The following is a 72089-nucleotide window of genomic DNA, read 5'->3' as shown; positions in this document are numbered from 1 at the left end:
GTTTCTCACCCTTATTTAGCTGAGTTACATCACTAAGTAATATGCAAGAAGAAGATAAAAGTGGCATCTTTTTTTTAAGTGCTGTTTTTCTACTTACTTCTAGAATAGCTAATCTAATTAATATGGAATGGGGCTTTAGATTTCTTGCTAACTGATAAAAGATGAGATACCAGTCTTCAGTTACAGATTAATGGGGCTTTAAATGTAATGTTTTGAAGACCATGCCTTTCATCACATTGAGATTACACACTTGACTGTCATGTGCATTACTCCAGTCGCTCATACGTATGCACCATTTGGACTTACTGCAGAAAGCACTGCCTTCAGGATCACAGAGAGACATGAGGTACTGGTAGTGCTAATAAGCCAGTATCACTGTTGAGAAAGGAGAAGGATCTCACCCCATCTTCCCCATTAATCTTCAGTCTGAACCGGACTTTAGACAAAACATTGAATCCCACAAAGAGAGCTCAGGGAGATATAAAACAACATTGGCAAAGAGTCCCCGATAGGAAGGGCCTCATCCCCTAAAAAGCACATGCCACAAATGCATTTTGAAAGGAAAAAGACTATGTGCATAATGTTAGAAGAATGATGCCAAGAACAAATGACCTAAATGGTCCTGTTCCATTTCATTGTCATTCACTGAGTCAAAAACAATAAACAAAAAGTAGTCATCCACATACATCCACCTGAACCGTACTTCTGAAGATAGAACTGTCCCTAGCACTCTGAGGGCATGAGACTATGAAAGGTCAATGATTTTCTGTGGCTTCAGGCCTACCTATTTTCTTTTCTCTCCAGGATCTTATCAGTCCCTTCTGAATCCTTCTGTCCCCTTTAAGTACACTTAGTTTTCTCACATTAAAAATAAGAAAAAAGGCAAGAAAAGAAAAAGAACATAGCTTAAATTCACTTCTCTTCTGAAGATTCTCCTTCACCACCAAACTCATCAAAGATATTGGTTACATGTGCTGACACCATTTCCTTATGTATGTACGTATATATGTATATATGTATAGGAAAAAAACGTAGTCTATGTAGGTTTCAGTACTATCTGTGGTTTCAGGCATCCCCTGGGGGTCTTTGAACATACCCACCCGTGGCCAAGGTGGGGACTAGTGTACCATTTTAGGCAATCCAACATCATAATTACCATACATCTTTTTTTATGGATAACACTTTATTTTTTTGTTTTTAATTAAAGGATCATTGATATATTGGTTTCGGGTGTATAATATAGTAATTCAACGATTATATACATTACAAAATGCTCACCACAATAGTTGTAGTTACCATCTGTCACCATACAAAGTTATTACAATATGCTGTATGTTCCATCCCTGAAGGCCTGACAATTACTTACTTTATAACTAGAAGTGTATACCTCTTAATCCCCTTTACCTAGTTTGCCAGTTTGTCACCCTCCCACCCTGGCAACCACCAAGTTCTCTGTATTTACAAATCTGTTTCTGGGGTTGCTTGGTTGGTTGGTTCTGGGTTTTTTTGTTTGTTTGTTTTGTTTTTTAATATTCCACATATAAGTGAAACCACATGGTATTTGTCTTTGTCTGACCTATTTCATTTAGCACAATACCCTCTAGGTCCATCCATCCTGTAGCAGCCCTTTGAAAAGCACCCAGACTTAATGTGAAAAACTCATTTGCTAATTTTGAAGTATTGGTCTGAATCATAGGGTCCTGGGGTTTACTCTCCAAGCTATCTTCCTCCTTTTCCTGTGCCTTGCTAAAGCCAGTAGGCACCATCTTTTTCTTTTTCTTCTTCCTTGAATATTCTTTTTTCCCTTTTTAAAATTATTTTTCTTTATTCATCAAATGCCATCTTTGCATGTCCCCTCTGCCTTATGCCAGCCAGCATGCAGTGTCATAATGCTCACCCTCTGCTGTGCTCCAGGGTGCCAGTATCTCTCAGAAGGGGGATTTCACTCACATCTAGTGCCCTAGTTTTTACATCTGGTGACCTGGTGTTTGTAGCTGGTACTAGGGAATGTCCCTCGATCACCAGGCTCCACAGGCCAGGGAAGATTGTGTTCTAGGGTCCCATAGTATTTTACCAATCAGAGAGATAGTCCTTTCTTTCTTTCTTTCTTTCTTTTTTAATTTTGTTTATTTATTTGTTAGGGAGAGAGAGCACAAGTAGGGAGAGCAGAAGAGGGAGAAGCAGGCTCCCCAAAGAGCAGGGAGCTTGGTGTGGAACTCAATTCCAGGACCCTGGGATCATGACCTGAGCTGAGTCACCAGTGACAAACTGACTTAACCAACTGAGTCACCCAAGCACCATGAGAGAGATAGTTCTTGACAGACTACAGTTCCCAGGGTTCTGCACAGAGAGCATACCAAAACACACACCCAGTCTTTCTGTGGAAGAAACCTACATGCTTTTCTTGGAGTTTTGACATTAGGAGCAGGCTTCAGGTTTGGCACACATCTAGAGACTATGGAGCTGCTTTTGTGGTACATGGGCCAGAAAATGCTCTATTTATGCTCACTGGTATTTCCCAGAAAGGAATTTATACACTCATATGGAGCCTTGATACTTTCAACTGCCACCAGGAGACACCTTCACATAGGCTGGCTCTTGTGGCCGTGAGGCTTATAGTTGTGGTCCTACAGGACTGTGTATTTGCATTCCTTAAAAGCTGTTGCCTGCCAGTCTGGCTTCCAATCAACCTGAATCTAGGTGCTAACTGAAATCCTCCCTTTGGGACTCTCAACTTCCGGGAGCTATTCATAGTAAAATAGGCTACTTGAACAATCATAAATTCTTGAGAGATAACAAAAAACTAAGGAAGAGTTGACTGATAAGAGTCATCTCTGACACAGGGCCATCCCTTCAAGAGTAGGAGACTTGGCTCTTTCATCTAATGATAGAAACCAACACAGAGGGCTTCTGAGGCAAAATGGAGAAAGAGTAGGGGATCTGATTTCATCTGGTCCCTTGCTTTAGCTACATAACTATCAAATCATTCTGAACACCAATGAATTCAACCTTAGATATAAGAAAAGAATATCTGGAACTCCACAAGTAGGAAAGCAACCACTTTCTGAAAGGTAGGAGGTACAGAGGAGTGAATCTGAGGGGTTATTTCAGAAGATAATGGAAGGGGAGGGAGCCTCAGAAAACTGGCTACCAGAAAGCAATATAGTCCTGGAGAACAAAACTGGAACCCTTAAAAATCTGCCCCAGTGAGAGACATCCCTGTGTGAAAGGTGCTTAGGTGGTGAAACAGGGCAGAATTCTAGGTGGGATAGTGTGGTCTCAGGATCCCGAGAGTCAGAGAAAGAATGGGGATACCTGAACTGCTAAAGTTCCCAAGAATTGAAGCCAGGAAACTGGTTATAGTCAGTGAGCCCAGGAGGGGACTGGCTCTCAGGTCCACTAGCCATAAGTCATGAGCTGTGGCCCCATTGGATGATCACTTTCCGCAAGGGGACCCTGCAAAAGATAGGAACTCAGGGACCCTCTGTCTTCCCCTGGAAGAGGTGAAGCAGGTGCACACAACAAGGGGACAGCTCTCAGTGCCAGAGCCCTGCAAAATTTTTGACAGGAAAGTGGCCACCCTCTGTTTCCTCTGAGGGGCAGAGCAGGTGCACCCACAACCAGGCAACAACTCTCAGGGTGGGGACACTAACCTGCAACATCTGCCTTCCCCCTGGAAGTTCAGTGTGGGCATGAACTGAAGGATCCTGCAGAGTTTGACACATGCAATAGTGAAGACTGTTTATCCCTGAGGGTTTGCTGAAAAGAGGGGACCACGATCTTTTGGCTCTGGGGCTGGAGATCAAGGCATGGCAAAGAAGCACGGAAAGCCTTCAGGGAACAAAAGCCACACAGAGAAACCAAAAACAGCTTATATGGAACCCCACCACCTGGCAAGGGGATAGTGCAACTCCACCCAAAGACACCTGAGAATCAGCACAGCAGGTCCCTCCCCCAGAAGACCAACTGGAAGAACAGATGAACAGCAGCTTTACACACCACACAGAACTGTAAAACTCGAGTGCTAGGGTAAAATAGTATATAGAATTTGAGGTTTTTTTCTCATAATTCATTTATTTTCAACTAGTTTCTTATTTTATCAACTCATTTTAAGCCCTTTTTAAACTTTCATCTTTTTACATCTACATTTCATAAATATATACTTCATTTTGGCATCCTTTCACTCTATTCAGAATAATGTGTGTGTGTGTGTGTGTGTGTGTGTTGTTTTCTTTACAATTTTGGAATATAATGTCTTCTAACACACAAACCAAAATATACTCGGGACCAAGGGGATCACCCCATTTTGTCCATCCTGTGAGAGTATATACTCTCTTCCCTAACTTTTTGCTTTTTTTGTTTCCTTTTTTTTTCTTTTTCTTTCTATTCTGATTTCTGACCTCTTCAGATTTGTCTATTGTGTATTTTGTGTCGTGGTTGATATTTTTGATAGTGCTCACTCCTTCATCCACTCTTCTCTGGGCAAAATGACTAGAAAGAAGAATTCACAACAAAAGAAAGAACCAGAGGTAATACTCTCTACCACAGATCTAATCCATATGGATATAAGAAAAACATCGGAGGTGGAATTCAGGATAACAATTATAAAGATACTAGTTGGACTTGAAGAAAGCATAAAGGACACTAGCGAATCTAGGGCAGAAATGAGATCTAATCAGGCTGAAATTAAAAATGTTCTAACTGAGATGCAGGCTAAATTGGATGCTCTAGCAGCTAAAGTAAATAAGACAGAAGAGAGTGCCAGTGACATAGAAGACAAGTTGATGGAAAATAAGGAAGCTGAGGTAAAGAGAGAAAAACAACTCACAGATTATGAGGAGGGCTTTGAGAAATCAGTGATACTATAAAACATACCAACATCAGAATTATTGGGATGCCTGAGGGAGAGAGGGCCAGAAAGTATATTTGAGCAAATCATCTCTGAGAACTTACCTAATCTGGGGAAGGAAACAGGCATTCATGTCCAAGAGGTAGAGAGGACACCTTCCAAAGTCAATAAAAATTGATTAACACCCTGACTTATAATAGAGAAATTTGCACATTCCAGAGATAAAGAGAAAATCTTGAAAGCAGCTTGAGACAAGAAGTTCCTAACCTACAGAGCTACAAACATTAGACGGGCATCAGACCTAGCCACAAAGGCCTCATGGGCCAGAAAGGACTGGCATGATATATTTAGGATACTAAATGAGAAAAACATGCAGCAAGAATAATTTATCCAGCAAGGCTGTCACTCAGAATGGAAGGAGAGATAAAGAGCTTCCAGAACAGATAGAAACTGAAAGAATATGTGACCACCAAGCCAGCCCTGCAAGAAATATTAAGAGGGATCCTGTAAGCAAAGAGAGAGCTGAAGGGTAACATAGACTAGACAATCTAGTCAGAGATTGTCTAGACAGAGACAATCTACAGAAAAGGGGACTTAACGGGTAATAGAATGGCATTAAATTCATATCTGTCAATAGTTACTCTGAATGTAAGTGGGCTGAATGCTATAACCAAAAGACACAGGGTATCACACTGGATAAAAAAGCAAGACCCATCCGTATGCTGTCTATAAGAGGCTCACTTTAGACATAAAGACGCCACCAGACTGAAAGTGAGTGGGTGGAGAACAATTTATCATGCTAACAGACCTCAAAAGAAAGCTGGGGTAGCAATCCTCCTATCAGACAAATTAGATTTTAAACTAAATAGTGTAATAAGAGATGAGCAGGGACACTATATCATAGTTAAAAGGTTTACCAGCAGAAGATCTAACAGTTCTAAATATTTATGCCCCTAATTTGGGAACAGCCAGTTATATTAACCAGTTAATAACCATATAAAAGAAATACATAGATGGGGCGCCTGGGTGGCTCAGTGGGTTAAAGACTCTGCCTTCGGCTCAGGTCATGATCTCAGGGTCCTGGGATCGAGCCCCGCATCGGGCCCTCTGCTCGGCAGGGAGCCTGCGTCCTCCTCTCTGTCTCTCTCTGCCTACTTGCGATCTCTGTCTGTCAAATAAATAAATAAAATTCTTTAAAAAAAAAAAAGAAAGAAATACATAGATAATTATGCAATAATAGTAGGAGACTTCAAGACCCCATTCACAACAATGGAAAAATCATCTAAGCAGAAGATCAACAAGGAAAAAGGATTTTGAATGACACACTGGACCAGATGGACATCACAGATATATTCAGAGCATTCCATCCTAACATAACAAAATACACATTCTTCTCAAGTGCACATGGAACTTTCTCCAAAATTAATGACACACTGGGACATAAATTAGGTCTCAACTGATTCCAAAAGATTGGGATTATTCCTTGCATATTTCCAAGACCATAATGCTTTGAAACTTGAACTCAATCACAGAAGGAAATTTGGGAAGAACTCAAACACCTGGAGGTTAAAGAGCATCCTACTAAAGAATAAATGGGTCAAGCAGGAAATTAAAGAAGAATTTTAAATATTCATGGAAACAAATGAAAATGACAACACAACTGTTTAAAACCCTTAGGATACAGCAAAGGCTGTCCGAAGAGGGAAGCACATTGCAATACAAGCCTCTAAAAAAAAAAAAAAAACTAGAAAAATCTCAATTACACAAGCTAACCTTACATCTAATGGAGCTGGAGAAAGAATAGCAAACAAAGCCTAACCCAAGCTGGAGAAGAGAAATAATCATGATTAGAGGAGAAATCAACGTGATAGAAACATGATAGAAACGGGAAGAACAGTAAAACAGATCAATGAAACTAGAAGCTTGTTCTTTGAAAGAATTAATAAGATCAATAAACCCCATAGCCAGACTTATCCAAAAGAAAAGAGAAAGAACCCAAATTAATAAAATCATGAATAAAAGAGGAAGAATCACAACCAACAATTTTAAGAACATATTAAAGCAACTATATGCCCAACAAATTAGGCAATTTGGAAGAAATAGATGTAGAAGAATGAAACTGGACCATTTTCTTACAACATACACAAAGATAAACTCAAAATGGATGAAAGACCTAAATGTGAGACAGGGATCCATCAAAATCCTAGAGAAGAACACAAACAAAAACCTCTTTGACCTTGGCCAGAGCAAATTCTTGCTAGACACATCTCCAAAGGCAAGGGAAACAAAAGCAAAAATGACCTACTGGGACTTCATCAAGATAAAAACCTTCTCCACAGCAAAGGAAACAGTCAACAAAACTAAAAGGCAGCCTCTGGAATGGGAGAAGATATTTGCGAATGACATATCAGATAAAGGGTTGATATTCACAATCTACAAAAAGCTTATCAAACTCAATACTCCCAAAATAATAATAATAATAATCCAGTCAAGAAATGGGCAGAAGACATGAATAGGCATTTCTGCAAAGAAGATATCCAAATGGCCAGCAGATACATGAAAAAATGCTACATATCGCTTGGCATCTGGGAAAGACAATTGAATCCACAATGAGATACCACCACCAGTCAGAATGGCTAAAATTAACAAATCAGGAAACAACAAATGTTGGCGAGCTGCAGACAAAGGGGAACCCTTGTACACTGTTGGTGGGAATGCAGGCCGATATAGCCACTCTGGAAAACAGTATGGAGGTTTCTCAAGAAGTTAAAAATAGAGCTACCCTACGACCAAGCAATTCCACTACTAGGTATTTATCCCAAAGATACAGATGGAAGGAGCACCTGCATCCCAATATTCATAGCAGCAATGTCTGCAATAGCCAAACTGTGGAAAGAGCCAAGATGTCCATTGATAGATGAATGGATAAAGAAGATGTGGGATATATATATATATATATACATATATATATATATATGTGTGTATACATGTATATACATATACACATATACATGTATACACATATATATATGTATATATACATATACATATACATAAAGAAGATGTGGGATATATATATACATACACATATGTATATGTATTACATATATACATATGTAATTGTATTTCCCAGATATATATATATATATATATATATATAAAATGGAATATTACTCAGCCATCAGAAAGGGTGAATACTTACCATTTACATTGACCTAGATGGAACTAGAAGGCATTATGCTGAGCAAAATGAGTTAGTCAGAGAAAGACAATTATCATATGAATTTACTTAAATATGGAATATAAGAAACAGCACAGGGGATCATAGGGTAAGGGAGGGAAAACTGAAGGGGAAGTCATCAGAGAGGGAGAAAAACAATGAGAAAGTTTTATCTATGGGAAACAAACTGAGGGTTGCTAAATGGGTGGTTGGGTGGGGAGATGTGGTTATTGGAAGATAGGCACTAAGTAGGACATGTGATATGATGAGTACCAGATGTTATATGCAACTAATAAATTATTCAATATTACATGTGACATTAGTGATGTCCTACATGTTGGCTAATTGGATTTATTTATTTATTTATTTTTATTTTATTTTATTTTATTAACTTATAATGTATTATTTGCTTCAGGGGTACAGGTCTGTGAATCATCAGTCTTACACTTCACTTACACTTACACTACACTTACACTTACACTTCACAGCACTCACCATAGCACATACCCTCCCCAATGTCCATAACCCAGCCACCCTATTCCTCCCACCCCCACCCCCCAGCAACCCTTGATTTGTTTCCTGATTTTAAGAGTCCTTTATGGCTTGTCTCCCTCCCTGGTCCCGTCTTCTTTCACTTTTTCCCCTCCCTTCCCCCTACAACCCCCTGCCCTGCTTCTCAAATTCCTCATATCAGAGACATCATATGATAATTGTCTTTCTCTGACTGACTTATTTTGCTTAGCATAATACCCTCTAGTTCCATCCATGTCATTGCAAATGGCAAGATTTCTGGTTTTTTGATGGCTGCATAGTAAATATATATATATATATATATATATATATATATATATATATATAATCACACATATATACCAAATCTTCTTTATCCATTCTTCTGTTGATGGACATCTGGGTTCTTTCCATAGTTTGGCTACTATAAACATTCAGGTACATGTGTCCCTTCGGATCACTACATTTGTATCTTTAGGGTAAATACCCAGTAGTGTGATTACTGGGTTATAGTGTAGCTCTATTTTCAACTTTTTGAGGAACCTTCATGCTATTTTCCAGAGTCGCTATACCAGCTTGCATTCCCACCAACAGTGTAGGAGGGTTCCCCTTTCTCCACATCCTTGCCAACATCTGTCATTTCCTGACTTCTTAATTTTGGCTATTCTGACTGGTGTGAGGTGATATTCCACTGTGGTTTTGATTTGCATTTCCCTGATTCCGAGTGATGTGGAGCACTTTTTCATGTGTCTGCTGGCCATTTGGATGTCTTCTTTGCCGAAACATCTGTTCATGTCTTCTGCCCACTTTTTTTTTTAAGATTTTATTTATTTATTTGACAGAGATCACAAGTAGGCAGAGAGGCAGGCAGAGAGAGAGGAAGGGAAGCAAGCTCCCAGCTGATCAGAGAGCCTGATGCGGGGCTCAATCCCAGGACCCTGGGATCATGACCTGAGCCGAAGGCAGAGGCTTTAACCCACTGAGCCATCCAGGCGCACCTGCCCATTTCTTGATTGGATTATTTGTTCTTTGGATGTTGATTTTGATAAGTTCCTTATAGATTTTGGATACTAGCCCCTTATCTGATATGTCACTTGCAATTATTGTCACCCATTCGGTCATTGTCTTTTGGTTTTGTTAATTGTTTTTGTTTGCTGTGCAAAAGCTTTCAATCTTGGTGAAGTCCCTATAGTTCATTTTTGCCCTTGCTTCCCTTGTCTTTGCCAATGTTTCTAGGAAGAAGTTGCAGCGGCTGAGGTCGAAGAGGTTGCTGTCTGTGTTCTCCTCAAGGATTTGGATGGATTCCTTTCTCACATTGAGATCTTTCATCCAATTGTGGTTTATTTTTGTGTGTGGTGTAAGGAAATGGTCCAGTTTCATTCTTCTGCATGTGGCTGTCCAATTTTCCCAACACCATTTGTTGAAGAGACTGTCTTTTTTCTACCAGAAATTCTTTCCTGCTTCATTGAAGATGAGTAGACCCTAAAGTTGAGGGTGTATTTCTGGACTCTCTATTCTGTACCATTGATCTATGTGTCTGTTTTTATGCCAGTCCCATACTGTCTTGATGATGACAGCTTTGTAATAGAGCTTGAAGTTTGGAATTGTGATGCTACCAACTTTGGCTTTCTTTTTCAACATTCCTCTGGCTATTCAGGGTCTTTTCTTGTCCCATATAAATTTTAGGATTATCTGTTCCATTTCTTTGAAAAAAAAATTGATGGTATTTTGATAGGGCTTGCATTAAATGTGTAGATTGCTTTAGGTAGCATAAACATTTTCACAATATTTGTTCTTCCAATCCATGATATGGAATATTTTTCCATTTCTTTGTATCTTCCTCCATTTCTTTCATGAGTACTTTACAGTTTTCTGAGTACAGGTGCTTTGCCTCTTTGGTTAGTTTTATTCCTAGGTGTCTTGTGGTTTGGGGTACAATTATAAATGGGATCAACTCCTTAATTTCTTTCTTCTGTCTTGCTGTTGGTGTATAGAAATGCAACTGATTTCTGTGCATTGATTTTATATCCTGACACTTTATTGAGTTCCTGTATGAGTTCTAGTAGTTTTGGAGTGGAGTCTTTGGGTTTTCTACATAAAGTATCATATCATCTGCAATGAGTAAAAGTTTGATTTCTTTGCTGATTTGAATGCCTTTTATTTCTTTGTGTTTTCTGATTACTGAGGCTAGCACTTCTAGTACTATGTTGAATAGCAGTGGTGATAATGGACAGGGGTGTTCCTGATCTTAGGGGGAAAGCTCTGTTTTTCTGCATTGAGAATAATATTCACTATGAGTTTTTCATAGATGGCTTTGATGATATTGAGGTATGTACCCTCTATCCATACACTGTGAAGAGTTTTGATCAAGAAAGGATGCTGGACTTTGTCAAATGCTTTTTCAACATCTATTTAGAGTATCATATGGGTTTTGTTCTTTCTTTTATTAATCTATTGTATCACATTGATTTGCAGATGTTGAACCAACCTTGCATTGGCTAATTGGGTTTAGATTAAAAATTTATTAAAAACAACAAAAAAATGAAACCAACACAGAAAGTCAAGCAAAATGAAAAAACAGAGGAACATATTCCAAACAAATGAACAAGATAAAAACTCAGGGAGAAAAGAAACCTAATAAAATGCAGATAAGTAATCTACCTGGTTAAGAGTTTATGGTAGTGGTCATAAATACGCTCACTGAACTTGAGAGAGGAATGGATGAACACAGTGAGAACTGCAAGAGAGAGAATATATAAGAAAGTACTAAGGGTCAGTCACAGAGCTGATAATACAGTAACTGAACTGAAAAACACACTGGAGGGTCCTACAGCAGACTAAATGAAGCACAAGAAAGCTTCAGTGAACTTGAAGACAGGGCAGAGGAAATCACCCAATCACAGCAGCACAAAGAGAAAAGAATGAAAAGTGGTCAAGATAGGTTAAGGGACTTATGGGACAATATCATGTGGACCAATATTCCATCATAGAGGTCCCAGAGAAAAAGAGAGAGAAAGGGGCAGAAAGCTTATTTGAGGGAATAATGTCTACAGACTCCCCTAACTTGGGGAAGGAAACAGACATCCAAGTCCAAGGAGCCTAGTTAGTTCCAAATTGAACACATGATCTACCCCCCCAAAATAGTTCATCTATGGTGTCTTATATTTAAGTAAATGGCACCAAAAATCCATTCAACTGAGCAAGTCAGAAGCTTGGGGCTTGTCCTTGCCATGCAGGCTTGCTCATCCTCTATATCCAAATCATCACAAAGAGTTGCTCATGTTACCTTCTGATATCTCAATCAATTTCTTTTTATCTCCTCTTGCTACCATAGTTCAATCTACCCCCAACTCTGCTGTAATATAATAGCCTCTTACCTGATCACCTTTTACTCTCCATCCAATTGTCTTTGTTGGCAAATTGAAGTCTTTTTAATTTAATCTAAATATGAGCATATAATTTCCCACTTTAAGAGCCTATCAGTAGTAGACTGTAGTTTCTCTAAAGTTTAGGACCAAAACTTGCTTTAGATAGATAGATAGATAGATAGATAGATCGATATCTATATTTATGTCTGTCTATCTATCTATCTATCTATATATCTGTCTAGACAGATATATAGATAGATAGATATCTAGATAGATGGACAGATATCTAGAGAGATGATAGATAGATAGACAGACATAGATATAGATATCGATCGATCTATCTATCTATCTATCTAAAGCAAGTTTTGGTCCTAAACTTTAGAGAAACTACAGTCTACTACTGATAGGCTCTTAATATAGATAGATGGTAGATAGATAGATAGATAGATAGATATGATAGATGGATAGTTAATGTGACCCTGTCCCCTTTTCCAGCCTCATTTCTCAATACTCTTCCCTCATGGGAGTGACTGTCAGACCTCTGGTCATTTTGGACTTCTTCGAGTTCTCAGAATATGCCATGCTCAGTCCTGCCTAAAGGCGTTGCATAATGGTTTTTCTCTCCCAAAACACTTTTCTTCTCCTTATGTTTACCATGTTAATTCCTTTTGTTCCAGCAGATTTTAATTCAAACAACACTCTCTCAGTGAAGCATTCCCAGAACTACCAGCCCAGGTCAGGACCATCTTTTAGACATAATTTCAGCCTCTTGTATCTTTCTTTCACACCACTTTTCATGACTCGTATTTCAATATTTGATCCCTCTGTCTTCCCAAATTTGACTGTAAACTCCATGAAAGCAGAGACAGCTTCCATGTTTCCATCACCAGGGTATCTCAAGCACCAAGCACAGCAGTTGACACAAAGTCGATGCTGAATAAATAAACAAGTCAGTAATGGTGTTTTACTGTGCAAGGTAGGCAATAAGAGGTACAGAAAGATATTAATTCTATGCCTCATGTAATAAATATAAAAGGACTCAGAGGAGGAAAGAAATCGATATAAATAAAATTTCCAGTGACATATTTATGAACCTTTTAGGAACTGGACCAAACGGTGGTTGGAAAAGGATATATAATTCTCTGCCATTTCCTCTGCAGTGCTGACAGATTTAATCTGGAAAGTTAAACCTCCCAATAATAGATTCTTTAAGAAAACTGAAAAAAAAAATGGACCAAGAGTTTGATTTATGAGACAATTGGAAATTTGAGCACTGATTTTATTATACTCAGGAGTCATTATGTTTTGTTTGATAGTGGTATTGTGGATATATTTTAATAAAGAGTATTTATTTTTTAGAGATCCATATTGAAATATATTATACATAAAATGGTATAGTATATAGGATTTTCTTCAAAATAATATTTAAAGCATTAGAGTTAATAAAATTGACTCTGACCTGGCAATTGTTGGAGCTGACTGATTTGTACATCAAGTTGTATAATGTCATACTCTCTATTTTTGTATATGTTTGAAATTTACAATTAAAAAGTTATTAAAAAGAAACACACAAAAGAAAGGCAGCAGGTCAAATCTGTTCACAGAAGAATTCCAACAAGGAACTGTTATACTGTATAAACCTTTCCAGAACATAGGGAAAGATGCAATTTCTCAACTCATTCTTTGAGATTAGTGTAACTCTAATATTAAAACCACACAAGGATATAGCGTTAAAAAAGACAACTCTCAGCTAATATCATTCCTGACCCAGTAATATTAACAAATGGAATATAGCAATATATTAAAGAATAATACATTAGTAAGTAAGGTTTATTCCAGGTAAGCAAAGTTCAATATTAGGAAATCATTCTGTATAATTTATTGTTCTGAAAGATTAAAAGAAAAAGCCATTTCACCAGATACCAAAAAAATTATTTTAGAAAGTCAATGCCTACCCATGTTTTAGAAGTAGCAAACCAGAACATAAAAATCAATTTACAAGGTAACAGAACAGATGGTAACTACCATGGTGGTAAACATAGCATAATGTATAAATGTGTCAGGTCTCTAAGTTGTACACCTGCAACCAATGTAACATTGTATATCAACAATTCTCAAAAAAATTAACTTACACTTTTTACCCTATGTAGTCCTGATTTTTATAAATTTACGGGTTTAATATTCCTGGTAGAGGGGAAATTCTCAGGCCCAGCACAGGCCAATGCAAATGAGCCGTGAAGGACAAGGAAGAGAACAAAATTCAGCAGAGGTAAAGATGGGAGGTGACACTATCTCTTACTTGAAAGAAGGCAGAGCAAAAAGAGGAAAAAGAAAGATGGGCTCCTGCTCCACTCCTAGGGTATAAGACAGAGCACAAGGTTTGGTCTATTTCATATGTAACTTATTATTTTTTTTCAAGATTTTATTTATTTATTTATTTGACAGAGAGAGAGAGAGAGAGATCACAAGTAGACAGAGCAGCAGGCAGAAAGAGAGGGAGAGGCAGGTTCCCTGCTGAGCAGAGAGCCCAATGCAGGGTTCCATCTCAGGACCCTGGGCCCATGACCTGAGCTGAAGGCAGGGGCTTAATTAACCCCCTGAACCACCCAGGAGTCCCAATTATTTTTAATTAAAGAATAGTTGATGTTCAATATTATATTAGTTTCAGGTATAAAACATAGTAACTTGAAAATTATATACTTACAGAATGCTCACCACAATAAATGTAGTTATCATCTGACACCAGACAATATTACTAGTCTTACTGACTATATGCTGTCTGCTGCATTTTTCATCTCTGTGACATATATATATATACACACACATATCTATATCTACATAGATATGTGTGTGTATATATATATACACATAAAGCACACATATATATGTATATGTATATATATTAAAAACACACATGCACACATATGTGTGTGTGTGTGTGTGTTTCACTAAAATATGGCTGACACACAATGTTGTGTTAGTTACAGGTGTACAACATAGTGACTCAAGAACTCTCTAAAATATGCTATGGTCACTGCAAGTATAGCTACCATCTGTGGCAACACAAACCATTAAAATACCATAGGCTATGTTCTCTATGCTGTACCTCTCATCCCCATAACTTATTCATTCCATAACTGAAAACCTGTACTTCCTACTTCACCCATTTTGCCCATCCTACTAATCCCTTCCTTCAGTTTATTCTCTGTATATATTGTTCTTTTTCTGGTTTTTGTTTCTTGGTTTTGTTTTTTAAATTCCACATTTAAGTAAAATCATGAAGTTTTTGTCTTTGTCTGACTTATTTCACTTAGCATAATACCCACTAGGTCTCATTCCTTTTTACTGCTGAGTAATATCCCATTTTGTGTGTGGGGGTGTGGCGGTGGGTGTATACCACTTCTTCATCCATTGAACTATTAAAGGAAACTTGAGTTGCTTTCACAATTTGGCTATTGTAAATAATGCTGCAATAAAATAGGGATGCATATATCTTTTTTTGCACTAGTGTTTTCCCTTTATTTAGGCAAATATCCAGTAGTGAAATTACTGGGTCATATGGTATTCCTATTTTTAATTTTTTTCAAGAACTCCATACTATTTTTCATAGTGGCTGCACCATTTTACATTTCTGCCAATAGTGCACAAAAGTTCTTTTCTTCCACATCCTAGCCAACACTAATTTCTTGTCTTTTTGATACCAACCTTTCTGACAGGTTACGGTGATATCTCATTGTGGTTTTGATTTGCATTTCCCTCGTGATTAGTGACACTGAGCATCTTTTTTATATATCTGTTAGCCATATAAATGTCTTCTTTGGGAAAAATTTCTCTGGACATCCTCTCCCCATTTTTTAACCAGATTGTTTGGTTTTTGGTGTTGAGTTGTATGACTTCTTTGTATATTTTAGATGTTAACCCCTTATCAAATACATCACTTGCAAATATCTTCTCCCATTCAGTGGGCTGCCTTTTTACTTTGCTTTGTTTCCTTCACTGTGCACAAACTTTTTATTTTGGTATATTCCCAACAGTTTATTTTTGCTTTTGTTTCCCTTGCTTTAGGAAGCAGATCCAGAAAAATATTGCTAAGGCTGATGTCCAAGACATGACTGCCTACGTTTTCTTCTAGGAGTTTAATGGATTCAAGTTTCACATGAAGGTCTTTAAACCATTTTGAGTTTATTTTTGTGCATGGTGTAAGAAAAATTAGCAAGACAGGAAACAACATGTGTTGGAGGGGATGTGGAGAAAGGGGAAACCTCTTACACTGTTGGTGGGAATACAAGTTGGTACAGCCTCTTTGGAGAACAGTGTGGAGATTCCTCAAGAAATTAAAAATAGAACTTCCCTATGACCCTGCCATTGCACTACTGGGTATTTACCCCAAAGATACAGATGTAGTGAAAAGAAGGGCCATCTGTACCCCAATGTTTATAGCAGCAATGGCCACGGTCGCCAAACTGTGGAAAGAACCAAGATGTCCTTCAACGAACGAACAGATAAGGAAGATGTGGTCCATATGCATGATGGAGTATTATGCCTCCATCAGAAAGGATGAATACCCAACTTTTGTAGCAACATAAATGGAACTGTAAGAGATTATGCTGAGTGAAATAAGTCAAGCAGACAGAGTCAATTATCATATGGTTTCAGTTATTTGTGGAGCATAACAAATAGCATGGAGGACATGGGGAGTTAGAGAGGAGAAGGGAGTTGGGGGAAATTGGAAGGGGAGGTGAACCATGAGAGACTATGGACTCTGAAAAACAATCTAAGGGGCTTGAAGTGGTGGGGGGTGGGAGGTTGGGGTACCAGGTGGTGGGTATTATAGAGGGCACGGATTGCATAGAGCACTGGGTATGGTGCAAAAATAATGAATACTGTTATGCTGAAAATAAATAAATAAATAAATAAATAAAGATCAAGAAGACATCCAAATGAAAATATTAATAATAATAATAATAATAATAATAAATAAATGGAAAGACAAATCTTGTCCTTGGTTAGGAAGACTCCATATTGTAATGTTATCAATTAATCTATAAATACAATCTCATCAGAATAATATAAAAAAGAATGTGGCCCAGTTTAATCCTTTTACCTGTAGTTGCCCAGTCTCCCCAACACTATTTATTGAAGAGACTTTTTCCCATTGCATATTCTTGCCTCCATTGTCACAGATTAATTGGCCATTTAAGTACAGGTTTAGTTTTGGGCTCTCTGTTTTGTTCCATTAGTCTAGGTGTCTGTTTTTGTGCCAGTATTGTACTGTTTTGATTACAACAGCTTGACAGTATAGCTTGAAATCTGGGATTGTGATGCCTCCAGCTTTGTTCTTTCTCAAGACACCTTTGGCTAACTCATGTCTTCTGTGGCTTCTTATAGATTTTAGGCTTATTTGGTTTAGTTCTGTGAGAAATTCTATTCATATTTTGATAGGGATTACATTGAAGGTGTATTTGTTTGGGAAGTATGGACATTTTAACCCTAGTAATTCTTCCAGTTCACGAGCATAGAATATTTTTTCATTCGTGTATGTCCTCTTCGGTTTCTTTCATCAATGTGTTATTGTTTTCAGAGTACAGGTCTTTCACTTTTTTGGTTAAATTTATTCCTAGGTATTTTATTATTTTTGGTACAATTATAAATGGGATTGTTTTCTTTATTCTTCTTTCTGCTAGTTTGTTATTAGTATATAGAAATTATATTGATTTTGTATCCTGCAACTTTACTGAATTCTTATATTACTTCTAAAAGTTTTTTGTTGCTGTTGGACTTCTTAGGATTATCTATATAGAACTTCATGTCACCTGCAGGTAGTGACAGTTTTGCTTCTTATTTAGCAGTTTGGGAGTCTTTCGTTTCTTTTTCTTGTCTGATTTCCTGACTAGGACTTCCAGTACTGTGTTGAATAAAAGTGGTAAGAGCGGACATCCTTGTCTTGTTGCTGGTCTTGGGGGGAAAAGTTTCAGCTTTTCACAACTGAATGTAATGATGTCTATGAGTTTGTCCTATATGGCCTTATATGGTGAGGTATGTTCCCTCTAAACCAAGTATCTTGAAGTTTTTATCGTGAATAGATGTTGAATTTTGTCACATGCTTTTTCTGCATCAATGAAATGATTATATGATTTTTAACATTCATGTTGTTCTTGTGGTGTATCACATTGATTTGGAAATATTGACCCATTCTTGCATCCCTGGAATAAATACCACTTGATGTTGGTGCATGATCCCTCTCATGTATTGTTGAATTGTTTTCAACCAATATTGGTTTTCCAATATTTTTTAACTCTTCTTTTTTTTAAAGATTTTATTTATTTACTTTTAACTCTTTTTTTTTAAGATTTATTTATTTATTTATTTGACACAGAGAGAGAGAGAGATCACAAGTAGGCAGAGCAGCAGGCTGAGAGGGGAGGAAGCAGGCTCCCCACTGAGCAGAGAGCCTGATGTGGGGTTCGATCCCAGGACCCTGAGATCATGACCTGAGCAGAAGGCAGAGGCTTAACCCACTGAGCTACCCAGGCACCCCTGGTTTTCCAATATTTTAAATATTGAGTACTTTTGCATCTGTGTTCATCAAGGATATTGGCCTCTCCTTTTGACTTTTTTGTACTGTCTGTTTCGGCAACAAGGTTGATGCTGGCCTCATAGATTACATTTGAAAGCATACTTTCCTCTTCAGTTTTTTTGGAATAGTTTGGGAAGGATAAATATGAACTCTTCTTTAAATGTTTGGCAGAGTTTGGGTGCCTGGGTGGCTCAGTGGCTTAAGCTGCTGCCTTGGGCTCAGGTCATGATCTCAGGGTCCTGGGATCGGGTCCCACATTGGGCTCTCTGCTCAGCAGGGAGCCTGCTTCCCTCTCACTCTCTCTGCCTGTCTCTCTGCCTACTTGTGATCCCTCTCTGTCAAATAAATAAATAAAATCTTTAAAAAAAAAAATGTTTGGCAGAGTTTACATGTGAAACCATCTGGTATTGGACTTTTGTTTGTTGGTAGTATTTTGATTACCAATTCAATTTCATTGTTAGTTATCCATCTGCTCAGATTTTTCATTTTCCTGATTGGATCTTGGGAGATTGTACGTTTCTAGGGCTTTATCCATTTCTTCTAAGTTTTCCAATTTGTTGGCATACAGTTTTTCATAGTAGTTTCTTAATCCTTTGTGTTTTTATGGCATGAATTGTATCTTCTCTTTTTTTGATTTTATTTAAGTTTTTTCCCTCTTTTTTTTTTTCTTGATGAATCTGACTGAAGGTCTATCAATTTTGTTTACCTTTCCAAAGAACCAAAGAACCATCTCTTAGTTTCATTGATTTTTTTTTTTTTTGAGTCTCCTTTATTTTCACTCTGATCTTTAGTATTTCTCCTACTAACTTTGGGCTTGTTTATTCTTTTTTTTTTTTTTCTGTTTTCTTTCTGTATTGCTTGTTTGAGATTTTTCTTGTTTCTTGAGGAAGCCCTGTGTAACCATAAACTTTCCTCTTAAAATTGCTTCTGCTGGCCATCAGAAAAAGATGAAATCCTGTCATTTGCAACAACATGGCTGGATCTAGAGCATATTATGCTACATGAAATAAGTCAATCAGAGAAAAACAATTGTCATATGATCTCACTGATACATGGAATTTGAGAGACAAGGCAGAAGATCATAGGGGAAGAGAGGGAAAAATGAAACAAGACAAAACCAGAGAGGGAGACAAACTGTAAGATTCTTAATCTCAGGAAACAAATTAAGGGTTGCTGGAGGGGAGGGGCATGGAGGGATGGGGTGGTTGGGTGATGGAGATTGGGGAGGCTATGTGTTGTGCAGAGTGCTATGAATTGTGTAAGACTATGAGTTATAGACCTATACCCCTGAAACAATTTATTTTAAAAAATAATTTTTTTAAAAAAATGCTTCCGCTATATCCCAAATATTTTGGAACATTTGTGTTTTCATTTTCATTTGTCTTTAGGTATATTTTACTTCTTTTTTTCCTTCATCGACCCATTTGTCATTTAGCCTGTTTGTGAGGGTTTTTTTGAGTTTTTTCATGTAACTGATTTCTAGTTTCCTATCCTTGTGATAAAAAAAAAAATGCTTGATAAAATTTCAGTCTTTTTAAGTTTATTGAGACTTGTTTCGTGGTTTAACATGTCACCTATAATGAAGAGCGTTCCATGTGTACTTGTAAAGAATATAGATTCTGCTGTTTTGGAATGAAATATTCTATAGATATAGATATAGTTATAGATATAGATATATAAAGTCCATCTGGTCTTATTTGTTGTTCAAAGCCACTGTTGCCCTATGATTTTCTGTAATAGTTGCTTAATTAAAAAAGCAAATAATGCATATATAATCAATAAATTATATTGATCAAATTTATTGCATAATTTTCCAGTTCACTACTTTTGTATCTTTGTCAGCCCAGCATTTATCCTGTGATCAAAAATAATACAAACTTCTAAATGTGTAAAAATAATTGGAAAAAGTGAATATAATCTGTATAAATTTACTGCCTCTTTGATTTTTAACACATATCCATATACCAATTAGAATTTGGGACCCATGGAGCATTTTTGCCAATTTATGCCTTCCCAAATTATGTAAATCCTCACATTTCAGCAGATCCTTACACATCAATAATTAGTTTGTATAATTTCGTTGTGAAGAACCTTGAGAATTCTTAGTAAATGTGATCTGGCACAGAGCTTTAAAGTCATTCTTAATGGGGCGCCTGGATGGCTCAGTTAGTTGAGTGTCTGCCTTTGGCTCAGGTCATGATCTCAGGATCCTTCAATCCAGCCCCATATTGGGCTCTCTGCTCAGCGGGGAGTCTCCTCTCCATCTCACTCTCTGTGCATATTCTCTCTCTCTCTTTCTCTCAAAAATAAATTAAACCTTTAAAAAAGTAAAGTCATTCTTAAATCTTGAATATTGTTGGCACATGAAGGACTACACAAGAATATCCAGAATTTGGCGACAGCATAAGGAAAAAAACCATCTGAAAGTGAAAACAGAAAGCCATGTAATCATAACACCAAACGCTGAAGAAACAGCTTACAAATGTGTTGCCTGATTTGGAAAATGGTTGATTCCTGTGTCAAGAAGACATGGTTCAGATGTCACTGATGTATAATGAAACTGTTCCCCCTCTCCAGCTGCATTGTAGCTTGCCTGGCACACTGAAATGGTACCTGTGGGATTTGCGCTGTTTTCTGATACTATCCAGGAGGTGCTTTGATTCTAGAAGACCAGCAGCCCTAACCTTGATCATATTATTGCCAGAAGAAAGAAAGCTAATTTTCTAGATTTAACTGACCTAATGAAGATATTTTCTGAGAGCATCTAACACTCTGTGTCTTATTCTGTATCAGCCAACCAAATTACTAATATGTAAACTCATTTTCAGAGGGTAACTGCTGTACAAGTAACAGAATCCCATTGTCAAATCAGGTTTGTTTCACACTGCAGTTTATTAAATCATCCCGTGAAGTAACCGAACTTGAAGTTGCTTGTGAGTTTAGTTGATGTTTCAGCCTCTATAGTTTAATCAGCTTTGAGAAAGCAATTGATAGAACTATTTCTGGACCAGCTCTAGGACTATGTAGATGCCCTTAAGACATTTTATATATGAGGAACATAATGGCTTCTCTGGTGCTTCTCTCTTCATTTGCAATAGGTAGTTACTCTGTTTAATACTAAGTAAGAAAATATCAACGATAAACATCCAACTTGTATTTATTATTTGGCCATTTTCTAAAAATATATTTTATTTCTTTGTTTACAGTCACTGAATGGACAAAAGAAGACAAGTACACAAGACAAGTTTCCAAGATCATGTTTCATTCAAAAAATTATTTGTCTATTCCCAGCAGCTTCATCTGTATAGACGTGATAGTCCCAAGATATTTTGTGACTACAGAAACACAGGATCTGAGCTCACTCTGGGGACAGAAAACCAGCACCAGGCAGAACGGAGCTTGGAAAAGTGAGAACAACAAAGACTACTCTGAAAACAAAAGGCCAGGAAAGTCCAGGGGAAAAAAAACCTGAGGACTGGACAGGGCCACAGATTTATTTCTAATTATGGAGGGCTTTGGGGACAGGTATCCATTTCGCCATCAGGATATAGGAAGAAGAAATCCAAGTAGTCAAAAACTCCGTAAGCATGCAGGTAATCCTATAATTACCTAATAGAAATCTCAAGCTTAAAGCCCAAATTGAACTTTTAATTTGATCTCCTAAGTCTCTTTCTGAAGTTGTCCACAATTCATTTATTAAAACTTTCTGTATTTAAAGCCAAAACCTAAGAATAATCAAGATTCCATTCTTCTCCATATAATTCTCGTGAATCTCCTCCTACTCTCCCACACAAATCTTAGGTCTCAGAAAGTCCTGTTAGCTCTATTTCCAAATATCTCAGATCTGCCCCCCTTTTTTCTTTCCACTTTCCATCTTAGTCCAAGCCCCTATCATCTCTCATGCGGATTGCAGTGACCACTTAGCTGGTTTCCACGCTTACTCTCTTGCCCCTTAACATCTCTTCTGCATACAGCAGCTATGTTGATGCCAAGTTGATGGCCAGAGTTGGAGCAGCCCACTTAGGCCACAGAATCAAAGTCTTGCATTGAAAAGAGCAAAGCAGGGGCACCTGGGTGGCTTAGTGGGTTAAAGTCTCTGTCTTCTGCTCAGGTCCTGATCCCAGAGTCCTGGGATCGAGCCCCGCATCAGGCTCTCTGCTTGGCAGGGAACCTGCTTCCTCTTCTCTCTGTCCACCTCTCTGCCTACTTGTGATCTCTGTCTGTCAAATAAATAAAATCTTAAAAAAAAAAAAAGAAAAGAAAAGAAAAGAAAAAAGCAAAGCAGGAGGATTGAGCAAAAGTGTGAATTCCTAAAGCATTATATCATTTCTGCATGGCTTATTCTGAGAGAAAGAAGTCAACTTAAATCTTATTTAGGACACTGTTTTTTTTGGTCTGTTTTGGTTTGGTTTGGTTTGGTTTTGGCTTCTGGTACAACCAACTAAGTATAACTGCGTCCAGATACAGATTCTGGATGAAATAATATGCTCTAACAGAGACATGCTGTAAAGGAGGTGAAGTATATCCCATGTGTCCCTGCCTTCCGTGGTGGCCCTTTCAGACAGGGCCCCATTGCACTGAAGAAGGCTGCAGTCTGTGCCTCCCAGGTTCTAGGAGCAGCAAGTGAACAGAGGTTTGAGGTGGGACATCAGCAGAGCAAGGCTAAAGAACACCATTTCTGAGGGGACACGAAGGAAGGAAAACTGATTCCTGGGTTTCCCCATAAGATTGTTTGTCCCTAGAAGGCAGAGTTTCTATCATATAAATCCCTGTAAGTCCAACAAGATCTTGAGCATAAAGCTGCTCATGAAACAATAGAATCCAATAAAGGCTTTTCTGAGAGGAAACCACCCCTTTGAGCCCACCCTGAGCTTGGCCTCCCTCTTTGTCAGGGAAAATTATGAATTTTGAACTCAATCAATTGCTTTCCTATGTTTAGTATTATACCTCTGCATAGAGGCACCTGTTGGCTCAGTCACTGAAGTGTCTGCCTTTCGTTCAGGTCATGATTCCAGGGTCCTGGGATTGAGCCCTACATCGGGCTCCCTGCTCCATGGGGAGTCTGCTTCTCCTCACCCTCTGCTGTTCTCCCTGCTTGTGCTCTCTCACTCTCTATAAAATAAATAAATAAAATCTTTAAAAAAAAAAAAAAAAACCATCTGTGTAGAATGTGTTGCATTGTTTTGTTGATATACCATCCAGAATAGCACTACATGGAATTCAGTGCTTAATAAATGGTTTGGGGTGCTAGTGATAACAATTTATTGAACAGAAGCTCACATTAATTTTTTTTAAAGATTTTATTTATTTATTTGACAGAGAGATCACAAATAGGCAGAGAGGCAGGCGGGGGCGGGGGCGGCGGTGGAAGCAGGCTCCCCACTGAGCAGAGAACCTGATGCAGGACTCAATCCTAGGACCCTGAGATCATGACCCGAGCTGAAGGCAGAGGCTTTAACCCACTGAGCCACCCAGGCGCCCCAGAAGCTCACATTAATTTTTAAAGGTCTAAGCATTAGTACAGAGAAGTATCTAGATGGTAGCTAAAAACTACTGTTGACAATATGAGAGCCAATACTATGCTAGATTTAGTGTAATAATACGATGGGCACATGATGTAAGATTATAATGAAACTAACTGAATAAATGTCTGTGAGAAGAGGTCATTATTTTGTGCTTACTCCTCAGAGATTGTAATGATCACACTAGAAAAAAGTATTAACATTTTTGCTAGCCCACACACATTTTTCTGAGCCTGCATAAGGAACACCCATGGCCTTCTGTTGTTTTCCTCTAGCAAAGCCAGAGGCAGAGGGCAGGACAGAATGGGAAGATAAATGGCAGAGGTAGGATGCATTCTACACATTCAACTCAGTTTGATTCTGGAGTACAAGAAGGCCACTAGGAGTTATGTTTACACTAAAGCTACTTTGGGAATGGTTAGATTATTACCCAATAACAAGGATGCAGAAGAGGCAAGTGTAGGGGCAGATTCCTTCCTTCCTTGCAGACAGAGAATTAATTCACCCTGAGCTTCTAGCTAGTAGCAATACTGTGATTACTGTTGTTACCCATGCGACAGACAATTCTTTTTTCTTTTCAACATTTTATTTATTTGAGAGAAAGAGCACGTGAGTGGGGGATGGGGGGAGAGGAAGCGGGAGAGAGAGAAGCAGACTCTCTGCTGAACAGAGAGCCTAATGTGGGGCTCGACACCAGGACCCTGAGATCATGACCTGAGCAGAAGCTCAACCATCTGAGCCAGCCAGGTGCCTCATAATAGACATTCCTAACTCCCTTCTTTCTTGCAGGTGGAGCTTTCCTCCCATTCTACAAATTGGGCGTGCCAGCATTCTCACTTTTTCATCCTCCCTACGACTGGGGCACAGGCATTCATCCAGCTCGGGCCAGTCGGGCCCAAGGGAAGTCCAAGGGGACCTCTTGAAAAAGGTTTTTGCATCTAACAGACACCTTCAAAACAAAACTCCACTTTATCTTCTTGCTTCTGTGTACTCTTGTGTGAGGTCATGATAGTTAGAGCTGTAGCAATCATCTTGTGACTTGTGTGACAAAGACGGGTCTTCAGTACATTGAGGGTAATGGAGCAGAGAAAATGGAGAAGAGCCAGAATCTTGATATTCTTGAGTTACTGAGCCCACCCTAGAAAAACCATCCCTGTTGTGGATGAAATTAAACCCTTATTCCTTAAGCCACTTTTAATAGTAGCTTATTTCCTGGAGCCCAAAGCATTCTTTCTGAGAAAAGTGAGGGAGACCTTCTTAAGACAGGATGGTACCATTCAAATGTCCTCTAGCTAAGGAAGCCCTTGAGAAGTTGTCCTACGTATCTGAGATGAGACAACTGCAAGAACCAGAATTCTTTTTAGGGTGTATTGTGAGCTATAATTACTGGGGGTCCAAGAGCCTCACACAGCACCACATTTCATAAAAGTACAAAACCACTGAACGAGCATGAGTTCAGGACATGCGGCTGCAGGAGGATGACAAGTATGCTAGAAAAGCTCACCATCAGCCAGAGGATGGAGCAGAGACAATGACACCAAAATCGGAGAGCAATCAGGGCACTGAAGTGAGTCTCAATGAAACCTTGAGAAGGGAGGATCTGGGAAGAGAAGAGGAGAGAAGATCGTAAGTCCTAAACCATGTGGTTTGTTTCACAAGTTTTTGATTATCCCACAAGGTTGGTGGGACCTCAAGAGACAAAAGAAAATCTAGAACAGTTTATTGTGTCTATGGTATCATAGGTGTGGTTCACCAGAAGAGAACATTTAAAGTCTTGGCAAGGACCATGAGCTTTAATTAAATGGGATTATTTTAATTGAATAGTATCTACAGACGCACTGCTCAGTTTTCAGGGTGGTGCTCACATTCATTCTTACTGAGTTTGGATGAATTTGAGCAGCAGATTAATATCCTAATATGCAGCTTATAGCACGAAGTATCTGTGGGAAATCCAGTCCATGAGCCCAACTCAGAATTCTGAATTTCAGAGAAGGCCACAGGGATCCCACTATGCAAGAGGAGCCCCTTGGTCCCCTCTGAAAAATATGGAAAGGCTCTTTGGGGCTGAAGTTTGCCACGGGTTTGTATGATTAACACCCCTGGCTACAGACAGGATCCAGAATGTTCCCTAGTTTCTGATTAACAGAAGCTATAGTTTATCAGAAAATTCACCCCTGGGAAAGAAAGAGGCACCTAGTCCAGGTCTGGGTAAATTTTGGGATAGATGACATATGGTTTCTTCTGGGACCTATAGTCAAGTTCCATGCCAAAAGGAACTGTGGAATGATAGGTTCCAACTTCCTTTGGAGAAAATACTGTCATCCTGGTGTCAAAGGGAAACACAAGAGAGATAATGGTTAAAGGAAGAAAAGAAAGTTGTTGTTGTTGTTTTTCTTTGTACTGGGTTTACTAGCCAGTATCTGTGAACTATAACTATTGAGTCTGCCAGCTTGTCTGGCCAAAGGCTCAGTGCCACACAGACTGAGGTAGGTAAAAAGAGGAAAGAAAGCAGAGATGGGAGGCAGAGACCTCTCTTTCTGGAAAAGGAGAACGATATTGTGGTATCTGGAAAGGAAGTTGGGCTCTTTCCATTTTGTTCTTTAAAAGAAGAGAAATCCAAATATGTCTATGTGCCAAGAAGAAGTCAACAGGAAGGGGGTGTTTAGAGACTTAGAAGAGAGATGATGTCTAATTGAGCTGGACCACGGGAGACTGAGTGGGGGTGGGCAGGGAGGGATGGACCCAGAGCACCGATGAGAGCGATTCACCTGAGGCAGAAGGAAGGACTCTTCTTTCTCTGAGCAAAAAAAAGAAAACACAGGTGTGGAGGCCAGTATCTGTCAGGATAAACCCGGTTATGCTTACGGTAGCAACCTCTAAAAGCTCCACAGCTCACACCAAGAAAGGTTAATTTCTCACTCACACTTCATGGCCAGCGCCAGTTGGCTCTGACTTGATTCTGGGTTGTTCGCTCTTCAGGATTTAGGCCCATGGGTCAGCCCCTCCGTGGCCTACTGCAATCTTTGGGACAGAAGGAGAAGAGAGAATGACAAACCACGCCTGGGCTCTTAAAGCTGCTGCTGGGAGTCATGCTCATCCCCGCAGCACACATTTTATGGCGAAAGCAACCCCCATCATCACGCCTAAGCTCAACACTAAAGGACATAGGAAAAGGACTGTGATTTGGGGTGAACCATACAAGCTGTTAGAAGTTGCTCCTTCGTTCATTCAGTCAATATCTGTGAAGCCCCCACTCTGTGCCTGGTGCTCCACTTGGCTCTCTGAATGAGACCGAGGTGCTGTCGAAGCTATGACCATTTAGGGAGTTCCTGCTAATGGCCTGGCATCACCTGACTGACACAGGGGACTCCCCCAACCGCTGAGAGGGAGGGAGTTGTTTCGGGGTCATGGGTTTGAGGAGAGAGGTAAACATTTCAAATAACCTCTGAGGAAAATGGGGGGAAAAAAAAAAGCTGAATGGAGGAAGTGGAAGAGTCACCGAAGGCGTCCTGCAACGGATGCAGATTCCTGTGTCACTGTGTGACGTTTCCTGTGAATGCTCAGTAGCCTGGATACTCCCACAGAAGAAAAGGTAAGGATCTGGGACCAGCTGGGAGATGATGGAGCCAGGCATGGTGCGGGTACTATGAAAGAATGGGATCTAGCCCAGGTCTCGATAGGGAGAAAAGGAAAGTCATCTGGGCAGATGCTGGGTCTTAAGAGCTAAGGACATTTGCAGTGCAATGACCGTGAACAACCCAAGTCCATGTGCTAATCCTTCCTGTTTGTGGGTTACACTTACGCTATCACTTCTGTACGTTCAGAAGACTCAGCAGTTTTCTGTGTGTTCCTGTGTGCCTGCAGAAGACCCAGCCGCTGAGTCATCGAAGAGTGCGTCAACGGTGGGCAGCGCTGACAATCAGATCTGCGAAGACCCACATCTTTTTGTAGATGAGTCCCTTTCCTTGGGAAATTACAACACTTGAGAAGGCCCCAAAGCACCATGGAAGTTTGAATAAGAAAAGACTTAAGTTTAATTAAAAAGTTCTTCTGTTACATTTATCTTTGTGACAATTGTTGCTTCTTGGTAAAACTAGAGGAAATTATAAAGAGGGATGGACAGGACCATTGTCAGGAGTTGCAGATTCGTGAATCCCATGCCTACCTCTTGAGGGTTTTTTTTTTTTTCCTGTTCTGTTTTGTTTTGTTTTTAACTGTTTCTTACTGAAGTGAAACCAGGTCATATGGAAATATCTGAGGCAACTTTGAAATACAAACGTGTGCCGAAGTCTGGAAGAGTGTGGGGAAACAGGAGTGGTACAGTAACACCCACTTTGCCTAATCAAATATATGAGTGGCAAGCTGTCCTAGCACTCCAAGGGATATAAATCAGGAGCTGGGTGCCCAGTTTACCCTGCATGACTGGCCATTGGGTATGAATGGTAGTTTAACTCAGGGCTTTGAATAAAGTGAGGGGACCCAACTGAGTCTTTTTATTATGTGAGGGTGCCCATGAGAAGCAGTTTCTCAAAAACTTTTACATGCTACTGGATAAACATGCTAAATGCTGGTTGTTAACCCGTCTTTCAAGGGAGGCTATTTAAAAATGAAATCTTAACTTTGTATTTGGTGATCATTTCATAGTTCTGAAGCCCAATTAACTCAGAACTGGTCCTGTGTTAAGCATGTAGGTAGTTACATACAGCGTGCCTGATTCTCAGGCAAATGGTGATTTTTTCTATTGCAAATATAACTTCTTTTCCTCTGGAGGTGCTGTGAGGGGTTAAGTCACTAATATGTATGCAGGCCTTGTGACTTTCTTACATTTAATAAACAATGCAATCTTAACATTTTTGCTTGAATTGATCAACTTTTTCACTTTAAAAATGCAAATTCAAATCAAAGACTGCAAGATCAATTTTTATTTTGCTTTAAAGAAAATCCTACCATAAACAAAGCCCATTTTGTAATCAGGGCCCAATTTTTTTTCCTGAATAAGGCAGCACAGAACAATGGTCAGTTATACATACATGGATTCCAGGAAGCTAAGCCAAAAGAATTTGTCATTTAAGTAAGGTAGGTTATGGAAATTTTAAATGAAGAAAAAAAGCACCAAATCAAGAAAGGCATCAAGGATCATCCTCTTTATTTGAATCACACTGCTTGACTTAATAAAATTTGCCAAAATTTAAAAAAAAAAAAAATTAAGTAATTTACCTACTTGTTTTAAAAAAATAACCAAAAAGGGGGAAAAAAGCCTCTTCTGTTTTCAAACTTTTTGCTGAAAATTCTTATTCTAAATGTATTATTATTTACTACCTTGGTGAGTTTATTATTACTACCTTGGTATCTCACCACTTCCGTGATCTTGGCCTGCATGGACTCTATAGATGGAGGCGACTGTCAAGAACCTGCACTTATTCCAAGACCACAGTCTGGACCCAAGTTGCTTTTAAGTGAAGAGGTAGGTCTCCGTTTTGTTGTGATGAATCTCTCAATCCACAGCGTCCCCCTTCCCATCCCACACCACCCCCCCATAAAGTGAGATTTTTACCAACTTTTAAAATAGTCTATAGAGTTCCTATGCCTGTTTTCATTGATCCGCTTCCCCCCCGCGCCCCCGCTACTTGTATCTTGTAAAACCTAAATCTTGGAATAAAAAAATTTAAAAAAAGGCCGCAGCAGCTACTGATCATGTGGACAAAGGAAATCTTAATTTTACGCAAAACTACAATCACGTATGAGAATTGCATAAGTGGATCGTCTACACTTCGGTGAAGTCATCCGACGTCGTATCCGTTGCTTCTTTTTTGGAGGTTACCAAATCATTTCCCAAAATTTAACAACTAAAGCAATGATGAAATCAGTTTTGCACCGTGTCACAACTTGGCCCGTTGCCGTTTACTTCTCGGCACTGTTAGATTCAATTAGGCCTCGTACTTTCATTATCTGGGAGCGCTGAATTCAACCCCCGCCTTCACGTGCAGACTGTTTTCTGCGGAAAAAAAAATCAAAACATCAAAGGATCCAAGAGCTCAGCAACACAGGCAGAGGAAATCGGAGTCGATGCAGAGCAAAGGGTCCCCTCAGACCTTCCTCATCGCCGCTCTTCGGATTTTAAAGAGAGGCTTAGGAGGACCTAGAGGGACAAGAGGGCTGCAGGCAAAAGGTTCGATCCCCAATCCCAGCCCGAGACAAAGGTGAGTAACTGCGGGAGGGGGATGGGGAGACCGGCAGAGGAAGGCTTCACGGCCACCAGCCGGGTGGCGTGCCTTCAGGAGGACTCAGAAAACGAGCCAGGACAGGGTAGGACAGGAAGAGGTCAGCCAGGCGGACGAACCAGCTAATCGCAGGAGGGGCGAGGTTGGGAATTCCCCCTCCCGCCGCTCTCCGTTACGCGGTGCCGGGAAATGAAATCAACGTAGGGACGCGGGTCCCACACCGGGACTGCCCGGAAGCCTCCGCTTTCCCGGAGCTGGCGTCCTGGAGAAAGAGCGCGTGCCTCACGTCCTCTCCCCCAGCCCCGCCCCCTCGCGCGCTGCGCACGCGCGGCCGCGCCCCGCCCCTCGCGTCCCCTCCGGGGTAATGGGGCGGGGGTGGGGGCGGGGAGCCGAGGTGAGGAGTCGGTCGGAGTCCCTGGGCTGAGAGCTCGAGAGGTACCGGCGCCACCACCCTCCGCCGCGTCACTGCTCCCGGGCCCGCCCTTCTGTGGCCCCTCCTCCCCACTCCTCTTCGCCCTCCTCTCCCCCGCCCCTCCGACCGAGCGGTGACTTAAGCAACGGAGCGCGGTGAAGCTCATTTTTCTCCTTCCTCGCCGCCGCGCCGGGCACCTCGCGGCGCGTGGCCCTCACATTCCCGCCCGAGATGAATGCTGCGGCAGACGCCGAGTTCAACATCCTCCTGGCCACCGACTCCTACAAGGTAGAGGTTCGGGGCGGGGGCAGGTGAAGGAGGAGAGGGCGCGTCCGGGACAAGCGCGGGGCTGTGGGGCGGGGGGCGCCGCTCTGGGGTCGTGGCGCTGCACGATCCCGAGGGAAGGAGCGGCCGGGCGGCGGCGGCGGCGGCGGCGGGCTGAGGCAGGTGAAGCTGGCGCCGCAGTGGGGAGGAGGTGGATGGAGGAGGGATGGAGGGATGGACGGCAGGAGGCGGGGCTTTGGGGTGCGTGGTGGGGGGGGGCGCGGCGAGGGGCTGAGGCGGGCCGGAGACGGCGCCGCCCGCCCGCCGCAGGCGCGGGACGCGGGGCTCCGGGCTCCCGGCTCGCGGCTGGAGAGGCCGTGGCGGGGTCGGGGCCAGGGAGGCTTGGGCGTCCCCGGCCGAGCGCACGCCTTTCCCGGGAGCGCGGCCTTTTGGCCTTGGGCCGGGTCGGGCAGGGCCAGCCTGGCGAAAGGTCGCCGGAGGAGCGGGTCAGTTAGGTAACGGCCCCTGGGGCTCGGCCGTGCAGAAAAGGAATGAGGTTTGAGAAGTGGGTTTTCCCCTGAAGGCTGAATCGAGTGCGCTCCCCCCTTGCTGGCCAGGTACGTCCCTCCCCGAGAAAGAGGTGGGCGAGGACCTAGTAGGGTGCCGCAGCAGCCAGCCACGTTCTTCTGCCTGTGGCCGGGGTGTGGAGGCCACTTATCTGCCCTCGGTAGACGTGCTGGAGTCCCCGGCCCACTCCGCTGGGCTCCGTTTCAAACTCCTTGGCTCCCGGTGATCACTCATACTCCTTATCCCTTGTTGTAGAGGCCGGTAGGCTGCCCTTATTCCATTAGGGCCACTACAGGATTTCTGTGAAAAGGAAAGTGAAAACGCGAGCTAAATGAATTGTAGTTTTAACCCTGGAGAACTCACAGAGAAATGACACATTTGTGTTAATAAGCTTATAGGACACTTGAGAGTATTGCTGCCGCATTAGTTTTGTTTGAAACTCACACAAATTAGTAAAGGAAAGAATGATGAGAGGAAAATCTGGTAAATGTTCTTTTCCCTAGGTTCCAAATTACATGAAGTAAACTGAACTATACTTTGCTAAGCTTTGTTGGCCAGCACACTTAAAAGATGAAATGTCAGGCCAGACACCCCACCCCACTTGAACAAAATAAATTTTAGTATTTACTTAACATGGTGGTTTGGAATATGAAGGAAAGCATGATGCTCTCATATTGTTGGTTTTTGTTCAGAACTTTTGCTTTTTCTTTCCTTAAATATTTCCTTTAAAAATTTGGAGAATCCCATTTTGCTTACGTTCTGTTTTGTTCATTTCTTCCCAATCGCCTTAAGGTTCTACTTAAGATAATTTAAATGGGTACTTTTTAAAAGTAGAGTCAAGTTTCTTTAACAAGTAGTCTTTTAAATGGAATTTTAAAGTGGAAATCTACAGTATTGCAAGGAGATCAAAATATTATCAAGTATGGTTTACATGACCTTAAAACTTTCTCTTGTCTTTTTCCTAGTGTTTTGAGTATCTTCAGTAATGATTTCACAATGGTCTCATTCATAGTTTTTTCTTAACTAAATTTCTTCCGCCAGTTTTTTTTTTTGCTAATTAAATCTTTAAAATGATTTCCAAGTTTTCTTAATGTAGCAATTAATGATTTGGTTGGGAATGGGAAATGTAAACAAGTTGATTAGTCTTTTAAAAACAAAAGGAGTACAAATTCCTTTAGTTTGTACTTCCTCTAGCAATTATACATAACAAATGTAAAATTGCCTTAACATCAGTTTTCTGGGATGCTTTTAATTAGAAGAGTGAATTACCTTAAAGTTTTCTAATCTCCTAGCAGGGCATATGTAATGCACTGTTAGAATTTGCACCTATTTCATAAAGTGTATTCCTGCCCATTTTTGAATCAGTCCAATATATTTTCCTCATGTGAAACCTTTTTATTTTCTTAAATGTGGTTTTAAGTCTTTGGTTTAATTCTAGGTAGGTAACATACAGTGTAGATGTGTTGAGGGTGTACAATATAGTGATTCAACACTTCCATATCATTACCCAGTTCTAATCAGGACAAGTGCACTCCTTTATCCCCATCACATTTAACCCATCCCCTCACCCACCTCCTCTCTGGTAACCCTGTTCTCCATAATTAAGAGCCCGTTTCTTGGTTTATCTCTCTCTCTCTCTCTCTCTCTCTCTCTTTTCCCCTTTGCTCGTTTGTTTTGTTTCTTAAATTCCACGTATGAGTGAAATCATGTAGTATTTGTCTTTTTTTTTTTTTTTTAAAGATTTTATTTATTTATTTGACAGAGAGAGATCACAAGTAGGCAGAGAGGCAGGCAGAGAGAGAGAGAGAGGAGGAAGCAGGCTCCCTGCTGAGCAGAGAGCCCGATGCGGGACTCGATCCCAGGACCCTGAGATCATGACCTGAGCCGAAGGCAGCAGCTTAACCCACTGAGCCACCCAGGTGCCCCGTATTTGTCTTTCTTTAACTGATGTGTTTTGCTTAGCATGATCCTCTCTAGCTCCATCCATGTCCTAGCAAATGGCAAGATTTCATTCTTTTTTATGGCTCAGTAATCCATTTTGTGTGTGTGTGTGTGTGTGTGTGTGTGTGTGTGTGTGTGTGTATACCACCCCTCTTTTCATCAGTCAAGGGCACTTGGGCTGCTTCCATATCTTGGCTATTGTAAATAATACTCTAAACATAAGGGTGTATGTATCCCTTTGTTATTAGTGTTTTGCATTTTGGGGGTAAGTATCCAGTAGTAAAAATTACTGGATTGTAGGGTAGTTGCATGTTTAACATTTTGAGGAATCTCCATACTGTTTTCCAGATTGGCTGCACCAGTTTGCATTCCCACCAACAGTGCAAGAGGGTTCCTTTTCGTCCACATCCTCGCCTACACTTTTTGTTTCTTGTGTTGTTGATTTTAGCCATTTTGACAGGTGTGAGGTGATATCTCATTATAGTTTTGATTTGCATTTCCCTGATGGTAAGTGATGTTGAGGTTCTTTTCATGTGTCTTTTGGCCATCTGTATGTCTTCATTGGAGAACTGTCTGTTCATGTCTTCCATCCATTTATGAAATTGGATGATTTGTTTTGTGGGTGTTGAGTTGTGTAAGTTCTTTATATAATTTGGATATTGACCCTTTGTAGGACACGTCATTTGCAAATGACATTCCCCCATTAAGTAGGCTATCTTCTAGCTTTGTTGATTGTTTGCTGTGCAGAAGCTTTTTGAGATGTAGTCCCAATAGTTTATTTTTGCTTGTTTCCTTTGCCTCAGGAAACATACCTAGCAGTATACCTAGCAACCAGAAGTTGCTTTGGTTGATGTCAAGAAGTTACTGCTCATGTTCTTTTCTAGGATTTTTATGGTTGTAGGTCTCACGTTTAGGTCGTTAGTCCATTTTGAATTTATTTTTTTGTATGGTACAAGAAAGTGGTCCAGTTTCATTCTTTGCGCATAACTGTCCATTTTTCCCAACACCATTTGTTAAAGAGACTTTCCCACTCGATATTTTTTCCTGTTTTGTCGAAGATTAATTGACCATGCAGTTACAGGTTTATTTCTAGGCTTTCTTTTCTGTTCCATTGATCTATGTATCTACATTTTGCTAGTACAATACTGTTTTGATTACTACAGCTTTGTAATATATCTTGAACTCCAGAATTGTGATATCTCCAGCTTTGTTTTTCTGTTTCAAAATTGCTTTGGCTACTCAGGGTCTTTTGTGGTTCCATACAAATTTTAGGATTGATTGTTCTGCTTCTATGAAAAATACTGTTGGGATTTTTATTGAGATAGCATTAAATGTGTGAATTGCATTGGGTAATGTAGACATTTTAACAATATTTGTTCTTCCAATCCATGAGCATGGAATGTCTTTCCCTTTCTTTGTGTCCTCTTCAATTTCTTTCATCACTGTTTATAGTTCTTAGAGTATAAGTCTTTCACATCTTTGGTTAGGTTTATTCCTAGGTATCTTATTATTTTGGGTGCAAATGTAAATGGGATTGTTTTCATTTCTCCTGCTGCTGCTTCAGTATTGGTGTATAGAAGTGCAAGATTTCCGTACATTGATTTTGTATCCTGCAACTTCACTGAATTAGTTTATCAGTTATAGTAGCTTTTTGGTAGAGTCTTTTGGGTTTTCTATATATGGTATCATTTATTTGCAAATAGTGAATGTTTGACTTCTTTACCAATTTGGATGCCTTTTATTCGTTTTTCTGGTCTGACTTCTGTGGTGTGGATTTCCGGTAATATGCTGAATAAAAGTAGTGAGAGTGGATATCCTTGTCTTGTTCCAGATCTTAGGGGAAAAGCTCTCAGTTTTCCCCATTGAGGATGATGTTCGCTGTGGGTTTTTCAGATATGGCCTTTATTATGTTGAGGTATGTTCCCCCCAAACCTGCTTTGTGGAGGGTTTTTATCATACATTGTACTTTGTCAAAATGCTTTTTCTGCATCTGTTGAAATGACCATATGGTTCTTACCCTTTCTCTTATTGATGTGATGTATCACATTGATTGATTGGCAAATATTCAACCACCCTGCAACCCAGCAATAATACCCACTTGATTGTGGTGAATAATGTTTTTAATGTATTATTGGATTCGATTTGCTGGTATTTTGTTGAGGATTTTTGTATCTGTGTTCAACAGAGATATTGGCCTGTAGTTCTCTTTTTTAGTGGTGTGTTTATCTGGTTTTGGTATCAGAGTGATGCTGGACTCCTAGAATGAATCTGGAAGTTTTTCTTACTTTTTTACTTCTTGGGGATAGTTCGAGAAGAATAATGCTAACTCTTCTTTAAATACTTGGTAGAATATTCCTATAAACCCATGTGGTCCTGGACTTTGATTTTTTTAGGTTTCATTTTGTTTGTTTGTTTTTATTACTGACTCAGTTTTTTTGCTAATAATCACTCTTTCCTAACTTTCTATTTCATCCTGTTTCAGTTTTGTAGTTTATATATTTCTAGAAATTTAGCCATTTCTTCTAGGTTGCAACCAGTTTGTTGGCATATAATGGTTTTCATGATATTCTCTTATATGTGTTTGTATTTCTTTGGTGTCGGTTGTTATTTTTCCTCTCTCATTTGTGATTTTGAGTAATTTCTCTTTTTTTCTTGAGTCTTGGCGGTTCATCAGTTTTGTTGAGTTCTTCAAAGAATCAGCTCCTGGTTTCATTGCCCTATTCCATTATTTTTAAAATTTCTGTATCATTTATTTCTGCTGTAATCTGTATTATTTCCTTCCTTCTAATGTTTTTAGATTTTGTTTGTTGTTGTTTTTCCTAGCTCCTTTAGGTGTAAGATTAGGATGTTTATTTGAGATTTTTCTTGCTTTTTGAAATAATCTTATACTACTACAAACTTGCCTCTTAGAATTGTTTTTGTTGCATCCCAAAGGTTTGCGACCATTGTGTTTTCATTTTGTTTCCATGTACTTTTTAATTTATTTTTTGATTTCCTGATTGATCCATCATTGTTGAGTAGCATGTTATTTAACTTCCATGTATTTGTCATCCTGCCAGATTTTTTCTTATGGTTGACTTCCAGTTTCATAGTGTTGCAGTCAGAAAAGATGGCATGGTATGACTTTGACCTTGAATTTGTTGAGGCTTGTTCTGTGGCCTAATATGTATTCTGTTCTGGAGAATGTTCTATGTGCAGTTGAAAAGAATATGTATTCTGCTGTCTTAGCATGGAATGTTATGAATTTATCTGTTAAATCCATCTGTTCATTCAAAGCATTGTTTCCTTATTGCTTTTCTGTTTAGATGGTCAGTACATTGATGTATGTAGGATGTTAAAGTTCCCTATTATTGTTGTATTATTTTCCATTAGTTCCTTTATATTTATTATTAACTTTGATGTATTTGGCATTCCTATATTGGGTGCATAAATATTTACACTTGTTATATCTTCTGGTTGGATTGCCCCCTTTATTATTATATAGTGGCTTTCTTTGTCTCTTGTTATAGTCTTTGTTTTAAAGTCTAATTTGTCCAATAAAAGTATTGCTACTCTGGCTTTCTTTTGACCTCCATTTGCATGATAGATGTTTCTCCATACCCTCACTTCAATTTGCAAGTGTCTTTAGGTCTAAAAGGAGTCTCTTATAGGCAGGATGTAGATGGGTCTAGCTCTTTTTTTTTTAAATCCCTTCTGTCAGGTCATGCCTTTTGATTGGAGTGTTTAGTCCATTTACATTCAAAGTAATTATTGATAGATACATTTTATTTATTGGGGGGGGTGGTTGTTTCTGATGACTATCTCTGATCTGTTCTTGTCTTTCTCCTTTATGGTCTGCTGGTTTTCTTCAGTGATATATTTGGATTTCTTTGTCTTTATTCTTTGCGTATTAGCAGTTTTATGTTTGTGCTTACTGTATCTCTTTGGCATTTAGCAGTCTATATTAAGTTGATGGCCACTAAACTTTATTTTCTACCTTTATACTGTCACTTTTGGCCTGTCTGTTCCACTCAGAGATTCCCCTTTAATATTTCTTGCAGGGCTGGTCTAGTGATCATGAGCTCATTTAGTCGTTATCTGGGAAACTCTTTTTTTCTCTCTTTCTATTCTGAATGATGGCCTTGGTGGATAGTTTTCTTGGCTGCAGATGTTTCCCATTCAGGCACTTCGAATATATCATGCTCTTCTGGCTTAGAAAATTGCTGCTGAATTATCTGCTGATAGCCTTATGGGGTTTCCCTTGTATGTGACTATATTTTGTCCTGCTGCTTTTAAAACAGTTTATCACTATATTTTGCCAATTTAATTACTGTATGTCTTGCTGTGGATCTGCTTTTATTGTTTTTTGAGATGGGGAAGGGGTTGCTCCATTTCTCCTGGATCTGAGCCAAAGGCAGAGGCCTAACCCACTGAGCCACCCAGGCGCCCCTCTCCTGGATCTGTATGTCTATTTTCTTCCCCAGTTTGAGGGAAATTTTCAGCTATTATTTCTTCAAATAAAATTTTTCCCCTTTCGCTGCCTCCTTCTGGGACTCCCAGAATACGAATGTTAATACATTTGATGGAGTCACTGAGTTATGTCCATTCTCATTTTGCATAATTATTTTTTCTCTCTTTTGTTCTTGATTACTTTCCATTACTCTGTCTTCTAGGTCATTAATTTGTTCCTCTGCTTCTTCCAGCGTGCTTTTCATTCCATTAAGCATATTTCTTATTTTATTGAGCCCTTTATCTGTGCTATATTATTCCTTATTTCTGTGTTAATGATCTCACTGATGCTTTCCACTCTTTTCTCAAGTCCAGTGAGTGTTTTAATGATCACTACTTTAAATTATGTATCTGGCAGGTTACATATATCTGTTTCACTTAGATCTCTGCCCATGGCCTTGTCTTGTTCTTTCATTTGGGTCAATTTTGTCTGTCTTCTCATTTTTTTGTCTTAGTCGTTGTGCCTGCTTCTGTGTATTATTAGGAAAATCAGCTACATCTCCTGATCTTGAGGGAAATGAAGAGGTCCTGTAGTGTCATGCCATGTAGTGTCCCCTGTTCCCCAGAGCCTGACACTTCTGGGAGTGTCTCCAGTGTGTGCTACATTTTGAGGGGCTCAATAAATAAAATAAGGGCTCAATAAACAAAATAAGCACACATTTAGGTGCTCAACTGTTATACCTGGCCACTTTATCCCTCAGGCCAGTCATCTGCAGAGGCTGTCTTTGCTTGTTTCAGGCAATGTTTGATCCCTGGCTGAATGCAGCACGTTTTAACTAGGTGTGCTCTGTTCTGCTTGTGCAATGAAGCCTGTTGCCATTGTCACTGGAATTGAAACCCTGCAAGTCTCCCGTCTCTGGAGGCACCGTGTGAGCAGAGGTTTGGGCTGGTCTGGATGAGGGGGCCCACAGTGCTAGGACTGAGGCAAACGTGACTGGGAGGGGGGCAGTTCCACTCAAGCATGGTGCAGGGGGGTTGATGGAAGGAAGTTAGGTAAGGAATGTGGATGCTGCCTGGTTCCCGTAGGTGGTCCTGTGTTTGTGCTGGGGGCAGGGAGAGGGAAATGGCTTCTGCCAGTTCCTTTATTCCTAGAGGGATCTCATGCTGCCTCTCTGGGACATGCTCCAAGATGAGCAGATAACCTCTCCACTGTCTGCTTCAGGCTCTCTTCAGAGCACTATTTCCACGCTGTGTTCATGGGCTGGTTATTTGACTTGCCTTCTTTCTGAGAGCAGTGCAGTGTCCTCTGGGCTGTAAAAGCCAAGCCTGCTGACCTTTAAAACTCAGGGCTTTAAGCCCCGCTAGTTGAAAGAACTCACAAAATTTGGCTCCTCTTGCTTTCCAAGCCAGTCACTATGGGTTCATATTTTGATGTGCTCCCCTGTACGTCTCTAGCCTCTCTCTCTTTCTTCTCTCTTCCACTGCCTTGACCATGATCCATTTCTTCCAAACCTTGTCTCCGTACTTCCTATCTTCTTTGATGTGGCGTGTTCTCTGCTTTTAATTGTAGAGTTTGTTCTGCCAGTTTTCAGGTCAATTTCTAGGGTATTTAGGGTGATTAGATAGTTATCTAGTTGTGGGATGAGGCAAGTCTTATGTCCTCCTACTCTGCCACCATCTTCCAAGTTTGTCTAATATGAAACATTTTAAGATTTTCATCTTGGGGTGTCTGGGTAGCTCAGTCAGTTAAGCATCTGCCTTTGGCTCTGATCTCAGGGTCCTGGGGTTGAGCTTCGTGTTGGGCTCCCTGCTCAGTGGGGAGCCCACTTCTCCATCTCCCTTTGCCCCTCCACACCCCTGCTTGTGTGCCTGCATGTGTGCACACACTCTCTCTCAAATAAATAAAATCATTTTAAAAAATCTTTTAAAAAGTTTTTTTTATCTTAGTAAGATTTTTCATTTTTCTTCCCCAAAAATCCGTCAAGAGGATTCAGTCAGGTTCATATGTTCTATTTCCATTTTTACCTTTTTATCTTCTTAGATGAAGAAGAGACAGAAATTATAATCCTGAGGTTAGAAACAATGAAATTTTTATTTGGCAATTCCATGAGACTATTACATATTCTTATCAGTACTTCTGAACTACTGGGCAGTTAATGTAAGTAGGGAACCTAGTGGTTTTAGATGTGTTGATGGAAGAGAAAATATTGTTGATTTCTTCTTGTAAAACTAAAGAAAGAATAATTTGTTGTCTAAAATCTACAGAAAGGTTTTTTGCAGGTAGTAGGGTAGTGTCCAAGCACATGAAAACATGGTTATATTGTTTTTACTTGTATCCTCTCTGGGGGGTTCAAGACAATTCGGACCAAAGGAGGAAGGTGGAAAATATATATTCATTTCTGTAATCTCATACTATCTTAAATACATAATAAGGAACTGAGAAACAGGTTAATGTAGTTGTTTCTTCCATTTTCATCCTGGGCTCTTGTTTAATCATTTTCAAAATGGCATAAAGTAAAAGTATCAGCTGGGTTGTATTTATGTTGTGTGTTGGGCTGCTTTAGCCATTGCAGTACTTAAAAAGCATTTGGAACTTTTTGTAAAGAAGAACAGTCAGATTTTTGTTTGGGTGTTCCCCACCCCTCACCCCACCCCCACCCCCGCCAACTGCCTGTCCCTGGAGTAGCCATTGATTACTTTACAAATAACTGGTTCATTAAAAAGTGCATTTCTATTCCTTGTTCCATTCCCTTGCTTCTATGTAGATAATGTTAGTAACAAACTATAGGAAAGTATAGTTTAGTTTATTTCTGAACATTTTACCTATTAGCAGATTAAGATGGAAGATGCTGACAATTGAGTTGAAAAATTATATAGTGTACAGTAGTAATATTTAAGCAATTTACACATCACCCATTGTTATGAATTGTGCTGTCCAGTTTGGGTTGCTTCTCAAAAGGTTATTTCTAAACTGGTTATCTGGAACTCAGCCCACTTTCATTAATTTATTTAATAAACATTGGAGATCTCCAAGGTATTGTAAAAGACAAGGCGTCTCTTAAAATCCAGGGTGCGTGGAAGTTGGTTTTAGAGAAGTTAAAGAAGATTGTATAATTTATGTATGGTGATTTGGCACCAAAGGTAGCTTGCTTTTTTTTTTTTTTTTTTTTTTAAGATTTTGTTTATTTATTTGACACAGAGAGAGAGAGAGATCACAAGTAGGCAGAGAGGCAGAGAGAGGGGGAAACAGGCTCCCTGCTGAGTAGAGAGCCCGATGTGGGCTCGATCCCAGGACCCTAAGATCGTGACCTGAGCTAAAGACCAAGGCTTTAACCTACTGAGCCACCCAGGCGCCCCCCAAGGTAGCTTTTTTTTTTAGAGATTTTGCTGCCTCATTAATAGCAGATTAACAAATTTTAAAAGTTTGGGCTTTTTGGAAAAAGAGTTGGGGACAGGTCTTACTGGCAAGTTAGTCCTGCCTGGAACTTTAGCTGCCCAGTGTCTGAGCTGTTCCTATTTTTCATCGTTCCTTCTTTTGCATTGCTTCTGACCAGACACTTCAGTTATTTCACAGTGACTCTCATAGCAGTCTGAGCATTGTGAGGAATGGAGTTCTGTTGTAGTTTGTGTGTCAGAGATTGTGTGTACATTTGTTCAATGCAATTTTCCAGTGAGTTTTATATTATAAATTATAGGAAAAGCTCAGGCAACAGAAATAAAATCCTATATGTAAACCACAAATACACTTGATAGGAAAATTAACTTAGGTCAGTAGTAATTATATAATATTTTGCAAAACAAAGATACCAGAACCAGGTGTCCTCTTTGTCAGTTGACTACATCTTTTTCAAAGGTGTGGCAAAAAAAAAGTACAAACTATCAGGAACTCTGTGCTAAGAGGTTTATGGGAAGGGGCAGTATGATTATAGCTGATTTGGAAGACCCCAAAATATAATCCAAAAATCTTTAAGTCCTGCTTTTGAAGTTATTATTGCTTCAAAAGTCAAATAGCAAAAAATTATTTTTTGTGGCAATAGAAGTATTTCTAAGGCTTGAGATATCTTAAATAACGCTGAAAAGAATAAAGAATCAGTTTAATTTTTTGTTATTTCTAGCACATTAGCATTGATAAGGCAGAAAGTCTTGGCCATTATAAGGCATTATGGATCCTCTTCTGAATGCCCTATTATATAGATAATATAACTTATTTGTGTCATTATATATATTTTCCCATGTGCTCTTATATACACATGGTACTGTTGAAATGTTGGCTTATGATCATCTGTTATAATTGTAACTGATAAAGTAGATTAGTAGTGGCTGTCTTTGGTGTCTTGTGATCCCATTGTGAGAGGAAACCTCTTGAAAAAATATCAGATCAACTTTATGAGAAATCTGGAGAAGCTCAGAAAAATCTTAAGAGTTTGCTCTTACAGAAAGATTCTATGCAACTTAAATATTTCTTATATATCTCTTCATTTTTTCATAATTATTATTATTATTATTATTATTATTATTATTATTAGTGGGGTGGGGAGAAGGGGAAAAGGGAGAGAGAGACTCTTGAGCAGGCTCTTTGCCCAGCACCAAGCCCGACACAGGGCCCAATCTCACAACCCTGAGTTTATGACCTGAGCTGAAATCAGGAGTCAGATGCTTAACTGACTGAGTCACCCAGGCATCCCTCATATTTCTCTTTAAATGTCATAATTGGGACAAGGATAATTAGCCTAGGGAGTTATTACAATCTTTAGCTTTTCATGAAGTAAATCAGTCACATGACTGTGAAATTAACTTCTATTTAAAGAGCTACTTTTTCCTGTGTGCCTGTGTTCTTTACCACATATGTTTTTGTATACTGCTAGTGCTCTGTTAGCTGTAGGAAAATCTTTCTAGTTTAGGAAACATTTTTAGAAGTAAGATTTGCTGAAGATATTATGAGAAGTTAGCTATTTTCATCTTATAAATAATGTTAAACTTATCGTAGAACCATGTTCTCTATTGGTAGAAGTCAAGTAGTGCTTAAAAAAACAAATAAACCCAATATGATATAATAGCTCCCCCTTTGTAGTTCAATTTTGAAAACTATGAAACTTTGTTAGCATTACTTGATATATTTAAAACTGAGCTCTTGATTTCCTAGTCCATTCCTTCCACAGCCTTCCCTATCTCAGTAAATGACACCCATTATTCACCTAGTTGCTCAAGCCAAAAATGTAGGAAACATAAATTCCTCCCCCTTTTTATCTCCCAAATATAATCTATAAGCATAATTCTCCTTTTCCTTCAAATGAGCCACTTCTATCACGTAAGCTAGTCTTTAGCCTCTTATCTGATGGTCCTGCTTCCTTTTTGGTCACCCTGTAATCCATTCTTGACCTCACTGTCAAGTTGATCCTTATAAAATATGAATCAGATCGTATTCATTCCCACTTAAAACATTCTAATGGCTGCCTACTGTACTTGAGGTAATAGTCAAGCTCCTTGCTGTAGCGTACAAGCCCTACGCAGTCTTGTCCCTGCATCTCTCTGTGACCTCACCATGTACTCCCTCCTCCTCCTCCCCACTCTCCATGTACCAACCACACATGTTGTGTTCGTCCCTTAAGTCAGTGTATTTCCTGTTTTGTAGTTTAGGTCCTGTCACCTGTCAGCATCTCAGAGAAGCCTTCCTGGCCCCGTCTTTACAGCAATCTATCAGACCCCCTGTAGCCCCTCATTTCTTTTAATTTTTCAAACCTACATCTAGATCTGAAGTTATGTTGTTGATTTATATGTTTTTCTCTGACCTTCTAGCCCTTATTAGCCATTTGAGAATTAAAAACCACCTTAGTCCATTGTATTTCCCCATCCTCAGTACCTGAAACAATGCCTGATACATAATGGATACACAGTATATACTTCTGAATAAACTATTTACAAAATAGCAATTTAATGATTTGATTTTCTGCTGTATCATCTCATTTTCTAGTGAAGGTTCCAAGTGGTTCTGAGAGAGCGGTTTAGCAGAAAGTAAAATGAAGAAAGTAAAACCCTAGTAAACCTGGCAAAACTTGGAACCATTATAAATCTTCTGTTGGCTATATTCTTAGAATAATATTTACTAAGAAGCTCTGTTTAAACATTTTTTTCCCATTAAAACAATGGCATAAGCTAATATAAATAGATCCAAACATACTATTTGGCTCTTTACATATATTGGGTGTTCATTGGTAGGCAGTTAATTGCCTGAGAATTAGCTTCTAAAGTTAAGTTCTAGAACAGTTCTCGAAAGTTCTCCAAAGAAGATTTTAGAAGTCACACTTAGTTTCTGATGAAGCAGCCTAGACAGTTCTGTGTTTTTAATGACATTGGTTTTCAGAGGAAGCATTCCAAATATTTATGTAGAGGTTTAAGTACGTAGTTAAAGAACATGGCAGTAGTAAAGCTTTGAAATTCTAAACATACTCACTGTCCAAAACTGGAACTGGATTTGCATGATCAAAAAGTTTTAGTATACTTTTAGGCCAAAATGGGGTTAAATAATTTAGGAACATTTTCATCCAGCTTTTGACTGGTGATGAAAATAATTTATTTGCCTTCTAACACTTTTAAATCTGGTGTAGAAAAAGTAAATTTATAAAATGCACCTTTTAGTATCTGAACTGCAAAAAGGTCAAACTACTGAGAGTCACAACTATGAATCTAACTTCTGTGAGCTTGCATAATGTGATCCAGACCTTTGGTTTTTACTTCATTGGAGTTGACTTTTCTTCTTCCTCACTGCTCATTCCCACTAAAGGAGTTGGAGTCCCTTACATTGTAAACTGGACATTTTCATGTTTATATACATCTTGGGTATGTTTTTAGGTGGTGTTAACCTTTTTCTAATCAGTTTCTTAAGTAGTTGAAATAGTAGTGATTTGTTACTAGGGTATCATTCAAATATTTGCATTTTGGTGAATTGGTTCACAGATTTAACTGCTCTGGGTTTTGTTTTAGTTATTTCACTGAGCTACTACTTCAGCTTCCAGTAGTGTCAGTCTCTAGGTTCTGACATAAAAAACAAAAACAAAACCCAAGCCAAACCCTGGTCTCTATCTCTAAGTTTAAGATTCTTCATGCAGGTTGCCTTTAAGCAGCATAAGGGTGCTGTTTTCATAGAGTTCCAGGTTGCTTCTTTTGGAGAAGAAAAACTTATAAACATTTGTGATTTTTTTTTTTTTTTTGCTTCTATATAGAGTATATTTATTTTAGAATTTTTTATGCTAATCTACAAATTTTTTTTAGGGTAAAGCCATTTTACTTTAAGATTATGCATCCAAACAAGGAAAGCATTGGTTTCCCTAAACTTAGGGTTGGAGCTAAACAGAACGAACGGTCTATGTTCTTCACAGTGTAATCCATGGAACTTGCTTTGCAGCGACCATTACACCATTACCTGCTTGACTGCCCTGTACCTTAACCTTTGAGGCATTTTCATTCCTACTGTTTCAACAGAGCACATACACATTATACTTCCAGTTACTTTCTATTGGTAAAATGTTTACCACATTAAAATATAAGAAAACTCAAATTATAATGAACTCACTTTTTTCTTAAAACAAAGACATATTAACATAGTAACTCCAATCCAAATTCATGGAAAAGAAATAATACTTCATGTTTTTCAACTCCTAAGGATTCTATGTTACATTGGACAGGGATTTATTTCCCAATTCAGAGGAAATTTGGGAAAAAGTAATATTATAAACAGGACTTAGTTAGTTAGTTAGTTGGTTGGTTAGTTAGTTATTTGCTGCTGTTGTTACTTTCATCCAGGTTTTCATAGTGTTCCTATGAAGACTGGAAGGAGTCATTCTCACTGCCTCACTATATACAAAGTAGAGTCATGGGGAATCATTGACTACTGACTGATCAAATGTAGCACATTTGGATAGTAGCAGTATCAAATGCTGCTTCCAGTTCATTTTTTATATCATGGGTATGCACCACTCCAGGCAGCTACATTTCTCTATCCTGAAGAAAGACCATTCCCCAAGACCAAATGAGATACCTTTCTTTGAACTTTCATTTCAAGGGTCCATCCCATTAAAGGTCTCATACTTCTTTAAGTTCAGTTTATTTGTTTATAAAACTTAATGCTGTCCTCTGGTTTTCAAATTTAAGATAACTGAATGAACTACTAAGAGTATCCTAATAAGTATGATGCTTCTTTCTGTATTCTTTACAGCTAAGAAAAGAAGCTGATCAGTAGCAAATAAGAAGTGTAGTTTCTCTGGTTTTAGATAATTTCAAGCCTTTTCTGCCATGATTTATATTCTTTTCTGATGTTCTCTAATTCAAGTATTTCTCTTTCCTTTAGGTTACTCACTATAAACAGTACCCACCCAATACAAGCAAAGTTTATTCCTACTTTGAATGCCGTGAAAAGAAGACAGAAAACTCCAAAATAAAGAAGGTGAAATACGAGGAAACAGTATTTTATGGGTTGCAGTACATTCTTAATAAGTACTTAAAAGGTATTATTTTTCCTAGTACATTTAAACACTGCTTTTATGTAACACTTCATAAATCTTCTCCTATATTGTTATATTCTGTGATTTTCAAATAGTTAAATTTTGACATTTACTTAACTATTTTGACTGTTTCAGATGTTATTTTTGAATTGTAAAAAACTCTGTTAATTTGAATGCATTAAATCTTAAACTTTGGTGTATGGGCTTATTCTAAATATGAGAAAGAATTTCTGAAACTAATTCGGGAGTAAGTTTAGAAAAGTCAATAATTTTCTGAGGCTAACCTGGTATGTTTATAGATTTAAATCATTAATTCACAGTAAAGGATTCATTATTCATCTAGAAATTCATTTTGAATTATGGTAGCAATTAGAATATTTTTGTCATAGTCTGTTTTATCTTAAAAGCCTATTTTTCAGAACTGCCTGACACTGTGGCCTTAGTTAAAATAGGTTTTAAAATGGAAAAACCCCCAAAATAATTTCTGTGCTTTTGTATTTGAAAGTCCATCGCTTCTCGGCCTTGTGGCTAAGATCAAGTTTTGTATGTGAATGTCCAGTTTGTTTTATAATGGTATTTCTAGGGTGAAAAAAGTTCACAAAGGTTTTTATACATTTTGGAAAATTTCATGTCTGAAGCCTTTTCAAATGAAAATAATCTCAGAAATGAAAACAGATTAAGTTGAATTTTACAAAGATAATAATCTTTTCCCATAATCTTGGCAGTTTTAAGGTCAGATTTAAGTTCAGATATGTTATACCATTGAAAACCAACTTGAATATCCACAGTACTTTGCAGTAAGACTTCCCAAGATATTTTAAATGCGTTTTCTAGTAACCTTATATAAAGTCCTAAAGATTGATGTCGTACTTTAGTTCTATAGCTTAAAAACTTTATAGAATATTATTAATTATAGCTCAGATCTGTTAATTGCCTGTTAGAGGCCAGCATTATGCCAAGTGCTTCATGTGTCTTAACTCACTTAGTTCTCATAGTCATTCTATAAGTAGGTACTCTACTATTATCCTCATTTTACAGCTAAAGATAACTAAAAGTGTATTTGAGGAGCAAACACTTAGTCCTTGTGAAAATTATTGGATTATCAGCCCCGAAGACACCCTTTATGAATAAAGTGAAAAGGTTCACCTGGAAAATTATCTGTATCAAATTTGAAGATACATTACAGTGATAAATCATCTTAGAAGTTAACTTATTACTGTGATTTAAAAAAATCCTTTTCGTGTAATGATTTCTTCTGCACATCTGCTTTTCAAATAAAAACTTCTGTATGCTTAGAGTGAACAAGCAGAAGGGCAAATTCCTTTTCTGGCTGTGCGGTTGACTCTGGGTGATTATTTAACCTCTCAGTTCTTGGTTTTTTAATCCATAGAATGGTGAAATAGCTAGAGAGATTGATCCTACAGCAACTCAGCAACTTATAGAATGCCTTTAGAAATGTAAAAAGGAGGAATTTGTCTTTTCAGGTAAAGTAGTGACCAAAGAGAAGATCCAAGAAGCCAAAGAAGTGTATAGAGAGCATTTCCAGGATGATGTCTTTAATGAAAAAGGATGGAACTACATTCTTGAGGTAAAAAAAAATGTGTTTTGCTCTACTTTGGTTTTACTTTTAGTTCAAAATTTCTTACAAAGGAATTTGAGTAAAAGACTATAATTATAACTTTTTTCTATCTGTGACCCTAATATAATTACTATTTTAGATATTCTTGGAAAAGTTAAGGGTTACATTTAAATTTTTTTCTATAGCAGGTCTAAATAATTGGTTATAATATAAATGAATTATAATTTAAATCACTAGCATTTTTCAGAAAGGTGATTTGATCTTTTCTTTGAAGATGCGCTATGATTAAAAAGGGTGTGGTTATTTGGCAGTTGTAAAATTTAGGTCTTTTTTCTTGGCTATACATTATTTAAGGGAATAGATGTGGTGAGACTATCACTATACAGTAATTCTAGGAAATTTCCTTGACTGAATCATTGGAATGGTTCTGTGTCAGTCCATAAGGTTGATTTTTATTCTTTATTGTCCTGTAATATTCATACGTAGCATGTTTGGATCAATTACCTAAACTTTTTGAACATCCAAAGATCTGGGAATTGAGTTATGAGAGTTGAGTGTCCTCTGGTGGTGGTCTTCACTACAAAGATGGATTGGGAATGGGATCTTCTGGTATCTTGTCATGTAAAGTGTTAATTTATGTCTTAAAAACAAATGTCTTTTCCACTGTAGACTATCAAACACAAAATAATTAGAAATACTTCAACTTTCCGGCTTATATTGTAATACTGAGTTTTACTAATTTTTACTTACGGGTCTTTGAAGAAGTCAAGTAAGCATTATGTGCTATACTTTCCCTGTATCTTAAGTAAGGTTAGTAAAATCTGTTGGCTAACCTACACTTACCTCATTTGGTTTGCTGGGAAGAGAACAGTGATAGATAGGTGGTAAGCTTATTAATATAATTCCCAGTAGCCAGGGTGATAAATCTTTTGATTTTATGGTCAGAGAATTTTAGGGATCTAATCTAGTCTCACCTAACCCTGTTTTAAGGATAGAGTCTGAGACCTAGAGATGTTAAATGACTTGCCCAAAGTCAGTATTTTTGAGTCCACGCTGCGGTTTCTAAGGCAGTATTCTTTCTGCTATATCATAAGGTCTTCCAGTGCTTCTCATTAAATGGATTTTTCTTTTATCTAGTTAACCTGTCCCTGGGATTTCTGAAATAATTTGCCTTCCTAGCCAAAATTTAGCCACACCATTTACCTTCAAAAGAAAGGAGGCATAATTAAATACCCAATAACATACTCTGTAGCAAATGTGTTTCAGGCTAATTTTGGAGAGAACTGTTGCACTTGCATATTGATTCCCAAAGCTTTAGAAAGTATACTTAATGTTTGGTCTGTCTATTCCTAAAGTGGTTTCAGCCTACTACCAGAATAAAGAGAAAACCTATTTAAGATTCTTCCACTGGCAGGGATTTCTCTTTTCTCTTTTTTTCTTTTTCTTTCTTTCTTCTTTCTTTTTTCTTGTTTTGTTTTATTTAAGATTTTACTTATTTATTTGAGAGCAAGAGACAAAGATAGTGAGAGAGAGCACAAGCAGGGAGGAGAGGGAGAAGCAAGCTCCCCACCAAGCAGGGAATCAGATGTGGGACTCTATCCCTGGACCCTGGGATCATGACTGGAGCCAGAAGGCAGACATTTAGCCGACCTAGCCACCCAGGCGCCCTTTCTTTTCATTTGTCGTCGCTTTATGTTGCTAATGGCAGTCCCTTATTTTGTCTTTTAACCTTTAGCTTTTCTTTTATGAAAACAACTAAGAAGAAAGATAGTATTCTTGGAATATCTTTAAAATATGTCGGAATAAACCTTTTTTAAAAGAATGAGAAACTTTTTGATCAGTTTGAGATTATCTTCTAGTGAGAAATATTTTTAGCAGAAGTACTCTGATAACATAAAAGTTAAAAATTAGTATCAGTGCCTAAACTGTTAATAATTTTAGTTAATTTTATTTCAGGAGAATAAGAATATTCTGGTTATATTACTAGCAATATAGTAACATGTACAATTACAGTTTTTATGACAGTAAGTTTAGCTTCTGTAAAATATAAAGAACCTTATTAAAACAAGTAACTGGATGTCATCCGTTGAATGAATAAATTCATTATTGTCTTTTACCAGAAATACGATGGGCACCTTCCAATAGAAATAAAAGCTGTTCCTGAGGGCTATGTCATTCCCCGAGGAAATGTTCTCTTCACAGTGGAAAACACAGACCCAGAGTGTTACTGGCTTACAAATTGGATTGAGGTGAATTGTTTTATTCTGATTACTGTTTAACATCAATTAAGGATGTAAAAACCATTGAACTGGCATTCTTGTTTTAAAATTGCTACTAATAGGGCAATCCTGTCGGGACCCCTCTAACTCTTGAGAGCTATTTCTGTATCTTCACTTAATACACTTCAGACACACACATACACACACAAGTAAATTTTTTAAAAATTTAATTGCTACTAATAAAGCTGTGTAATCTTCTACAATTTACTAAACCTTTCCAGGCCTCAGTTCTCTCATTTATAAAGTGACAGTTGGATTAAATAATCTAAGTTTCCTTCCAGTGAAATCTAGTGTTCTGAGACTTTATCTAAGTGAAATTATTAAGAACTATTACTATTAAAGCTCAGTTGTCTTCTCTCTTGTTTGTTGCAATCCTAAATGTATATTATCATAGAGAAAACCGAGGAAAGTAGCACAGGTTTATTTTTTAGTAACTTAGGATATTTTGTGGATATTCTGTTCTAATTATACTAAAGGAATTTTGTTCAGATTTTTAACAACAGATTTCTTCCTTATCTAATCAGTTTAGAGCCTGTGTTTTACCACCTGATATTTCTTTCTAAACAACACTCAAGACTTGCTAATCATTTTAATTTCTAAGCCCAAAAAGGAGGATACACTAGAGACTCTGAGGAAGGCTCTTTGTTTTTGTTTCATCTGTATCTAAGTAGTCCTATTTTCACATGCTCATAGTTTTTTTAAAGATCTTATTTATTTATTTGACAGAGATCACAAGTAGGCAGAGAGGCAGGCAGAGAGAGGAGGAAGGAGGCTCCCTGCTGAGCAGAGAGCCCGATGGCGAAGGCGGGGCTCCATCCCAGGACCCTGGGATCATGACCTGAGGCAGAGGCTTTAACCCACTGAGCCACCCAGGCCCCACTAGAACTAATTCTTTAACTTAGTATTTATTGGTTAAACTACTTTGTTGTTATATTGTAAAATCATACATTTGAGGTTATTTATAAGTACTGGAAAATTTAAAAAAGAATATAAGAGGTCCAAGAATATGTTTGAAATACATTTTCGAAATTGACAGAAAATTTAAAACTCAAAATTAACTGGGCCCCTTATGGGACATCAACTTATAGTGGGCTAATAGGCCCAGGAAAAATGTCCAGTTGCCCAAAATAATGACTTAAAGTAGTTTACTGCAGTGTTTTAAAACTTTGAATTGACTGAATTCAAAGTAAAAGAAAACTTAGTAGTTTTTATATAGTTGTGATAGTATTTTTACTGGGAAGTACTAGACTTTAAGAGGATGGTATTATAAAAACAAAAAAGGAATAGTTATCCAAAGTTACCTTCAGTGCCAGAATATCCCAAGCAGATAAATCTTATTTTGAAAATCATCATCTATGGGTAACTTTTTTCACTTTTATTTTCTGATTGAGGGTTTAGTCAATAAGTACTTGCCCTTGTATCTAATTGAACGGCCATAGAGCAGATATTTATGGACATGGAGGACTAATTCCCAGCTCACCTTGCTTCGTGTATGTTTTTATTTTCTTCAGAAAGTGAAAAAAACACTGGCTTTAAAAAAGCAACAACAAAAACCCTTTTGAAATAATCATTATTTTGGTGTATTTCACTAGACAACCATAAAGTTAAAAATGTTATATTTAGACAACTTGTTATTTACAAACTTAAAAATGTTGTTCAAGCAATCCTTGATTTAAAACATTTTAAATAGCACTAAATAGTATTCCTTCCAGTGACCTTGCCCAGTGTGTGTTCAGAGTTATTGCTAATATTCTTTGCTATTCACTGTACACTGATTTTTAAAACCCACTAAAATTAATGAATTACTTTATCAATATCAATAGTGGTGCTAGAAATTGGCAATCAGATTTCAAAACATGTTTAGAAGAGCCCAAGGGTTCTGTAAAGATGTCTCAGACTTACAAAGGGGCTGAGGATTGAACACATTGTGCTAAATGTAACCACCTCTTCCAACCAAAAAGCAAAACGAAACCTTTTTGCTGTTAAAAAGAATTATAAAATAGACAGTGACCACACAGTTTTATAGCACATGCAGAAATATTTCATGTATCTTTCTTAAAATGAGTTGATAAAAGTCAAGAACATAAAGCACAACTCAGTGAATAGAATTCTCTAGGGCTAAGCAAAAGCATCGCTGAACTAAATAACCTACTGGTAGTCATAATAGATCTAAGGAAAAATTAGATCCAGGACTATGAGGAGAAGTAAATGATTAACTTCTTTAGCCCCACACTGTTCAAAGTGTATTCCCATGCTGGTCCATAAACTATTTGATGCAGGTCCACATTAAATATAGTAATTGAGGATAACCAAACTTATTTAGAAACTTTCATGGTAATTGCCGTAATACCTAAGTGTGAATGTATTTTATAAAACTATTTGTCCATGACAGATTGAAAATTAAAAAAAAAAATTTGTCCTTTATCACAGTTTTTCTAAATATTACTTGCTTCGTTGGCGCTTTGACTAAAAACTAGGTAATTTGATGTTCTGTACTACTAAGATCCTATAGTGCTTATCCTTTGTGTTGATGATTTGAAAGCTAAGCTATGCACTATCTCCGGATTGCACGCGGTGGGCATCCTGCTCGACAGTTCAGATGTCTAATTGGTATTTCTGGTAGTACGGAGGTCTAGGACATACCTCCAGAGAAAGCAGGGATTTTACTCAGAAAGAAATCGGTATTTTATATCCTAATATTTGTGATTGATTTTATCACTACAGACTATTCTTGTTCAGTCCTGGTATCCAATCACAGTGGCCACAAATTCTAGAGAGCAAAAGAAAATATTGGCCAAATATTTGCTGGAGACATCTGGTAACTTAAATGGTCTGGAATACAAGTTACATGATTTTGGCTACAGAGGAGTTTCTTCCCAAGAGGTAAGAAACTGAAATGAACTTCATTTCATAGAATGTGGTTTGTTGGTTAGAATGGTAATCTAAATTATAAATTTGGGGGATGTTACTGATACTGATCTTGTTTCTGAGTAGACTACATTTTAAAACTCCAGACATTCAGTCAGTAGATATATATTAAGTACTTACTATGTGTTAGCCTCTGTTCAGAGTATGTGAAATGAAGCTTTCAACAAATGCCCCTCTCCTTTACATATCGAATGGATGGATGGATGTATAATGTTATATATTATAATAAATACAGTAGGTGTCAGATTATGTTCTACAGAAAGGCACAAGGCAGAGTAAGGAAAAAGAGGCTGGTGGGAAATGAGGGTGGGTCACGATTCAGTCGGTCTCTCTGCCAGAAGTAACAGTTGGCTCCTTAAATGTTTAGGAGACACTAGATATTTGTCATAGGAACTGTTATCTCTGCTAAGAATGGCTTGAAGACAGGAATTATCTTGAGAGATGAACTTTATACCTCAAAATATGAGTCTTTTTCTTTTGTTGGATTTTGGTGTGTGGTTTATTTTCCAGACTGCTGGCATAGGAGCATCTGCTCATTTGGTTAACTTCAAAGGAACAGATACAGTAGCAGGAATTGCTTTTGTTAAAAAATACTATGGAACAAAAGATCCTGTTCCAGGCTATTCTGTTCCAGCAGCAGAACACAGGTACAATTCTGTTTTCATCCTCCTATTATCTAAACATTTGTTTTCTAAAATGACTTTTTTCACTCTTGTGTTGGTGATTCAGTGATGTTTTTCTTAATTACAAGCCAGTAACTACAGTAAATCTTCACAAATATAAGCAATATGAATGAATTCAGTATTTATACTAGGTATTAAAGATTAGGTAGAGAACTTGGAACCATCCTAATAAAAACCACTGAAGAGCTTTCTTTTGACTCTTAAGTTGCCGTGTAAGTTTTAAGAGTTTTTAAAAGAACTGCTCTGTTGCCACATGCAGATACGTTTTATTTGTTAAATCTAGGAGCACTCCCTGTAAAACTTGGGTCGCTTTTTCTCTTTTCCTGCTTTCTACATGCCCTGCAAGTTGTCAGCTGGACCCAGTACCATCAACTGTAGAACAAGGCACTCTGATGAAAGGAGGGGGTTCAGATTCTTTTCATGCTACCTTATCAGATATGGCTAAACCAGCTCAAGTCACTGTAAAAGGCAGTTACAATCCAGAGTGCAACTGTTCTGCTCCCACTTTACTAAAACTTTACTGAAAGTCCGTGGAGCTTTTACAGTGTATGCCAAACCTAATTTCTTGTTCTTAATAGCAAAAATTATTTACAGTAATCAGTTTGGGGGAGTTTATTAAGTTTTACTCCTACTTCGATATCACAGGGTGCTAAAACCACCAGTGAGGTTTTCTCCAAGGCAATCTACTGGGTGCTGTAAGGGATAGAAAAATACAAGAAATTGACCCTTCCTATATCAGTATAAAAATAATAGACTAGCAACTTTCTGCTCTGTTGATGAAGTACTTTTAAAGAGATGAAAGTGCTCTAGTGCTGCAAGGGAAGGAAAGGAAAGATGTTACTTCGCTGGCAGGATCAAGAAAGCTTTTTATAGGGGTGCCTGGGTGGCTCAGTGGGTTAAGCCACTGCCTTCGGCTCAGGTCATGATCTCGGGGTCCTGGGATCAAGTTCCGCATGGGGCTCTCTTCTCAGCAGGGGGCCTGCTTCCCTTCCTCTCTCTCTGCCTGCCTCTCTGCCTGCTTGTGATCTCTCTGTCAAATAAATAAATAAAATCTTTAAAAAAAAAAAAAGAAAGCTTTTTATAGAGATGGTTATGTGAAATCTTCACTTCTTGAAGGAATGGCAAAATTTATGGCAGACATGAGAGAGCAGTCCTTCTGAGTAAATCTAATCACATGCCTACCACAGGTCAGGGATTGTCCTGAGAAAGCAAGAGTGAAAGAGGAGATGGAATGTGTTCAGGGAATATGGGCTGAAACATAATAGGGATTTTGTTGGGAACATAGAGTAAACTGAAAAAATAGATTAGTTAAGGCCCTCAGATTCATTTGACATTGAATGTTAACTGTGTATATCATGCTAGGTTAATCTAATTATTTTTTCAAATGGGAGTGAGCATTGAAGTTTTGAGCATAAGGAGCTTTGACATCAGATAAATACTTTATGAAGATTGTTTTGATAGCAGGATATCCTGTGAATTGACAGAAACAAGAAGTTAGGCTGAATAGGAAACTTGCAGCAGTTTAGAGAGATGACAAGGTGCACACCCTGTGGCTCTGAATGGAAAGAAGTCGCTGAAAATGAGCAATGGCTTGGGAGATGAAACTGCTAGAACTTGATGATTAGATTGGGACTGGTAGATGGTAAATTCTGTAAATATTCATGGGAAATGCTGTATCATGACATTAGGGCCTTGTTGAATGCTCTCATGAGTCAAGGCTCATGAAAGTGGGAACACAGGGATGACATCAACAGATGAAGGCTCTAGGATTACAGTAGTTTTATTTTGGACTTAGATGTATGTACATCTTCTAAAAACTTGAGTAGTATCTGCGGCCACCTGGATGGCTTAGTGTGTTGAGCAGATGGCTCTTCATTTTAGCTCCGTTCTGATCTCAGGGTCCTGGGATCGAGCACTGTATCAGATTCCACACTCAGAAGGAAGTGTGCTTGTCCCTCTCCCTCTGCTCCTTCCCCCCATTCATGCTCTCTCGAATAAATAAATAAATAAATCTTTAAAAAAATAAAAAGACACACACAAAGATAATATATATATATGACTCTTCACTAATGGTTTTGTTTTCACAAGTATGATACTATAAATCTGAGAATAAAGATATGTCTTCCTTAGGGTTTCCATGTTAAAACAGGATGTCTCATAATATTTACTACATTTATAAATTTGTCCCTTTTAATATATAAGAATATTTCAGATGTTCCTAAATGGAAAAGTCTTTTGAACAGTAGCATGGTATAGTGAAGAAGCTTTGAACTAAAAGCTGGGAAATCTGAGTGACCCAGTAAACCTTACAGCTGACAGTCTGGGTGGCCCTGGGCAGGTTGCTTACCTCTCCCTTCCCCAGTTTGTCCATCCAGCCAAACAAAAAGAGGAGCTAAAATGCAAGTCTCCAACATTAGCAGGTCATTAAGGATAAATGAGCTAACATCTAAAACAACTTGAAAATAAGAGAACTCTAAAAGCCATTATTGTTACAGATATTTTAAGGAATATATGAATCTGGACTTACGTATATGCTGTTATCGTTTGTTTTAAAAAAAACCCACTGAACCCAAAGATGTAGGGAGAGTTTGGTTGACCAAGAAACTTAAGAGAAGTATTAGACTATTTAATGTGGAACCCAACTTAAAATTGTACATCATGTGGTTAAGAAAATGCATACTTTTTTGAGCTTATGTAAAACTGCCTTGTTAAACTATATAAGTAAAACAAAAATCAATAGAACATTGAGGAGGAAAAAAAATATGCTATTTATAAACTTTCCCTTAAACTTTGGAAAGTTGTCAGTTTGATTTGATGACTGGAATAATCGCATTAGTAGAATTCATTGAACAGATATTTATATAAGCTCCATATACCAAATACTATTATCAGAAGAATAGGTGTTACAATTGGATTATGTAAAGGGTGCTGTAGGATATGTCTCCCTGGTGATCAATATAATAAAGATAATCACCTTCCTGCCTAACAAGTAGATCTGGAGTCCAGAAGAAGAACCTGGACTAAGGTATAGATTTTGGAAACCCTTATCACAAGTGGTTTTTGTTGTTGTTTTTAAAAGCTAGTATTTTTCACACAAGGAGGTGGATGGAGGAAAGCATGTACCGGGTCAGAGCTTATAGTTAGACTGAAGGGGAGAACACAGCCTCCGAGGCAGACTGGAACCATAGAAATAGGAAAAAAATAAAATAAAAATGGTGGCGAGGTCTCTGAAGTTATGGGAAAGAAAGCTTCAAGGAAGTTCAGGTGCCAGAGAGGAAGCAAGTAAAAGACTACAAATGAACAACAAAGTGGTGGTGGGTGATGCAAGGAGCAGAGGGAGGGGACTGTTGATACCAGCACTGGACAGGCAGTACTGTGTGGGCGGCCAGCTTTGCCTGTACGAGTTCATTCTTACATTGCAAAGCTTTCTCGTTTTGGTATTCTTTGAGCTCAATTTTCTCCATCCTTATAAAGAGGACAGTAGTAGTTCTTGATGTAGATGGGGCTTCTTTTCATTCATGTCTTAATTATCCCTTTCGCCTGCAGATGCTGGCATGAAGTAGGGAGTTGGATTCGTAGCTACTGGCAGCCTCTGTACTTGTCAGGAGCAGTGTTTGCTCTAAAATAAGTTTTATGTGAATAGACCTGCTGTGTCTCCATTTCATACAAAAGTTATCACTGAGTAGCTAAGTCTTTATAACCCTGAAGTGTACATGCTCTGTTAGCACCAACATATCACTGACTGCATGGGGAAATAGTTTACTTCAGTCCTTTAGAGGGAAAAAACAAAACCCGAGGGGTGCCTAGGTGGCTCAGTGGGTTAAAGCCTCTGCCTTCAGCTCAGGTCATGATCCCAGGATTCTGGGATTGAGCCCCACATTGGGCTTTCTGCTCACCAGGGAGCCTGCTTCTCCCTCTCTCTCTGCCTGCCTCTCTGCCTACTGTGATCTCTGTCTGTCAAATAAATAAATAAAATCTTTAAAATTTAAAAAAAAACAAAGAAAAGAAAATAAATATTTTTAAAAAACACCTGTAATGGAATGACAGTTTCAATCATAGATTAGTGTAACTCTTCAGTTTTGAAATAAACTTGAACCTACATGGGCCTATACAATAAATAAATGGGTTGTCTTCCCATTATTTTACGTAGAAAAATGGATGGGGTAGAGATGAAGACTAGAAAATTAGGGAGAAGAAAAAATGGTTTGGCATGAGGAATTGGTAACAGTTTTCAAATTCATTATTAAATTGTTTGACCTAGGGGCACCTGGGTGGCTCAGTGGATTAAGCCTCTGCCTTCGGCTCAGGTCATGATCTCAGGGTCCTGGGATCGAGCCCCATATCGGGCTCTCTGCTCAGCAGGGAGCCCACTTCCTCCTCTCTCTTTCTCTCTGCCTGCCTCTCTGCTTACTTGTGATCTCTGTCTGTCAAATAAATAAATAAAATCTTTTAAAAAAAAATTGTTTGACCTATACTTATTAACTAAGAAGTGCTTGTTATATATTATTAATCTTATTCAAGAAGAATCATTATTGAGGACATTTTAAAAATCACTGTTGCAGTTTCTGCCTAATAGAAACTCTCATATTTTATTTCCCATCTTAATTATGTTTTGCCCAAACTAAGTATTAAAATTCTTATATTCCCTGGGCATGTATTAATTAGTAGTGGATACTCTATAGCTGAAATAAATGGCTGCCTGTAATTGGCCATTTAAAGGTATAACTGGTAAAGGGTTAGTTGACTATATGTACATACAGTACAGTACAAATAATTGTGTAAGTAATTGCCGTTAAGTATAAGATTTTTAAAGTTAAGATAGACAAATATATGTCCCTGCTATTATTGGTATATGGTTTGGAAAACTCACAGAAGGGAGCCAAGTGCTTGCATTGCCTAGCAAAATAATAGGAATATGTAGTCATTCTTTCTGACATTTTGGCATTCAGGAGTTGTTTTTTTTAGTTAAATGATTTGGTTTGATTTTTTAAGTAAACTCCACACCCAGCATGGGGCATGAACTCACAACCCTGAGATCAGGAGTCACATGCTATACTGACTGAGGCAGCCAGGCACCCCTAGTGCACTGATTTTAAATGAGCAGGTTCAGGAATACAAAAAGAGTTGGGTGACTATGACTTTAAGAGTTAAAATAACTATGGGACAGGAATAAGATTTCTTATACTCTTAAACATCAGCCAAGGGGTAGTGTGGCCCAAATAGTCAACAAACCTTATGATGTGTATTCATTAAGCTAAATCACTCACCTTCTTTGTGATGTTGATGGTGTAAGTATAGTGCATGAGAAGTGATTCAGGAGTAGATAATGTGTCTGCCTAAGTAAATCTGTTTTCATTTTATTTCCTAGTACCATAACAGCCTGGGGGAAAGACCGTGAAAAAGATGCTTTTGAACATATAGTAACACAGTTTTCATCAGTGCCTGTATCTGTGGTCAGCGATAGCTATGACATTTACAACGCATGTGAAAAAATATGGGGTGAAGACCTAAGACATTTAATACTGTCAAGAAGTACAGAGGCACCACTAATAATTAGACCTGATTCTGGAAATCCTCTGGACACTGTATTGAAGGTAAATTTTAACACATAACTTGATTATTAAAATGCCTATAGATGAGCTATATTAGTACTATTTTAATTTCATTTGTGCACATACCATTTCAGAACTATTTTAGCATTACAGCCCAAGGAGGGTAATAAATTTGTCCAAGGATACATACAGTTCTGGGTTAGTTGTGTATCATCAAATAGATAATAATGTTGAACAGATATTTTCTACATACCTTGAAAATTAATTAGTAACATTATGGATGCCTGGGTGGCTCAGTGGAGTAAGCATCTGCCTTCCGACTCAGGTCATGATCCCAGGGTTCTGGGATCGAGTCCCACATCAGGCTCCCTGCTCAGTGGGGTCTGCTTCTACTCTCCCTCTGCCTGATGGCCCCCCTTTTTGTGCTCTCCTGCCCTCCCTCTCTCTCTCTGGCAAATAAAATATTAAAAAAAAGAAAAAATTAATTAGTAATATTAATCCTGTGATTTGGTTACCAATTTTGTGGTTTTTCTTTACCACAAATCATTGCTATACCTTTGAAGTTTTTAGTGCAGAAGAAATACATGCAAGGTGACATGGAAAAAAAAGAATTCAAAAATTCTTTTCAGGTAGTGATTCTTTGGAGCTACTGCTGATCCTCAATGTAGTGTTGCTGCTTTGCTTTTTTTTTTTTTTTTTTTTTTTAAGCATTCAGGACTTGGTTTGCCTTCTCTGGAAATCATTAGTGAAAGCAGGTTATTTGGTGCCTACTACTAGAAAAATATTGTGTTAAGTGCTTTACTTAAGCTGTGTCTTTCATTTCTATGAAGATGTGTAATAAATATTACCATCTCTTTTTATAGACAAAGCAACAGGCTTAGAGAGGTTAAAATAACTTGCTAAAGGTCACACAACCTGTACAATATGCCAGGTATCCAATATAGATCTTTGTAGCTCCTGCCTTCGCACTTCAGACTTTCCCAACTAATGATTAGATGATAAGTTACCCCTTGAGAAAGGGGGATAGAGAACCAAGGAAGTCTTTTCCTATCCCATTCAGTAACAGGCAATTTTGAAGATCTTAATCTGAAATACTAACAAATTGGGTTTTAGCAAATTTAACGGGTTTCATGTCTTTCTGAGAAACTTGGGCTGTATGTGCTTCATTTCGTGCTTTGTAATCATAGTTTGAGGTTTTATAATTCAGATGGATTCTATTTCGTTCTATCAGACAGAATAAGCCAAACTGGGGCACCTGCTTGGCACAGTTGGTTAAGGCTCCAACTCTTGATTCGGCTCAGGTCATGATCTCAGGGTTGTAGGTAGGATGGAGCCCTGCCTCTGACTTGTACTCAGTGCGGAGGCTGCGTCATATTCTGTCTCTCCCTCTGCCCCCTCCTGATAATGTTTTCTCTCTCTCAAACAAATAAATCTAAAAATATAAATAAGCCAAACAAACTTTTGGGCATAGGCAGAATAAATCAAAATCATAAGTTTGTCAAATGATGTTTTATATACCTACTAAAAATATGATATTTACTGCTTTTGATTCATTGACGTCTGGGTTACAGGCCCAGCCTGTGTTCACTGGGCACTATGCTCACTTAAAATTTACTGTTTAAATTTCCTAATGTCCAAGATTCTTTCCCTGAATCTGTATTAATTTGAAAGATGGGAAGAAGAAAATTTTGTATTTTGAGCGACTTTACAGTATAAATTGACATGATGGAAAAACAGCACGCCTGTTTCTAATGTAATCAAAAGGATTGAGACTAAATTTTAGAAGGCTTGTATATAGTGTTGTAAAATTTTTTAAGCAGTTTGATCAGTTTTTATATTCTCAAGATTGTCTAGCAAAGCAAAGTCATTTTTTTAACTACGGAAAGCTTTTACACACACACCCCCCCACACTCAGTTTTAGTTACTTTGTTGGGTTTGTATTTTCCCCTACAGGTTTTGGATATTTTGGGTAAGAAGTTCCCTGTTACTGAGAACGCAAAGGGCTACAAGTTGCTGCCACCCTATCTTAGAATTATTCAAGGGGATGGAGTAGATATTAATACTTTACAAGAGGTAAGTGTCTTATATTAAAAAGTTCTGATAAAGCATTCCTTAGAATTAAGCTCATCAGTTTGATAAATAGCACATAACGTAAGTACCACTCTGATTCTTTTCATAAATGTTCATGATCATATATATTTTTTTTAATTTTCAGCATAGCAGTATTCATTATTTTTGCACCACACCCAGTGCTCCATGCAGTCCATGCCCTCTATAATACCCACCACCTGGTACCCCAACTTCCCACCCCCCCGCCACTTCAGACCTCTCAGATTGTTTTTCAGAGTCCATAGTCTCTCATGATTCACCTCCCCTTCCAATTTCCCCCAACTCCCTTCTCCTCTCTAACTCCCCATGTCCTCCATGCTATTTGTTCTGCTCCACAATAAGTGAAACCATATGATAATTGACTCTCTCTGCTTGACTTATTTCACTCAGCATAATCTCTTCCAGTCCCGTCCATGTTGCTACAAAAGTTGGGTATTCGTCCTTTCTGATGGAGGCATAAAACTCCATAGTGTAAATGGACCACATCTTCCTTATCCATTCATCCGTTGAAGGGCATCTTGGTTCTTTCCACAGTTTGGCGACAGTGGCCATTGCTGCTATAAACATTGGGGTACAGATGGCCCTTCTTTTCGCGACACATGATCATATATCTTCTAATTGCTTAAAATTTATAGACACAATTGATCCTTGAATAATGCAGGGGTTGGGGTGCCAATACCCCCTACACCCAGCACAGTCATAAATCCATATATAACTTTTGACTCCCCCAAAACTTAACTCCAAATAACCTGCTATTGACCAGAAACTTACCAATAGCAAAAACAGTCAATTAACACATATTTTGTCTATTCTATGTGTTATACACTATATTCCTAGAATTAAGTAAGCTAGAGAAAAGAAAATCATAAGGAAGAGAAAATGCAAGTCTAGACATGGCAGCCAGACCACACATACTACTCTGTCCTCATTGGGCATCCTTGATACTAAACTAAAGATGTGTCATTATGAAACAAGAAAATAGGCGCCTGTTACGGAACACTTCCTTGTATATATAAAGTGAAAAGTCTTGACAGAGCTTGAACAGGTGTGTCTTTCTGGAATACAGTTACGAAATCAGATGGTGTTAATATGTGCTTTCTCAAAAGAGTATAGAATGGTTTGTCACTTCTTCTAAATTCAGCATTGACTCTCATCACTATTGAGCCAAACAGTGTTCTTGTTATCTAAAACTTTTGCGTTTTTCTTCGAAAAAGCTTTTAAAGCACTACAACTTTAATACCTAAAATACTCCATAAAAATGAAGGCTGTCCCTGCTATCATGCTGTGCACGGTCTCCTGTCCTAAAGCACTGGTATTTTCATGTCCATCAGTCTCCAGTAGCACCCGCTTGTATAACACAAGTTACCAAAGGATTTTTCTGTTTCCAAGAATTTTTGGTGTGGTAAAAGTAAGGTCAATACCCAAATTATAAATAGTTTGTGTCCCAAAGATCCATTTAAGAGAAAACTATGGCATATAACAAACAGCGGTTCAGTGGTGATGTGCATTTGGAGTTCCAGAACGAAGTTTCTGAAAGAGCTCGCTTGCAGTTACAGAAATGAGCTCTCCCAAAATGCCTTACTTAAGAAAAGTGGAAAGTCCCCAGACAACTCTTAAGACATTTGGTATGGGGAGGTTAGGGGCTTTCATGCAAAAAGGAAGGAAGACCTGAGTAGAGAGAGCTCAGCAGGCATTTTTAATTGTTGTTGTCTCCTTAGCTCAGCTAAATTAAAGCTTTCTTACTTGGTACCCGTTAAGAACTATTACCCATGCCTACATTTTAGCGAGTTTAGCCGGTGCTCTCACATGCATTTCTCCCCCTTTCACGTGAAAAATCACAGGCTGGAAGGGGGCTGTGCCATTTTCAGAGAACCCATTAGTTCAGTGTTCTTCCATGGCTCACACCCGGCACTCAACTCTGCAAGTCCGCTTGTTCATCCGTGGGTTTGAACTTCCGTGTAAAAACTGAAACTCTTCAGTTTTCTTTTTCTTTTTTTTCTTTATAAATTTTGAGAATGTATGTGCAATTTTTTTTTTTTTTAAGTTGAGAATTAGCTTTAAACTCGATGTATGTTTGTTTGTTTTAACTTACGAACAAGAAGTTAAATATCAAGACAGATACTCCTTGGCCTTCATGAAGCCTTGGTCAGAGATGAATCATCTGTGTTAATGCAGATGCACTTGTATGTTTTTTGACCTAAAGGGTAACACGTGCTTTCTTTGTCTTGAAGAGAGTCGAAATAAGTTTTCAGAAGCAAGGAAAGGAATTGTAGCAGTTTTGCTTTATACATCTACTAGATGCCTTAAATGTGACAAAATGAAAATTCTGTTTAACTTCACAAACAGCAGACTTCCCTCATTGTCAGCCTCACTCTTGAACTTTGCTTCCCTGTGACATCTTACGAAGTTGATACAACCCTGCTATAGATTTCTGTGTACCAGAATCTACTTATTTAGGAAAAGAGGCAGAAACCTCTCTTGTGATAGACACAAAACCTTAAATGTTTTATCACCAGTTGTTTCTCATTCCCTCATTCCTTTCATTCCCCCTACCCTGACCACAGTCACAATGGCAACACTACACATGCAGAAGCTTGGAGTGAAATCCCTTCCTTTCACACTTTTTGAAGTGGGTAGGTTATTTAAAAGAGAAAATGTGGAATAAAACTCTTTAGGCCTTACTCTTTCCTCACCATGTATGGTGTTATGACTCTAGGATGTTTTTGTTCATCAGTATGACTCAGCAAAAATAACCTTCCTCTATCAGATTACTTAGTTTTTGTTTCTTAATCCTCTAGATTGTAGAAGGCATGAAGCAAAAAAAATGGAGTATTGAAAACATTGCCTTTGGTTCTGGTGGAGCTTTGCTACAGAAGTTAACGAGAGATCTCTTGAATTGTTCCTTCAAGTGTAGTTATGTTGTAACCAATGGCCTTGGGGTATGTACAACTTTTACTCCTGTGTTAGTAACTTCTGTGTCTTTTACATTGAATAACTGCATTCTACCAAAGGATATGATTCTAAACTCCTAATATGCTGTCATATACCACTGACCTTGACTCCAAACAAGGAAAGAAAAGAGGTTAAAAAAAAGATGTGACTTGGAGAGGAGGAAAAATAAGATTTGAGAGATGATGCAGGCCACTCATTTCCTACTGCTTCAGTATTCTACCTTTGAGTCAGAAAGCTGACCATTTTGAGTGGGAATGTCAGCTCACCTAGCCATCACATATTAAAGATAAGTGGCACTGTCCTGTGTTTGAGGAAGGTGGAGCATGAGGTTGGAGTTCAGATACCACAGTCCTGTTCTGATAGTCTTAAAACAGGAGAACCCAAGCTGCCCACTTCCGGGAGCTGAACAGCAATCGCCCTTGCTGGCCCTTCTAGCCCCTGAGAATCTGTAGATCCAAAGGTGGGAGTGGGGGTTACTAAGAACTCCTCAATACCTGGCTTGGCCCCCTGCTTTACTTCATTTCTGTCTGTCTTTGGAAAATTCTGAGGTTGATTGACTACTTGCTTCTATTATATTGGCCTCCTACCTTTCTGATGTTTAAACTAACCTCTGTTCTCTTCGGGTTATCTAGGTCTTCTTTGCTTTTCACAGTAACATGGAATAGAGTAAAAAGTAACAAAAGGAGAGGTTATCAAGTAATGGAATGGAAGCTTTTACCTTAGTAAAAATCCTAGTTCCCTTGCCACAGATTCTCTAATACAGTTGACATAGATTTTTTTCAGTAGCATGCATGTGCTGTACTTGAATCTGTTTAAGGTAATCCAGAATATATAAGATCCCTTAAGGGTCACATGTTCACTTTAATGACTTCTTACAACTAGAGTAGTAGGTATCTCCAGTGGTAAGAAAGGATATTTAAGACTTTGGATTTTGTTCATACCTTATACCTTATACAACAGAGGACTCCGTTCTCCAACACAAGCTAGAGTGATGCTTCTAAAAGCCAGCTGTGGATTTGCTTAGTTATACCTATAAAATACCTAAGTTTTTTTTCTTGAATGGGAATTGAGTGAACATTCCTGATTAGTCTTATTTCTCTTTCTTCCAGATTAATGTCTTCAAGGACCCAGTTGCTGATCCCAACAAAAGATCCAAAAAAGGTCGATTATCTTTACACCGGACACCAGCAGGGAATTTTGTTACACTTGAGGAAGGAAAAGGAGACCTTGAAGAATATGGTCATGTATGTTCTCTATGCTGATTTTTTTTTTTTAACAATAGGTTAGCTTTCCAAATTAAGAAAGGGGGCTCCTATGTTGTATTTTTAAATTATTTTCAGAACAGATTTTTTTCTTGAAGGACAAAGTACTTTTGTGATAAAGTGTACAAATGCTGACCTAGTCTACCAAAATAAGATGAAAACCAAGAAGGGGCTAGATTGTAAGGCAGTGTATACAGTGGGTGAAAAACTTTATAACATTCAAAAAAAAAAAGTTCTTCTACACAGTGACCCACAGGGTAGTGATTGATGAGCTTCAACAAGATTTTGTGTACATATTCTTACTTTTACTGTCAATTTAGCAGCAAATAATTTCTGAAGAGGAATAGCCAAAAATACTAAAGGAAGCTATTTATGTTATAGTAAAACTATGATACTTTTAATAAAGGAAGGGCTGTCTAAATTCTGAGATGTTGTTAAAGATAATTGCATTTTTTTTTTTTTTTAAACTTAACAGAATCCAGTCAAGATGGTTTTCTTTAGTCTCATGTGATTTCTCACAGCAATTCTGGGCTACAAAATGCAAATTATGTTATCTTAATGTAAGATGTGAAAAGGCCAAGACTGGATTCTGATGACATAATAACAATTGGTGAAACCTAGACTTAACCAAGTTTCCGGATTCAAATCAACCAAACCAGAAAAATTCCTAGTGTGCCGAAGTGGTCCATGTGCTGTAACAGTCTTTAACATGCAAAAGTACACTTGTATTTGTGAACTCAAAAGTTACAAAATTTATTTAAACCACTGGATTGAACAAACTTTTAGAGGGAAACTACTTATGAACATTCATATTCTCAGAAAAAAAAATACCAAAGAAAGTTTATACCATACATTATCACTATGGATTCTTAATACCATGTCAGATATTCTGCTTAGAGTGTATTACTTTGACACTCTTGAGATTTTGAGGCAGAATATTTTTGTCTTTAAAAAGTATTTTGTCCCTAAGCTAATTTTTAGGTTTAGCCTGATGGTTTAGGGGTTTGGTAGCCTTCACTTAACTCTCCTAGCTACCAAGAGTTTGCTGAATTAGTGTTTCCAGATGGACTAGCGTCACTTTAGACACAGTCCTAACTAAGATTTTAAAAAGGCACTGATTTTAAGAGTATGTACATGATACTGTAGAATGTTTGAGGCAATAGTCCGTTATAATCCTAAATGGCATTTTAATTTAAGAATAGGAAACCCCATTCTCTGATAGTACTTAACTTTATGAGAGAGAAGGTCATGCATCTCAATCTCAATGCGAAATTTAGGGTGTTTTAAAGAGAAACTGAAGGCAGGCAGATAGTTCCTTAGGGAGACCCAAGTGGTTTTACCAGACCCAAAAGAGGATTTAGTTTTAATTCTCAAGCCTTGTGACCTTTGCATAGATCAAATGGATTACATGTATCAGTTAGTTCTGGAATATACAGTTTTTAAATCAGCCACGGAGCATTCATCAAGAAATCAGTACTTTTTTGTTTCTGGCTTGGTTTCTTGTTTTTTTTAGGGGTTTTTGTTTGTCCAAAGTCCAAAACTCAGTGACTAGGAAATTTATCACATTCCAGGGTGGGTAAGTTTAATCAGTATTGAGTCTGTTGTCTAGGAACAAGGGAAGGTCTGGCAGGCTTTTCTTGCTCACCGTCCATCATAATGATCAGCGACAGCAGGACTCTTCGGGCAGCCGAGCAACTTCCACCTGAAAGCATCGAGATGGATCAGCTAGGATTATTTTGGATTTTCCTTCAAGGAAAACTTTTAAGAATATTTAGCTTCTTTTAAAGCTAAATATTTTTACATAGCGCTTTTAGATACTGCCAGGCTCTCTGCCTGCTCCACAAGCACTGCATATAAAGATATTTCATAATTTGAACACCATAAAACATCTCTGTGTTTGACTAGTCAGTCTAATTCATCAAAGCATTAATGAAGTATTTTGCTTGATTGTTAATAAAACTTACATTTTTATGTTTACATAAAATATGAAAATATATTTACATTGTTTTATTTGTACAGGATCTCCTCCATACTGTCTTCAAGAATGGGAAGGTGACAAAAAGCTATTCATTTGATGAAATAAGAAAAAATGCAGAGCTGAATATCGAACTGGAAGTAGCACCTCATTAGGCTTTACGAGTGGGTGTGTGTGCTCGCCTGCGTGTGTGTGTGTACGTGCATGCACACACGCGGACACCTGTGTGTATGTAATAATGTTTATTGTACAGATGTGTGGGGGTTTCTTTGTGTTTTATGATACATTACAGCCAAATTATTTGTTGGTTTATGGACATACTGCCCTTTCGTTTTTTTTTTTTCCAGCGTTTAGGTGATCTCAAATTAGGAAATGCACTTAACCATGTAAAAGATTAATGCTAAGGCAAGCTTTTTAGGGCCCTTTGCCAATAGATAGTAATTCAATCTGGTATTGATCTTTTCACAAATAACAGAATCCAGAAACTTTTATATATAACTGAAGATCACATAAAACAGATTTGCATAAAATTATCATTGATTGCTTTATGTTTATATTTAACTTGTATTTTTGTACAAACAAGATTGTGTAAGATATATTTAAAGTTTCAGTGATTTAACAGTCTTTCCAACTTTTCATGATTTTTATGAGCACAGACTTTCAAGAAAATACTTGAAATAAATTACATTGCCTTTTGTCCATTAATCAGCAAATAAAACATGGCCTTAACAGAGCTGTTTATGTTATTGTACAATTTGAAAATTATGTCGGGACATACCCTATAGAATTACTAACCTCACTGCCCCTTGTAGAATATGTATTAATCGTTCTACATTAAAGAAAATAATGGTTCTTACTGGAATGTCTAGGCACTGTACAGTGATTATATACGTTGGTCATTGTATTGTACCAGTGAAATGCCAAATTTGAAGGCCTGTACTGCAGTTTTATATGTCAAATATTGCCTGTGGCTCTAACATGCACCTCAAGATTTTAAGGAGATGTTTTTAGAGAGAATTTCTGCTTCCACGATAGAATATATACATAAATGTAAAATATTAACAAAAGTGGAAGTAGTGTATTTTAAATTACACTTCTGAATTTATTTTTCCTATTCTATAGCTGATACGACTTAAATGAATTACTGGAATGGGTAGTGAGTGTACTTATTTTAAATGTTTTGATTCTGTTATATTTTTCATTAAGTTTTTTAAAAATTAAATTGGATATTAAATTGTATGGACATCATTTATTAATTTTAAACTGAATTCCTCAATAAATAATGCACAAGCAAGTTCTTAAATGAGGATAAATTAAAGCATGATGACATGAGTTTGAAGAGAAGAATCTTAACCAAGAGTAGTAAGTTGGCTACATTCAAAGTGTTCAACATCAAAAATGTTCTAGAGTGATTAACTGCTAGATTCTGAGTCAGTCATCACATCTGACAAGAGACCAGTTTTGTTTTAATGATTCTTGTCTATTTACGTCTGTTCTAAGGCAGGGGTTGGCCAACTGTGGCCAAGTTCAGACTGCTTTCTTTTTTATAATAAATACCTGTTATCTATGACTGCTTTCTTGGGACAGTGCAGAAATCAAGTAGTTACATAGTGACCATATGACCCACAAAGCATGAAAAGTTTATTATCTGGCCCTTTGCAGAAAAAGTTTGTTGACCCCTGAGGTCTAAGAAAAGGAGTGTGTGCCTTGAAGTTTAAGAGAAATGTTGATTTCCAGGGACAGGAGGAAACTATGTTGATAAGGAGTTTGTCTTTCTTTTGTCCTTTCTGTTCTTATTTAAGAATCTGATCTTGGAAGACCAATTTTGAAAGCTTTACTAACATGACTTTAAATGTGAAATTTAAAAAACTGAAAAGCCATAAATCATTTGTCCTAAACAGTTACAAGAGAAAGGTATTTATCAGTAGAATAATGTCTCTTAAAAACATCATTAAAAAGAAGGTGGGTTTTGCAGATGATTCTAAACACTAGTTTATTGAAAATAATAAGCACTGTTCACTTTTATTAAGAGTTTTCATCCTGTAATGCCTAGTGGAAAATAATTTTAAGCTAATTCTTTTAAATGTATCTAAGCAAAAATTAGTATTAAAAACACAGCTTTCTTCACAGAATGTGCTAAGGGGCTTTTAGAGAATTAAAACACCATATTTATTACCAAATAACAACTTTGATAACCACCCATAATTTTGATTTTGTTTAAAACATTGGAATTATACTACAGATAATATTCTTTGTGTTCTGTGAATCTCAGCAGTTTCAGAGTAGCTAGGGGATTTTATTTTCAGACATCCGGTGAATGCTAACATCTGTGCAGTAGTGCATGGCGTAGAAGGAGAGAGGTGGAATGATTAATTCTATTAGCCACTTGGAACTGAGTAGTCTGAATTTCTGTGACTAAGCACTTAATATTTGGCCATCCCCATTCTCAGTAGCAAATGGTTGACATAGTTATCAACTAGAATTCTGCTGTGTGTCACCTTTAAATCAGCCTAACTCTTCCAGACAAAAGCAAATGGCATGTTTGGGTTTGCTTAAGTCATTAGATTTGCAGTTGACATCAGTTAATCCCTCTCAGTTTCATAATATCATGAAGCATTTGTATTTTAAATAGAAGATAGGAGTTCTGTGTTAAGACTCTTTATTTGTACTCTATACTTCAAGTCAAATGGTTTTAATGATTATCCCTTATTTCCTTTCTTGAAATAAATTGTTATGAAAATATTTTATAATGAAACTCATCTTGGAAAACTAGAAAGAGAAAAATGGCAAGGTAATTATTGTTCTGTTTGCCATAATTTAGAATTCAACACTTAAACAAGTATTTTGTAGTTTTACATTCCTTTTTAACCCATTCAGTGGAGAATGTCCAGCTTTTCTCCCAAGTTGTATGTTAATTCTAATATGTATATTACAACATCAAAGATAAAACATGTAATAAACATGGAAATAAAGTTTAGCTCTATTAGTGAAATGTTAAATTTGACTGTGTGCTTCAAATAATGGCCATTTCCAGATTTACCCTCTTTTAGGTATTCCTCCAATTCAAAGAATTAGAAAATGAGAGACAGGCATTAGGGATGACTCCTCTATTTTCTGCCTTGTGTAGCTATCCAAATGGCAGTGCCTCTTACTAAAGACACTGGAGAGAGACCAGATTTGGGGGGAAAGGGCACAATTCCTAGGTTAAGATCTGAGATGCCATTGAGACATTTAAATGTGGATATTAGGTAGTTGAATTTACAGATTGGGGACAGGAGGGTCTCCAGGTATGAATTTGATGTACAGCTGGTCATGAAAGACACAGGAAAGGGTACTTCTCTAGGGAGACAGACTATGCCCTGGCAAACCATCCTGTCTGTTTTTGTAAATGCAGTTTGATTGGAACAAGCCATGCAGGTTAGTCTGATTATTGCCTATGGCTGCTCTCATGCTACAGTGGCAGAGCTGAGAAGTTGTGACAGACCTCAAGGCCTATGGAACCTAAAATAATTCACTTTATGGGCCTTTAAAGAAAAAATGTGCCAATCTCTGCTGGAGGGTATAAGGAAAGGAGGACCAAGGGCAAACCCAGAGGAACTCTAAAAATCTAAGTGGCAGAAGCTAAGCAGGCAAAGAAGACTGACAAGTAGCAGCTAAAGAGATGAGGGGAAAACCAGGAGGAGTAAAGGAAGGATGAAAGAAGGGAGTGTTTCTGCACGGTGTTGGAGATGTGCTGAGAGACCAAGTAGAGTGAGGGATGAAAAGCGTCAACTGCATTGAACCTGGAGATAACTAGCAGCTTCCCAGCATTCCCTGCACAGTGGCAGAGGCAGCACATGGCAGAAAGCCGCTACCTTGCAAAACTCTGAATTCTGGATGTAAAAAGGAAACAAGTGAGGCAACAGTTTGTCTTCCTTTCCCTTCTTAGCTACTGCTTTAATTCTGAAAAGGACTTGGGAAAGAGGGAGAAGTTGATGATAACAGAGCCAAAAGGAATCCGTGAGGGGCATGGGGTCCAAAACACTTGCCGTGATGGGACAGGTGCTCATGCAGGACATGGTTTTCTCTGTGAAGTCAGAGACCAAAGGAGATTGCGCTTTGGGAAAAGGAGGCTTTTAAATAGTTTTTGTGGAGAATACAGTGACCGGAGGCATAGTACGACTATAGCACAGTGTGGAGGACCCAACTGTTTGGTGACAACTTAAAAGTGAAAGTTGGCCTATTGCGATGCTTTTGTTCCCTTTCATAGTAGCACGCCGATGCCTGGGTACAGACACAGAGAACATGGAGATACTTAGTGTTTTGCCAGATGAGTTATGCTAAGTGAATAATTGCCAAAATAATGTTCCTACATATCTAAACCAGAGAGGTAAGGACATGAGAGCTACCCAGA

At 38.2% G+C, this 72089-nt stretch overlaps 1 protein-coding gene across 1 annotated transcript; it reads left to right on the top strand.

The window, feature by feature from the left end:
• Nucleotides 1–29927: 29927 nt before the first annotated feature.
• NAMPT (nicotinamide phosphoribosyltransferase) lies at nucleotides 29928–68935 on the top strand. The gene is made up of 11 exons (XM_082691904.1): nucleotides 29928–30967; nucleotides 46224–46380; nucleotides 47862–47965; nucleotides 50077–50205; nucleotides 52960–53118; nucleotides 53674–53810; nucleotides 59215–59440; nucleotides 61352–61471; nucleotides 64306–64446; nucleotides 65569–65703; nucleotides 67741–68935. The coding sequence occupies exons 1-11, from the start codon at nucleotides 30911–30913 to the stop codon at nucleotides 67849–67851; spliced, it is 1476 nt and encodes a 491-aa protein (XP_082548030.1). The 5' UTR covers nucleotides 29928–30910; the 3' UTR covers nucleotides 67852–68935.
• Nucleotides 68936–72089: the final 3154 nt, after the last annotated feature.

Source organism: Mustela nivalis (genome assembly GCF_964662115.1).
Source record: "Mustela nivalis genome assembly, chromosome: 12".
Lineage (NCBI taxonomy): Eukaryota > Metazoa > Chordata > Mammalia > Carnivora > Mustelidae > Mustela > Mustela nivalis.
The sequence above is the reverse complement of the archived record's forward strand: the minus strand, read 5'-3'. Positions and strand labels throughout refer to the sequence as shown.

Bases quoted from the DNA above. Each gene is read 5' to 3' on its own strand.
- NAMPT (XM_082691904.1), top strand. From the start codon at position 30,911: ATGAATGCTGCGGCAGACGCCGAGTTCAACATCCTCCTGGCCACCGAC. The intron at 50,206-52,959 runs GTGAATTGTTTT...TTATCACTACAG, and splicing joins GGCTTACAAATTGGATTGAG to ACTATTCTTGTTCAGTCCTG. The intron at 53,119-53,673 runs GTAAGAAACTGA...TTTATTTTCCAG, and splicing joins GAGGAGTTTCTTCCCAAGAG to ACTGCTGGCATAGGAGCATC.